This window comes from Ambystoma mexicanum (assembly GCF_040938575.1).
Source record: "Ambystoma mexicanum isolate Mex_15411 chromosome 12 unlocalized genomic scaffold, UKY_AmexF1_1 Mex_chr12_unloc.2, whole genome shotgun sequence".
NCBI lineage: Eukaryota > Metazoa > Chordata > Amphibia > Caudata > Ambystomatidae > Ambystoma > Ambystoma mexicanum.
In genome coordinates, this window is record NW_027182323.1 from 13,139,546 (window position 1) to 13,211,428 (window position 71,883).

General features: G+C 48.6%; 9 non-coding genes across 9 annotated transcripts; 5 read left to right on the top strand and 4 right to left on the bottom strand.

Annotated features, from left to right (window-relative positions):
* Positions 1-2,692: 2,692 nt before the first annotated feature.
* TRNAF-GAA (transfer RNA phenylalanine (anticodon GAA)) lies at positions 2,693-2,765 on the bottom strand. Its single transcript has one exon. It is a non-coding gene; the product is annotated as a tRNA-Phe (tRNA).
* A 529-nt stretch (positions 2,766-3,294) lies between these two features.
* On the top strand, positions 3,295-3,381 carry TRNAY-GUA (transfer RNA tyrosine (anticodon GUA)). Its single transcript is given in 2 exon segments — positions 3,295-3,331; positions 3,346-3,381. It is a non-coding gene; the product is annotated as a tRNA-Tyr (tRNA).
* A 9,939-nt stretch (positions 3,382-13,320) lies between these two features.
* TRNAF-GAA (transfer RNA phenylalanine (anticodon GAA)) lies at positions 13,321-13,393 on the bottom strand. Its single transcript has one exon. It is a non-coding gene; the product is annotated as a tRNA-Phe (tRNA).
* A 529-nt stretch (positions 13,394-13,922) lies between these two features.
* TRNAY-GUA (transfer RNA tyrosine (anticodon GUA)) lies at positions 13,923-14,009 on the top strand. The gene is given in 2 exon segments: positions 13,923-13,959; positions 13,974-14,009. It is a non-coding gene; the product is annotated as a tRNA-Tyr (tRNA).
* Positions 14,010-23,943: 9,934 nt separating this feature from the next.
* Positions 23,944-24,020, bottom strand: TRNAF-GAA (transfer RNA phenylalanine (anticodon GAA)). The gene has a single exon. It is a non-coding gene; the product is annotated as a tRNA-Phe (tRNA).
* A 10,911-nt stretch (positions 24,021-34,931) lies between these two features.
* Positions 34,932-35,018, top strand: TRNAY-GUA (transfer RNA tyrosine (anticodon GUA)). The gene is given in 2 exon segments: positions 34,932-34,968; positions 34,983-35,018. It is a non-coding gene; the product is annotated as a tRNA-Tyr (tRNA).
* A 10,478-nt stretch (positions 35,019-45,496) lies between these two features.
* Positions 45,497-45,583, top strand: TRNAY-GUA (transfer RNA tyrosine (anticodon GUA)). The gene is given in 2 exon segments: positions 45,497-45,533; positions 45,548-45,583. It is a non-coding gene; the product is annotated as a tRNA-Tyr (tRNA).
* A 9,890-nt stretch (positions 45,584-55,473) lies between these two features.
* On the bottom strand, positions 55,474-55,546 carry TRNAF-GAA (transfer RNA phenylalanine (anticodon GAA)). Its single transcript has one exon. It is a non-coding gene; the product is annotated as a tRNA-Phe (tRNA).
* Positions 55,547-66,681: 11,135 nt separating this feature from the next.
* On the top strand, positions 66,682-66,768 carry TRNAY-GUA (transfer RNA tyrosine (anticodon GUA)). The gene is given in 2 exon segments: positions 66,682-66,718; positions 66,733-66,768. It is a non-coding gene; the product is annotated as a tRNA-Tyr (tRNA).
* Positions 66,769-71,883: the final 5,115 nt, after the last annotated feature.

The following is a 71,883-nucleotide window of genomic DNA, read 5'->3' on the forward strand; positions in this document are numbered from 1 at the left end:
TTGGTCCTTATGTAGTTTGGAGAGAACTTCAGTTGATAGACCTGGAATTGATACAGAGCCCCCTCTCTCATCCGAAATTCGTTTCATGCTCAAATCTAGGATAGCCAACAAAAGATATGCTCTCTTGCATGAACGTCAGGCATGAACCAATCGCGGTCCACATTGGTTCCAGTCATTCAGGCATACCAGACATACTGGCACCAGTAGTGTAGATTGGGACCAGAGAGTACCAATCCTCTTCCTGGGCATTAGCACACTTGACATGCAGGAGCCCGCGAAAGTTGTGGTTTTCACGGGTGGCTGCATGCCCAAAGCCCTTGTCTGATCGAGCTGGGGGAAGACAAAGGGACAAAATGGACAAAGGACAGAACAAAAGACTTTGTGCCACAGCCATTTCGGCAGTGGCCACAGTCTTGAGCCAAACGCAGTAAACGCAGTATGGTTAACTAAAAAGAATTACAAATACTATAAAAGTAAACTGCTGCCACCAGTTTGTCCTAGGCACACCTGTACAGTCACCAGAAAATCCTTAGAGTGTGTCTAGGGCCATAAAACAAAAGGACCCCTATGTGCGGCACTGTAAGGTACTTGGCACATAGATCAAAAGTTATCAAGAAATGACAACATAATCAAAGACTAAGGGAAATATAGTTTGTCAGTACTGACAGTATGAAGGACGTGTCAGTATCCCCATAACAGATGAACAAAAGCCCAGAGGAGTGCAGCTGAAGGCTGCGCTCCACAGAAAAAAGTCCGGTTAGGTTAGCCAAACAAAAGCAAAAAGTTTGGAGCGGTCCATAAACAGAGGGAAAATTGCACCTAAGGAAAATCTTCCCTAGCCGTGCTTTATTTGGCAAGAGTTAACTTAGTACGATTCTGCTCTGCGCTGGCATCCTGGATATGCCGGTGAAGACATTCTTGGCCTCCTCATCCAGGCACCCGGGCAAATGGCACTAAGGTTGGCAGCTTGAACACGCCTTTCATGGGGGCAAAGCTCCCAGCTGAAACCACTGACCGACCACTTCCCTTGCTGAAATCTCGTAACTCCCTCCATTCCTATCCTTTCCCTCTTTCCCCTTTTCTTTATTTGACCCTCCTCATTTCAATGTACATACTTACCTGTTAGCTGGCAGCTTAGCCCCATGGCAGACGCTGTCTCTTGTTGCAGTTCCCAAACCCCCCCACAACCCTCCTCAATCATTGGATTGCCCTGTGGCCATTACTAAGGACTTGTACCCCTGGGTGCCGTGCTCTAACTCCTGGTTGCAGTGGACCCTTGTGGTCTCAACCTGCACTTTTTTTATGTATACACCTCATAACTCCGCCTCGGGGCTCTGAAAAAATGAACAAAGTAGTGCTCAGTACGACAGTAAAATAGAGAGAAAATTGATACAGAAACAATATAGTTATGAGAGAGAGGGAGGGTAGTTTTCGGTTGCACCCGTGCTCGATCACTGTCTGGGGACTGGATAGGACCGGGATGTATAAAACCTTGCCTGGGGGAACGAAACGCCCCTCTGATCTTCTGCCACTGCCTAGATCCTGCCTCTGATCCGCAGACCGCCTCCGACGTTCAGCCCTGCGACTCTCTACCAGATATACAGACAAAGCCCGGCACCGTGGTGGGTCCATCTCCGCTCCATCCTTTTTTGCACCCCTTGTCTCCCTATCCAGTCCTGTGTGATTGGTGCGGTACCCGGCTTAGCCGCATCAACACACACTTGCCCTCCGCAAGATAAATTAGAAAATTGGAACACTTATACTGCTTCATGGGGCATAGCTGCACCCCCCAACCCCCGATCTTGAAACATTTGACGCCCCCGCCCTTACCCCCTTCCCGAACCACCATCACCTTAGCCGGACAAAAACAATAGACACGAGTGGTGTGTGTTGAAAGAAAACACCTGCTGCGTGCTTTATTTGGCAAGAGTTAATTTAAGGGTGCTCCGTGTACAGTGCATCACAGTGACAGGATTCTACTCTGCACTGGTGTTTTGTATATGCTGGTGAAGATATTCTTGGCCAACATAATTATAGGGAAGGTTACACAGAAGAATGGCACGTGCCAGTGATTATGACTTCTGCAAAACCTTAAATCCATCACTTTTTGTTTTGGTGGGAAACTGGACATCATTAACAAGGACTGTGTGTCGCTCACAGGTAATTGGATGTCACTGCTTATGATGTCATGTTGTGTGATGGCATTCTGTAGAATATAATTTCCCAGGACATCATCTGGGTCAAAAGTTGCACCAAATGGTTCACCCACCTACCCTACCCTACCCTACCCCAACCCACCCGCGCAAATTCAAAAGTTGTCACCACTTCACCTATTCCTTCAACCGCAGCCCTTTAAAAAAAAAAACACCTATGCAACTGGAAATCTTTGCAAAAGCATTAAACTAAATAATGCCCAGTACTGTGAGTTGTGAATTATGGCCATATGTGCCCTGAGTCACATTGAAATATTATGACCCCTATAAGTCTCTTTTCCATTTCATGGCACAGACAGGACATGTTGAAATGAGCAACAAGTTTTAACATGGAAATTACATTTGGGGAGATATGGTAGAAAAATAAGAATTAGAGATTTATTTCCACTGCATCGTCTGCCATTCAATGATAACTTTAAGTGTGAAAAGATTCTGATTATCAAATGGAGCAGCATGAAAAACCTTTAAAAAATATCCCCTGCCGAAACCCGGGATCGAACCAGGGACCTTTAGATCTTCAGTCTAACGCTCTCCCAACTGAGCTATTTCGGCTGAATGATTGTGATCTTCGGTCGTCTTGCAAAGAAACAGACATCTGCAATCCTAGACCTCATTGCCTTCCTTTTTTGTTGTTGCAATATTGCCCCAGTTATAGCATCGGATTTTCCATTTCTTTGTTTATTCTGTAACCAGCAAGTACAATGGAACAAAACGGGTGGGATGTCAGGAAGGAGATCAATAGAGCTGCTCGCCAAATCATTTCGAAAGAAAAATCGCATTTTCGGCTCCAGGTGCAACTATCGCGTGCACGGAGCCTCTCTCCATCGTGCCGTTTCTTGTAGATGTGTGATGGGCCCTTGGCTGTGTTCTAAGTTGATCTTTAAGTACTTTCGAACCAAACCCGCACGGTACTCTTGGTGTCAAAAAATCACGCGGTATACAGCCTGATAATGAATTTAAGGCATTGAAGTGCAACTATAGGGAGCAGGATCAATATTGAAAATACACGTATAAACAATGATATCTTTCACGTTGTGTGCTGGTCATTCAGCATGCCATTTGCAAGCGCTTGTTCATGTATCCTTCGATAGCTCAGTTGGTAGAGCGGAGGACTGTAGTGAGGTAATCAGATATCCTTAGGTCGCTGGTTCAAATCCGGCTCGAAGGACATTTTGCTAATAAAACACTTCTGCCACGTAATATCAATGGAAACCGCACACTTATACTGCGCTGTATTTGGTCACATTGAACGACCGGTTCTCAACATTTTTATGACTTTTGGAAACCAGATTGTGATCGTTTGTGCTGGTTGAAAGGTGAGTTGTCTTCCTTTTTAGCAGGACAAGGTTGCCTGTGCTCGGATTCTGTGTCAAGACTGGAGGCCCGAATTATGCTTACTCTTCTCTTTTCTCGAGCAGCATTAAAGCAAAGAATATTAAAAAGAAACCATCACAAAAACGACATTTCCCATTAAAACAGCTGTTTGTAGTCCGTTTATGATAGGCCGAATGTTGTTTCCATGTGACTATTGTATCCAATCCTCTCTAACTGCGTCCATAAACCTGGCTTCCTTTCTCTTCCCTTCCTCTTTCTTTGCTGCTTGGGCAGCAGTTAAGTCAAACTTTATTTACAATTGTGTAGAGATATGCGAGACCTACTGGTCTCGCGAGATCTCGTGCGCGGCCGGAAGTGCGGGCCCCGCACGCTCAGCGAGGCATTCGAGCGGGAGAAAGCCACGGAGCAGGACGTGCTCCCGGGCGCTCCTCCCAAGAAGAGGCCTCCAAGCCGCAAGAGAGACTCTCAGCATGTACACGAGTTGCATCGCAGCTCCAGGGCCTTTTGCCCATCATTGACTCATATCATATATGTTGCAGATTTGCTTGAGTGGCACAGAAGAATAAAAGCACACAACTTGTAACCACACCGCCTCCTATCATTTATTGTGAGAATTACACAACATAATTGGCGACGAGGATCATCACTAAAACCCGCATGGAGCCATGCAAGGAGTGACACCACCACCGCCCTTCCTGCAAACTCCAGACAGGCTTGCCATTCCGTGGACACAATGACAACCCTTATTCACAACGTATGTAGAGGCCATGGGCGGTGCGGGCTACTCGGCGGCGAGACACAGAGCGGTGTTACTAAATGCCCTGGGCGTTGAAGGACAGAGGGTGTTTGAGAGTCTCACCCCAGAGCCGGTAGCTGGTGATAATGATGATGAATTCAAGGAGGCTGTGCGAAGGATTGTTAAAAGGTTCGCCAGCAAGGAGAATACCGTCCTGCACAGGATTCGGTTCTACAGCCGCAAACAGGAGGCGTCCGAACCCGTTGATGATTATGTCACCAAACTGCGCGAACTGGCGGTGCTCTGCAGTTTTGGTAACAACACTGAGACTCTCATCTGCGACATGCTGGTGGTCCACACCAACAGCAGAAAAGTACAAGATAAGTTAATTTTAGAGAAGGAATTGCAGCTGGAAAAAGCTATTGAAATAGCAAGAGCAGTTGAGGAGATGGTAGGCAGAAGGAAAGAATTTGCAAGCGGCCACGGCCCTACCGAAGTTCAATCAGTGGCAATCCGCCCAAAGAAGGAGAGGCCGGTCCTCGATGCGAGAGAAGGAAAATGGGGGAAGAAAGAACCGTTGAAATGCCACAGGTGCACCAGCACGAAGCATCTAGACTTCGATAGAGAGTGCCCAGCAAGAGTCAAGGAGTGCTCAGTATGCAAAAAGATTGGTCACTTCTCAATCATGTCTCGGTGGCGCAACAAGAAGATCACGAGTGTTAACGCTGAACACAACACAGAGAGGGATTCGTCCTCGGAAGATGAAGGGAGACCGACAGTCATCATGGTGAACAGCTCACGGGCCAGAAGGGAAAAGCCCCACTGTGCAATCAAAATAAATGGACTGGAAACAAGGGTCATGGCTGATTCGGGTTCCGATCTCACCATAATACCCCTACGCACGTACAAAGAGATGATGGGTACAGAGACGGTCCAAGTACTCAGCACACGGCACAAGCCTACAGTTTTTGGTGGTGCGTCTGTAGACTTGTTGGGCTACATCAAAGGGAAAGTAGAGTTCAAAGGAAGAGAGACCACCACCAAAGTTTACTTTAGTCAAGAAGGCCCAGCGGTATTAGGGTGGGACGACCAGGCGAAACTGAAAATCAAGCTGCACCCCAGCACAGAGGATCAGGTACTGTCAGTCAGTTGGAGGAGCGCACCAGTAGTGAAAAGTGATTACCCCAAACTATTTTTGGAAGAATCTGGTCACATCAAGGGCTTCGTCCACAAAATATTACTCAAAACCAACGCAGTTCCGGTCAAGCACAGATTAAGGCCAGTACCGACAACGGCAAGAGACACACTCAGAAGCCAACTGGACAGAATGAAGAAAGATGGCGTCATCGAAGAAATTGAAGCTTCTGAGTGGCTGAGCCCAGTGGTACTCATAAAGAAACAGAACTCACAAGAGCTAAGAGTATGCATTGACCTCCGCAGCCTAAACCTGGAAGTTATTGCAGACAGCTACCCGCTGCCGAGCATAAATGAGTTAATCCTCATGATGAAGGAAGCCAAAGTATTCTCGAAACTGGACATGAGGAACGCCTACCATCAAATTCAACTGCACGAGGAGTCCAAGCCACTCACCGCTTTCATCACCCTGTTTGGCACGTACCAGTTCACCAAAATGCCATTTGGTTTATCATCTGCAGCCTCAGCGTTTCAACGCATGATGGATGCTCTACTGCGGAACGTCAGGAACGTGGCTTATTTCCAGGATGACATCCTTATCTACGCAAAGGACGAACAGATGCACGACGTCACATTGAGAACAGTCCTCACCAAACTGCAAGAAGTGGGTGTGAGATTAAGGTACAAAAAATGTGTGTTCAAAGCAAAAGAAGTTGTGTATTTGTGGTACAAAATATCAGAGAAAGGTATAAGTCCCAAGCAAAACTTACTGCAGGCCTTAACTAAAGCTCCAGAACCCACCAACAAAGACGAAGTGAGGTCATTCCTCGGGATGGCGGAGTACTATGCAAAATTCATCCCCAAATTCTCGGAAACCTCAGCACCGCTCCGAGAGCTCCTCAAAAAAGGGTCGGAGTACACGTGGCACGAAGATCAGAAGAAAGCGGTGGAAAGCATAAAACAACACATAGTTGAAGCGCCATGCTTGCAACCGTTCAACCCAGAGTGGAGTACAGTCATGACTACAGACGCCAGTGCATATGGACTAGGGGCGGTCCTCACTCAGAAGAAGGGCGACACGGAACATGTGGTAGCGTTTGCCTCGAAAGCCCTATCGTCAGCTGAACAAAACTACTCCACCATAGAGAAGGAGATGTTAGCGTGTACATGGGCTGTGGAACATTTCAGGACATATGTGTGGGGCACGAAGTTCAAGTTGGTTACCGATCATAAGCCCCTCATCCACATGCTCAGCTCAGGTGGCACCAAAGTGTCAACACCCCGATTAGCACGCATAGCAGCAAAACTGCAGGAATACACCTTCGAGGTGCAACACATCTCCGGATGGAAGAATTTGCAGGCAGACTGCATGTCAAGATTGCCAGAGGGCAAGGACAATGCCACCACTTTCTTACAAGAAGAATGCATTGTAGCATCCATTACAGATCTCAAGGCGCCCGACTACCTGGAACTCAGCGAAAAACACTGGATGGAAGAAGACGGAAAGGATCCTACCATGGTGAGAATCAGAGAATGGATCAAAAACGGATGGCCAGACGAAAGGGCAGTGCCAGAAGGTATGAGACCTTATTGGAAAGTGGCAGATGAGATCTCAGAAGCCGACGGCATAATTATGAAAACCGACCATATAATCCCGCCCGCAGGCATGAGAAAAATCATTCTGTGCAGGGCCCCTGCGGGCCATCTGGGGAACACCATGACACGTTGCAGAGTGAGAGAAGCCTACTGGTGGCCGTCCATGGACCTGGAGATCCGCACCATGATTGAGAGATGCCATGAGTGTCTCAACTGTGACAAGCGCCTGAAAATCGGACAGGCGCCCATGATTCCCACAGAAACCCCGGAAGCGGTGTGGTCAAAAGTGGGTCTAGACTTCATAGGACCATTGGAGACGATGGCGCCCGAGCATCGGTACGGCATAGTGCTAGTGGACTATTTATCGAAATGGTCGAGGCCGAGTTTGTTCCTAACATCACGACCGCAACCGTAATAGAGGTCCTGACGGCCATTCTTCAGAGCGAAGGGCTCCCCAACGAGTTAGTAACAGACAACGGAGTACAACTTATATCCAGAGACATGGAACTGTTTCTGAGGAAGCACAACATACACCAGAAGAAAGCAGCACTCTACCATCCCCAAGCAAATGGGCTCGTCGAGAGGGACAATAGGTTAATTAAGGGAGCCATCCAATTAGCAACCGCTTCAGGATTGGATCCCCTCAAAACAACAAAAGAGGCCATCGCAGCTCACAGACTGACCCCCAACGGGATCACCCAAATTTCTCCTTTTCGCATGCTGAGAGGGTGGAGAGCAGCATCCACGCTAGTACCGCCATGGTTGGCCAAAGTAAGAGAAGACGAAGAAGTAAACATGTCGGAAGTGGTGTGGAGAATAGAGAACAACAAGGCACGCATGAAAAGGTGGAGCGACAGAAGAAGAAGGACCAAACAAGAGTCAGAAGTAAAAGAAGGAGATTGGATCAAAATACGGTTACCGACCAAGGATCAGATCACGGGCTCACGGTTCAGCGGACCTGTGAAGGTGATTCACCGAGGAGCCAACCATGTCCGCACCGAAGATGGGCACACATGGAACATGGAAAGAGTAGCCACGTTTGAAAAGAGGCAAGAGAGAGAAAAGACTTATGAAAGGTCTGAAGCTGAAGGAGTAATGGACAATGAGAGGGGGGAAGAACGAGAGCCGGAGACAGACAGAAGAGAAGTTGAAGGAAATGAGATTCAAGTGGATGCCCCAACTCTCGAGCGAGAAAATGACCAGCAGGACGTGTGCAGTGAGAGAGGCGATCGTCCGCGAAGGGAACACAGAAGACCGGTGAGATACAATGACTATGTATTGCAATGAACTGCCTTTGCATTATCAGGGGGAGGTGTGTAGAGATATCGCAAGACCTGCTGGTCTCGTGAGATCTCATGCGCGGCCGGAAGTGCGGGCCCCGCGCGCTCAGCGAGGCATTCGAGCGGGAGAAAGCCACGGAGCAGGACGCGCTCCGGGGCGCTCCTCCCAAGAAGAGGCCTCCAAGCCGCAAGAGAGACTCTCAGCATGTACACGAGTTGTGTCGCAGCTCCAGGGCCTGTTGCCGATCATTGACTCATATCATATATGTTGCAGATTTACTTGAGTGGCACAGAAGAATAAAAGCACACAACTTGCAACCACACCGCCTCCTATCATTTATTGTGAGAATTATACAACAAATTGCTCTAATAACTTACAGGTAATCTTCATTACTCTTAGTCGTACCCTTCCTCGTCACAGCATTTACTTCATGAGGCCCCTGCCTCCGATACAGGACTTTCTTCTATTTCTTTTCTTTTGTCTAACTTCTCCCCTTGACCCTCAGCTTCCTGTTTAACGTATTCAAGCCGCAGCATGGGAACCCCCGTAGGGAGGGAGAGGCGGGTCGTCAGTACTGTGACGAGGAAGAGTAGGATTAGGAGTAATGAAGATTGCTGGTAAGTAATCAGAGCATTACCTCCACGTCCACTCTTCCTCGACCCAGTACTTACTTCATGAGGCATACCATAGCAGCAACAGGGAGAGGTCCCAATGAGACACAGAGACAGAAGTGCAGCAACAAAAAAAACACCTTTATTGACTCCAATAATCACATCCCAACAGACAAAACACCAACCCTGAAGGAACCATCCCTAGAGTGAGAGACGTTCAACTGATAGTGGTTGACAAAGGTGCTCTGATCCGCCCAGGTTTCAGCCAAACCCCTGTAGAGAAACGCCCAAATCTTCTGTAGAGATAACAGCATCTGGCCAGGAAGCAGCCTAACCCCCTGGTAGATCGACCCTGAACTTGGTCAGGTACAGGCAGGCCAGAAACCAAATAGGACATGGAGACAACAGTACGGATCCACCGGCTAATGAAAACCACAGAGGCCTTACGCCCCGCTCCACGGGGCCACAAGTAACCAAGAGACTAACAGACTGCCGGAAAGGGGCAGTCCGAGCCAAATATTCCAGAACTACCCGCCGCACCTTAATGGCATGCCAAGCCACCTCGTTCGGCGCCTGGGGTTTCTGAAAAACCGCAGGGAGAACCAGATCCTGAGAAGTGTGAAACTGAGACACAACTTTAGGCAGAAACTTGGGATCACACCGCAAAACCACAGAGTCCGGCAGAACTCTCAAAAAAGAGGGTTGACACAACAGAGCCCCAACCTCCCCCAGCCTATGGGCAGACGTGATGGCAATCAGGAAAGCAGTCTTCAGAGTAAGGTGCTTGATATCAATTTCCATCAGGAGCTCAAAGGGATGCCCCTGAAGGAACTTTAAGTCTGGAGGACGATCCCTGGGGGAAGGCCCTTATAGGTACAAGGACGGGAAGCAGAGACACCCCGAAGAAACTTCCCCACCAACACCTCCCCATCCAGGTGGCCATCAGAGTCCCCCAAGAGGATTTTAATGGAGGCCCATTGGGAGCAAAGTGTGGAGATCGCTATGCCCTTGTCAAAACCCTCCTGGAGGAACTGGAGAATAGCGGGTAGACGGTAAGTGATGCAAGTACTCTCCCACCCTCGACACAGTCTGGGCCAAACTTTGCCAGTGTAGGCCAGGTAGCTTGTAGGTTCAACCCCAGCAGTTGCACGTTGCTCTGGCTCTCACAGCTGCGGGACAGGACGATCGTCTGTGGCAGGACAGTAGGCTTTTCTCAGCTCACGATGAAGAAAAGAGGACAGTTCCAGTGCAGCACATCACAGGGCACAAGGGGGCAGGCAGGCAAGGCTAATACAATAACCGTCACCACATCCGGGCAATGCAGGTACTGCAAATGCTCACGGCATGACACACTCTTTTAAATCGCGACCCAGAGGAGCTAGGACAACATTTGGCGGGAGAGGGCCCAGGACCACAAGCTAGCGATTCCCCAAGTCTCGAGTTTCAACTCGGAACAGCAGTGCTCCTATGCGATACCCCAGGTTCAAGCTTGTCAGTTTGCTGGATGGCCCAGGAACACTTCTGATGAGGCTCTTTTTGAGGGTAATCAGGAGGTGCTGAGAGTAGTTGTTCGCCCTACTCCAAAGGGTCGAAGCGCACTTGCAGGCCTTCTGTGGTGGATACAAGAGCAGGGGTCTGACGGAACAACAGCAGGCTCAGGGTGCCAAACCTTCCAGCACTTCTCTGGTGGTTCCAAAGGTCTCCTTTGGCAATTCAGGATACTTGGTCCTTATGTAGTTTGGAGAGAACTTCAGTTGATAGACCTGGAATTGATACAGAGCCCCCTCTCTCATCCGAAATTCGTTTCATGCTCAAATCTAGGATAGCCAACAAAAGATATGCTCTCTTGCATGAACGTCAGGCATGAACCAATCGCGGTCCACATTGGTTCCAGTCATTCAGGCATACCAGACATACTGGCACCAGTAGTGTAGATTGGGACCAGAGAGTACCAATCCTCTTCCTGGGCATTAGCACACTTGACATGCAGGAGCCCGCGAAAGTTGTGGTTTTCACGGGTGGCTGCATGCCCAAAGCCCTTGTCTGATCGAGCTGGGGGAAGACAAAGGGACAAAATGGACAAAGGACAGAACAAAAGACTTTGTGCCACAGCCATTTCGGCAGTGGCCACAGTCTTGAGCCAAACGCAGTAAACGCAGTATGGTTAACTAAAAAGAATTACAAATACTATAAAAGTAAACTGCTGCCACCAGTTTGTCCTAGGCACACCTGTACAGTCACCAGAAAATCCTTAGAGTGTGTCTAGGGCCATAAAACAAAAGGACCCCTATGTGCGGTACTGTAAGGTACTTGGCACATAGATCAAAAGTTATCAAGAAATGACAACATAATCAAAGACTAAGGGAAATATAGTTTGTCAGTACTGACAGTATGAAGGACGTGTCAGTATCCCCATAACAGATGAACAAAAGCCCAGAGGAGTGCAGCTGAAGGCTGCGCTCCACAGAAAAAAGTCCGGTTAGGTTAGCCAAACAAAAGCAAAAAGTTTGGAGCGGTCCATAAACAGAGGGAAAATTGCACCTAAGGAAAATCTTCCCTAGCCGTGCTTTATTTGGCAAGAGTTAACTTAGTACGATTCTGCTCTGCGCTGGCATCCTGGATATGCCGGTGAAGACATTCTTGGCCTCCTCATCCAGGCACCCGGGCAAATGGCACTAAGGTTGGCAGCTTGAACACGCCTTTCATGGGGGCAAAGCTCCCAGCTGAAACCACTGACCGACCACTTCCCTTGCTGAAATCTCGTAACTCCCTCCATTCCTATCCTTTCCCTCTTTCCCCTTTTCTTTATTTGACCCTCCTCATTTCAATGTACATACTTACCTGTTAGCTGGCAGCTTAGCCCCATGGCAGACGCTGTCTCTTGTTGCAGTTCCCAAACCCCCCCACAACCCTCCTCAATCATTGGATTGCCCTGTGGCCATTACTAAGGACTTGTACCCCTGGGTGCCGTGCTCTAACTCCTGGTTGCAGTGGACCCTTGTGGTCTCAACCTGCACTTTTTTTATGTATACACCTCATAACTCCGCCTCGGGGCTCTGAAAAAATGAACAAAGTAGTGCTCAGTACGACAGTAAAATAGAGAGAAAATTGATACAGAAACAATATAGTTATGAGAGAGAGGGAGGGTAGTTTTCGGTTGCACCCGTGCTCGATCACTGTCTGGGGACTGGATAGGACCGGGATGTATAAAACCTTGCCTGGGGGAACGAAACGCCCCTCTGATCTTCTGCCACTGCCTAGATCCTGCCTCTGATCCGCAGACCGCCTCCGACGTTCAGCCCTGCGACTCTCTACCAGATATACAGACAAAGCCCGGCACCGTGGTGGGTCCATCTCCGCTCCATCCTTTTTTGCACCCCTTGTCTCCCTATCCAGTCCTGTGTGATTGGTGCGGTACCCGGCTTAGCCGCATCAACACACACTTGCCCTCCGCAAGATAAATTAGAAAATTGGAACACTTATACTGCTTCATGGGGCATAGCTGCACCCCCCAACCCCCGATCTTGAAACATTTGACGCCCCCGCCCTTACCCCCTTCCCGAACCACCATCACCTTAGCCGGACAAAAACAATAGACACGAGTGGTGTGTGTTGAAAGAAAACACCTGCTGCGTGCTTTATTTGGCAAGAGTTAATTTAAGGGTGCTCCGTGTACAGTGCATCACAGTGACAGGATTCTACTCTGCACTGGTGTTTTGTATATGCTGGTGAAGATATTCTTGGCCAACATAATTATAGGGAAGGTTACACAGAAGAATGGCACGTGCCAGTGATTATGACTTCTGCAAAACCTTAAATCCATCACTTTTTGTTTTGGTGGGAAACTGGACATCATTAACAAAGACTGTGTGTCGCTCACAGGTAATTGGATGTCACTGCTTATGATGTCATGTTGTGTGATGGCATTCTGTAGAATATAATTTCCCAGGACATCATCTGGGTCAAAAGTTGCACCAAATGGTTCACCCACCTACCCTACCCTACCCTACCCCAACCCACCCGCGCAAATTCAAAAGTTGTCACCACTTCACCTATTCCTTCAACCGCAGCCCTTTAAAAAAAAAAACACCTATGCAACTGGAAATCTTTGCAAAAGCATTAAACTAAATAATGCCCAGTACTGTGAGTTGTGAATTATGGCCATATGTGCCCTGAGTCACATTGAAATATTATGACCCCTATAAGTCTCTTTTCCATTTCATGGCACAGACAGGACATGTTGAAATGAGCAACAAGTTTTAACATGGAAATTACATTTGGGGAGATATGGTAGAAAAATAAGAATTAGAGATTTATTTCCACTGCATCGTCTGCCATTCAATGATAACTTTAAGTGTGAAAAGATTCTGATTATCAAATGGAGCAGCATGAAAAACCTTTAAAAAATATCCCCTGCCGAAACCCGGGATCGAACCAGGGACCTTTAGATCTTCAGTCTAACGCTCTCCCAACTGAGCTATTTCGGCTGAATGATTGTGATCTTCGGTCGTCTTGCAAAGAAACAGACATCTGCAATCCTAGACCTCATTGCCTTCCTTTTTTGTTGTTGTAATATTGCCCCAGTTATAGCATCGGATTTTCCATTTCTTTGTTTATTCTGTAACCAGCAAGTACAATGGAACAAAACGGGTGGGATGTCAGGAAGGAGATCAATAGAGCTGCTCGCCAAATCATTTCGAAAGAAAAATCGCATTTTCGGCTCCAGGTGCAACTATCGCGTGCACGGAGCCTCTCTCCATCGTGCCGTTTCTTGTAGATGTGTGATGGGCCCTTGGCTGTGTTCTAAGTTGATCTTTAAGTACTTTCGAACCAAACCCGCACGGTACTCTTGGTGTCAAAAAATCACGCGGTATACAGCCTGATAATGAATTTAAGGCATTGAAGTGCAACTATAGGGAGCAGGATCAATATTGAAAATACACGTATAAACAATGATATCTTTCACGTTGTGTGCTGGTCATTCAGCATGCCATTTGCAAGCGCTTGTTCATGTATCCTTCGATAGCTCAGTTGGTAGAGCGGAGGACTGTAGTGAGGTAATCAGATATCCTTAGGTCGCTGGTTCAAATCCGGCTCGAAGGACATTTTGCTAATAAAACACTTCTGCCACGTAATATCAATGGAAACCGCACACTTATACTGCGCTGTATTTGGTCACATTGAACGACCGGTTCTCAACATTTTTATGACTTTTGGAAACCAGATTGTGATCGTTTGTGCTGGTTGAAAGGTGAGTTGTCTTCCTTTTTAGCAGGACAAGGTTGCCTGTGCTCGGATTCTGTGTCAAGACTGGAGGCCCGAATTATGCTTACTCTTCTCTTTTCTCGAGCAGCATTAAAGCAAAGAATATTAAAAAGAAACCATCACAAAAACGACATTTCCCATTAAAACAGCTGTTTGTAGTCCGTTTATGATAGGCCGAATGTTGTTTCCATGTGACTATTGTATCCAATCCTCTCTAACTGCGTCCATAAACCTGGCTTCCTTTCTCTTCCCTTCCTCTTTCTTTGCTGCTTGGGCAGCAGTTAAGTCAAACTTTATTTACAATTGTGTAGAGATATGCGAGACCTACTGGTCTCGCGAGATCTCGTGCGCGGCCGGAAGTGCGGGCCCCGCACGCTCAGCGAGGCATTCGAGCGGGAGAAAGCCACGGAGCAGGACGTGCTCCCGGGCGCTCCTCCCAAGAAGAGGCCTCCAAGCCGCAAGAGAGACTCTCAGCATGTACACGAGTTGCATCGCAGCTCCAGGGCCTTTTGCCCATCATTGACTCATATCATATATGTTGCAGATTTGCTTGAGTGGCACAGAAGAATAAAAGCACACAACTTGTAACCACACCGCCTCCTATCATTTATTGTGAGAATTACACAACATAATTGGCGACGAGGATCATCACTAAAACCCGCATGGAGCCATGCAAGGAGTGACACCACCACCGCCCTTCCTGCAAACTCCAGACAGGCTTGCCATTCCGTGGACACAATGACAACCCTTATTCACAACGTATGTAGAGGCCATGGGCGGTGCGGGCTACTCGGCGGCGAGACACAGAGCGGTGTTACTAAATGCCCTGGGCGTTGAAGGACAGAGGGTGTTTGAGAGTCTCACCCCAGAGCCGGTAGCTGGTGATAATGATGATGAATTCAAGGAGGCTGTGCGAAGGATTGTTAAAAGGTTCGCCAGCAAGGAGAATACCGTCCTGCACAGGATTCGGTTCTACAGCCGCAAACAGGAGGCGTCCGAACCCGTTGATGATTATGTCACCAAACTGCGCGAACTGGCGGTGCTCTGCAGTTTTGGTAACAACACTGAGACTCTCATCTGCGACATGCTGGTGGTCCACACCAACAGCAGAAAAGTACAAGATAAGTTAATTTTAGAGAAGGAATTGCAGCTGGAAAAAGCTATTGAAATAGCAAGAGCAGTTGAGGAGATGGTAGGCAGAAGGAAAGAATTTGCAAGCGGCCACGGCCCTACCGAAGTTCAATCAGTGGCAATCCGCCCAAAGAAGGAGAGGCCGGTCCTCGATGCGAGAGAAGGAAAATGGGGGAAGAAAGAACCGTTGAAATGCCACAGGTGCACCAGCACGAAGCATCTAGACTTCGATAGAGAGTGCCCAGCAAGAGACAAGGAGTGCTCAGTATGCAAAAAGATTGGTCACTTCTCAATCATGTCTCGGTGGCGCAACAAGAAGATCACGAGTGTTAACGCTGAACACAACACAGAGAGGGATTCGTCCTCGGAAGATGAAGGGAGACCGACAGTCATCATGGTGAACAGCTCACGGGCCAGAAGGGAAAAGCCCCACTGTGCAATCAAAATAAATGGACTGGAAACAAGGGTCATGGCTGATTCGGGTTCTGATCTCACCATAATACCCCTACGCACGTACAAAGAGATGATGGGTACAGAGACGGTCCAAGTACTCAGCACACGGCACAAGCCTACAGTTTTTGGTGGTGCGTCTGTAGACTTGTTGGGCTACATCAAAGGGAAAGTAGAGTTCAAAGGAAGAGAGACCACCACCAAAGTTTACTTTAGTCAAGAAGGCCCAGCGGTATTAGGGTGGGACGACCAGGCGAAACTGAAAATCAAGCTGGACCCCAGCACAGAGGATCAGGTACTGTCAGTCAGTTGGAGGAGCGCACCAGTAGTGAAAAGTGATTACCCCAAACTATTTTTGGAAGAATCTGGTCACATCAAGGGCTTCGTCCACAAAATATTACTCAAAACCAACGCAGTTCCGGTCAAGCACAGATTAAGGCCAGTACCGACAACGGCAAGAGACACACTCAGAAGCCAACTGGACAGAATGAAGAAAGATGGCGTCATCGAAGAAATTGAAGCTTCTGAGTGGCTGAGCCCAGTGGTACTCATAAAGAAACAGAACTCACAAGAGCTAAGAGTATGCATTGACCTCCGCAGCCTAAACCTGGAAGTTATTGCAGACAGCTACCCGCTGCCGAGCATAAATGAGTTAATCCTCATGATGAAGGAAGCCAAAGTATTCTCGAAACTGGACATGAGGAACGCCTACCATCAAATTCAACTGCACGAGGAGTCCAAGCCACTCACCGCTTTCATCACCCTGTTTGGCACGTACCAGTTCACCAAAATGCCATTTGGTTTATCATCTGCAGCCTCAGCGTTTCAACGCATGATGGATGCTCTACTGCGGAACGTCAGGAACGTGGCTTATTTCCAGGATGACATCCTTATCTACGCAAAGGACGAACAGATGCACGACGTCACATTGAGAACAGTCCTCACCAAACTGCAAGAAGTGGGTGTGAGATTAAGGTACAAAAAATGTGTGTTCAAAGCAAAAGAAGTTGTGTATTTGTGGTACAAAATATCAGAGAAAGGTATAAGTCCCGAGCAAAACTTACTGCAGGCCTTAATTAAAGCTCCAGAACCCACCAACAAAGACGAAGTGAGGTCATTCCTCGGGATGGCGGAGTACTATGCAAAATTCATCCCCAAATTCTCGGAAACCTCAGCACCGCTCCGAGAGCTCCTCAAAAAAGGGTCGGAGTACACGTGGCACGAAGATCAGAAGAAAGCGGTGGAAAGCATAAAACAACACATAGTTGAAGCGCCATGCTTGCAACCGTTCAACCCAGAGTGGAGTACAGTCATGACTACAGACGCCAGTGCATATGGACTAGGGGCGGTCCTCACTCAGAAGAAGGGCGACACGGAACATGTGGTAGCGTTTGCCTCGAAAGCCCTATCGTCAGCTGAACAAAACTACTCCACCATAGAGAAGGAGATGTTAGCGTGTACATGGGCTGTGGAACATTTCAGGACATATGTGTGGGGCACGAAGTTCAAGTTGGTTACCGATCATAAGCCCCTCATCCACATGCTCAGCTCAGGTGGCACCAAAGTGTCAACACCCCGATTAGCACGCATAGCAGCAAAACTGCAGGAATACACCTTCGAGGTGCAACACATCTCCGGATGGAAGAATTTGCAGGCAGACTGCATGTCAAGATTGCCAGAGGGCAAGGACAATGCCACCACTTTCTTACAAGAAGAATGCATTGTAGCATCCATTACAGATCTCAAGGCGCCCGACTACCTGGAACTCAGCGAAAAACACTGGATGGAAGAAGACGGAAAGGATCCTACCATGGTGAGAATCAGAGAATGGATCAAAAACGGATGGCCAGACGAAAGGGCAGTGCCAGAAGGTATGAGACCTTATTGGAAAGTGGCAGATGAGATCTCAGAAGCCGACGGCATAATTATGAAAACCGACCATATAATCCCGCCCGCAGGCATGAGAAAAATCATTCTGTGCAGGGCCCCTGCGGGCCATCTGGGGAACACCATGACACGTTGCAGAGTGAGAGAAGCCTACTGGTGGCCGTCCATGGACCTGGAGATCCGCACCATGATTGAGAGATGCCATGAGTGTCTCAACTGTGACAAGCGCCTGAAAATCGGACAGGCGCCCATGATTCCCACAGAAACCCCGGAAGCGGTGTGGTCAAAAGTGGGTCTAGACTTCATAGGACCATTGGAGACGATGGCGCCCGAGCATCGGTACGGCATAGTGCTAGTGGACTATTTATCGAAATGGTCGAGGCCGAGTTTGTTCCTAACATCACGACCGCAACCGTAATAGAGGTCCTGACGGCCATTCTTCAGAGCGAAGGGCTCCCCAACGAGTTAGTAACAGACAACGGAGTACAACTTATATCCAGAGACATGGAACTGTTTCTGAGGAAGCACAACATACACCAGAAGAAAGCAGCACTCTACCATCCCCAAGCAAATGGGCTCGTCGAGAGGGACAATAGGTTAATTAAGGGAGCCATCCAATTAGCAACCGCTTCAGGATTGGATCCCCTCAAAACAACAAAAGAGGCCATCGCAGCTCACAGACTGACCCCCAACGGGATCACCCAAATTTCTCCTTTTCGCATGCTGAGAGGGTGGAGAGCAGCATCCACGCTAGTACCGCCATGGTTGGCCAAAGTAAGAGAAGACGAAGAAGTAAACATGTCGGAAGTGGTGTGGAGAATAGAGAACAACAAGGCACGCATGAAAAGGTGGAGCGACAGAAGAAGAAGGACCAAACAAGAGTCAGAAGTAAAAGAAGGAGATTGGATCAAAATACGGTTACCGACCAAGGATCAGATCACGGGCTCACGGTTCAGCGGACCTGTGAAGGTGATTCACCGAGGAGCCAACCATGTCCGCACCGAAGATGGGCACACATGGAACATGGAAAGAGTAGCCACGTTTGAAAAGAGGCAAGAGAGAGAAAAGACTTATGAAAGGTCTGAAGCTGAAGGAGTAATGGACAATGAGAGGGGGGAAGAACGAGAGCCGGAGACAGACAGAAGAGAAGTTGAAGGAATTGAGATTCAAGTGGATGCCCCAACTCTCGAGCGAGAAAATGACCAGCAGGACGTGTGCAGTGAGAGAGGCGATCGTCCGCGAAGGGAACACAGAAGACCGGTGAGATACAATGACTATGTATTGCAATGAACTGCCTTTGCATTATCAGGGGGAGGTGTGTAGAGATATCGCAAGACCTGCTGGTCTCGCGAGATCTCATGCGCGGCCGGAAGTGCGGGCCCCGCGCGCTCAGCGAGGCCTTCGAGCGGGAGAAAGCCACGGAGCAGGACGCGCTCCGGGGCGCTCCTCCCAAGAAGAGGCCTCCAAGCCGCAAGAGAGACTCTCAGCATGTACACGAGTTGTGTCGCAGCTCCAGGGCCTGTTGCCCATCATTGACTCATATCATATATGTTGCAGATTTACTTGAGTGGCACAGAAGAATAAAAGCACACAACTTGCAACCACACCGCCTCCTATTATTTATTGTGAGAATTATACAACAAATTGCTCTAATAACTTACAGGTAATCTTCATTACTCTTAGTCGTACCCTTCCTCGTCACAGCATTTACTTCATGAGGCCCCTGCCTCCGATACAGGACTTTCTTCTATTTCTTTTCTTTTGTCTAACTTCTCCCCTTGACCCTCAGCTTCCTGTTTAACGTATTCAAGCCGCAGCATGGGAACCCCCGTAGGGAGGGAGAGGCGGGCCGTCAGTACTGTGACGAGGAAGAGTAGGATTAGGAGTAATGAAGATTGCTGGTAAGTAATCAGAGCATTACCTCCACGTCCACTCTTCCTCGACCCAGTACTTACTTCATGAGGCATACCATAGCAGCAACAGGGAGAGGTCCCAATGAGACACAGAGACAGAAGTGCAGCAACAAAAAAAACACCTTTATTGACTCCAATAATCACATCCCAACAGACAAAACACCAACCCTGAAGGAACCATCCCTAGAGTGAGAGACGTTCAACTGATAGTGGTTGACAAAGGTGCTCTGATCCGCCCAGGTTTCAGCCAAACCCCTGTAGAGAAACGCCCAAATCTTCTGTAGAGATAACAGCATCTGGCCAGGAAGCAGCCTAACCCCCTGGTAGATCGACCCTGAACGTGGTCAGGTACAGGCAGGCCAGAAACCAAATAGGACATGGAGACAACAGTACGGATCCACCGGCTAATGAAAACCACAGAGGCCTTACGCCCCGCTCCACGGGGCCACAAGTAACCAAGAGACTATCAGACTGCCGGAACGGAGCAGTCCGAGCCAAATATTCCAGAACTGCCCGCCGCACCTTAATGGCATGCCAAGCCACCTCGTTTGGCGCCTGGGGTTTCTGAAAAACCGCAGGGAGAACCAGATCCTGAGAAGTGTGAAACTGAGACACAACTTTAGGCAGAAACTTGGGATCACACCGCAAAACCACAGAGTCCGGCAGAACTCTCAAGAAAGAGGGTTGACACAACAGAGCCCCAACCTCCCCCAGCCTATGGGCAGACGTGATGGCAATCAGGAAAGCAGTCTTCAGAGTAAGGTGCTTGATATCAATTTCCGACAGGAGCTCAAAGGGATGCCCCTGAAGGAACTTTAAGTCTGGAGGACGATCCCTGGGGGAAGGCCCTTATAGGTACAAGGACGGGAAGCAGAGACACCCCGAAGAAACTTCCCCACCAACACCTCCCCATCCAGGTGGCCATCAGAGTCCCCCAAGAGGATTTTAATGGAGGCCCATTGGGAGCAAAGTGTGGAGATCGCTATGCCCTTGTCAAAACCCTCCTGGAGGAACTGGAGAATAGCGGGTAGACGGTAAGTGATGCAAGTACTCTCCCACCCTCGACACAGTCTGGGCCAAACTTTGCCAGTGTAGGCCAGGTAGCTTGTAGGTTCAACCCCTGCAGTTGCACGTTGCTCTGGCTCTCAGCAGCTGCGGGACAGGACGATCGTCTGTGGCAGGACAGTAGCCTTTTCTCAGCTCACGATGAAGACAAGAAGACAGTTCCAGTGCAGCACATCACAGGGCACAAGTGGGCAGGCAGGCAAGGCTAATACAATAACCGTCACCACATCCGGGCAATGCAGGTACTGCAAATGCTCACGGCATGACACACTCTTTTAAATCGCGACCCAGAGGAGCTAGGACAACATTTGGCGGGAGAGGGCCCAGGACCACAAGCTAGCGATTCCCCAAGTCTCGAGTTTCAACTCGGAACAGCAGTGCTCCTATGCGATACCCCAGGTTCAAGCTTGTCAGTTTGCTGGATGGCCCAGGAACACTTCTGATGAGGCTCTTTTTGAGGGTAATCAGGAGGTGCTGAGAGTAGTTGTTCCCCCTACTCCAAAGGGTCAAAGCGCACTTGCAGGCCTTCTGTGGTGGATACAAGAGCAGGGGTCTGACGGAACAACAGCAGGCTCAGGGTGCCAAACCTTCCAGCACTTCTCTGGTGGTTCCAAAGGTCTCATTTGGCAATTCAGGATACTTGGTCCTTATGTAGTTTGGAGAGAACTTCAGTTGATAGACCTGGAATGGATACAGAGCCCCCTCTCTCATCCGAAATTCGTTTCATGCTCAAATCTAGGATAGCCAACAAAAGATATGCTCTCTTGCATGAACGTCAGGCATGAACCAATCGCGGTCCACATTGGTTCCAGTCATTCAGGCATACCAGACATACTGGGACCAGTAGTGTAGATTGGGACCAGAGAGTCCCAATCCTCTTCCTGGGCATTAGCACACGTGACATGCAGGAGCCCGCGAAAGTTGTGGTTTTCACGGGTGGCTGCATGCCCAAAGCCCTTGTCTGATCGAGCTGGGGGAAGACAAAGGGACAAAATGGACAAAGGACAGAACAAAAGACTTTGTGCCACAGCCATTTCGGCAGTGGCCACAGTCTTGAGCCAAACGCAGTAAACGCAGTATGGTTAACTAAAAAGAATTACAAATACTATAAAAGTAAACTGCTGCCACCAGTTTGTCCTAGGCACACCTGTACAGTCACCAGAAAATCCTTAGAGTGTGTCTAGGGCCATAAAACAAAAGGACCCCTATGTGCGGTACTGTAAGGTACTTGGCACATAGATCAAAAGTTATCAAGAAATGACAACATAATCAAAGACTAAGGGAAATATAGTTTGTCAGTACTGACAGTATGAAGGACGTGTCAGTATCCCCATAACAGATGAACAAAAGCCCAGAGGAGTGCAGCTGAAGGCTGCGCTCCACAGAAAAAAGTCCGGTTAGGTTTTCCAAACAAAAGCAAAAAGTTTGGAGCGGTCCATAAACAGAGGGAAAATTGCACCTAAGGAAAATCTTCCCTAGCCGTGCTTTATTTGGCAAGAGTTAACTTAGTACGATTCTGCTCTGCACTGGCATCCTGGATATGCCGGTGAAGACATTCTTGGCCTCCTCATCCAGGCACCCGGGCAAATGGCACTAAGGTTGGCAGCTTGAACACTCCTTTCATGGGGGCAAAGCTCCCAGCTGAAACCACTGACCGACCACTTCCCTTGCTGAAATCTCGTAACTCCCTCCATTCCTATCCTTTCCCTCTTTCCCCTTTTCTTTATTTGACTCTCCTCATTTCAATGTACATACTTACCTGTTAGCTGCCAGCTTAGCCCCATGGCAGACGCTGTCTCTTGTTGCAGTTCCCAAACCCCCCCACAACCCTCCTCAATCATTGGATTGCCCTGTGGCCATTACTAAGGACTTGTACCCCTGGGTGCCGTGCTCTAACTCCTGGCTGCAGTGGACCCTTGTGGTCTCAACCTGCACTTTTTTTTATGTATACACCTCATAACTCCGCCTCGGGGCTCTGAAAAAACGAACAAAGTAGTGCTCAGTACGACAGTAAAATAGAGAGAAAATTGATACAGAAACAATATAGTTATGAGAGAGAGGGAGGGTAGTTTTCGGTTGCACCCGTGCTCGATCACTGTCTGGGGACTGGATAGGACCGGGATGTATAAAACCTTGCCTGGGGGAACGAAACGCCCCTCTGATCTTCTGCCACTGCCTAGATCCTGCCTCTGATCCGCAGACCGCCTCCGACGTTCAGCCCTGCGACTCTCTACCAGATATACAGACAAAGCCCGGCACCGTGGTGGGTCCATCTCCGCTCCATCCTTTTTTGCACCCCTTGTCTCCCTATCCAGTCCTGTGTGATTGGTGCGGTACCCGGCTTAGCCGCATCAACACACACTTGCCCTCCGCAAGATAAATTAGAAAATTGGAACACTTATACTGCTTCATGGGGCATAGCTGCACCCCCCACCCCCCGATCTTGAAACATTTGACGCCCCCGCCCTTACCCCCTTCCCGAACCACCATCACCTTAGCTGGACAAAAACAATAGACACGAATGGTGTGTGTTGAAAGAAAACACCTGCTGCGTGCTTTATTTGGCAAGAGTTAATTTACGGGTGCTCCGTGTACAGTGCATCACAGTGACAGGATTCTACTCTGCACTGGTGTTTTGTATATGCTGGTGAAGATATTCTTGGCCAACATAATTATAGGGAAGGTTACACAGAAGAATGGCACGTGCCAGTGATTATGACTTCTGCAAAACCTTAAATCCATCACTTTTTGTTTTGGTGGGAAACTGGAGATCATTAACAAGGACTGTGTGTCGCTCACAGGTAATTGGATGTCACTGCTTATGATGTCATGTTGTGTGATGGCATTCTGTAGAATATAATTTCCCAGGACATCATCTGGGTCAAAAGTTGCACCAAATGGTTCACCCACCTACCCTACCCTACCCCACCCCACCCGCGCAAATTCAAAAGTTGTCACCACTTCACCTATTCCTTCAACCGCAGCCCTTTAAAAAAAAAACACCTATGCAACTGGAAATCTTTGCAAAAGCATTAAACTAAATAATGCCCAGTACTGTGAGTTGTGAATTATGGCCATATGTGCCCTGAGTCACATTGAAATATTATGACCCCATAAGTCTCTTTTCCATTTCATGGCACAGACAGGACATGTTGAAATGAGCAACAAGTTTTAACATGGAAATTACATTTGGGGAGATATGGTAGAAAAATAAGAATTAGAGATTTATTTCCACTGCATCGTCTGCCATTCAATGATAACTTTAAGTGTGAAAAGATTCTGATTATCAAATGGAGCAGCATGAAAAACCTTTAAAAAATATCCCCTGCCGAAACCCGGGATCGAACCAGGGACCTTTAGATCTTCAGTTTAAAACTCTCCCAACTGAGCTATTTCCCAGGACCGTTTGTGCCCTTCGGTCGTCTTGCAAAGAAACAGACATCTGCAATCCTAGACCTTATTTCCTTCCTTTTTTGTTGTTGTAATATTGCCCCAGTTATAGCATCGGATTTTCCATTTCTTTGCTTATTCTGTAACCAGCAAGTACAATGGAACAAAACGGGTGGGATGTCAGGAAGGAGAAAATGCTCGCCAAATCATTTCGAAAGAAAAATCGCATTTTCGGCTCCAGGTGCAACTTTCACGTTCACGGAGCCTCTCTCCATCGTGCTGTTTCTTGTAGATGTGTGATGGGCCCTTGGCTGTGTTCTAAGTTGATCTTTAAGTACTTTCGAACCAAACCCGCGCTGTACTCTTGGTGTCAAAAAATCACGCGGTATACAGCCTGATAATTAGGTTGAATTTAAGGCATTGAAGTGCAACTATAGGGAGCAGAATCAATATTGAAATCACACGTATAAACAATGCTATCTTTCACGTTGTGTGCTGGTCATTCAGCATGCCATTTGCAAGCGCTTGTACATGTATCCTTCGATAGTTCAGTTGGTAGAGCGGAGGACTGTAGTGAGGTAATCAGATATCCTTAGGTCGCTGGTTCAAATCCGGCTAATAAAACACTTCTGCCACGTAATATCAATGGAAACCGCACACTTATACTGCGCTGTATTTGGTCACATTGAACGACCGGTTCTCAACATTTTTATGACTTTTGGAAACCAGATTGTGATCGTTTGTGCTGGTTGAAAGGTGAGTTGTCTTCCTTTTTAGCAGGACAAGGTTGCCTGTGCTCGGATTCTGTGTCAAGACTGGAGGCCCGAATTATGCTTACTCTTCTCTTTTCTCGAGCAGCATTAAAGCAAAGAGTATTAAAAAGAAACCATCACAAAAACGACATTTCCCATTAAAACAGCTGTTTGTAGTCCGTTTATGATAGGTCGAATGTTGTTTCCATGTGACTATTGTATCCAATCCTCTCTAACTGCGTCCATAAACCTGGCTTCCTTTCTCTTCCCTTCCTCTTTCTTTGCTGCTTGGGCAGCAGTTAAGTCAAACTTTATTTACAATTGTGTAGAGATATGCGAGACCTACCGGTCTCGCGAGATCTCGTGCGCGGCCGGAAGTGCGGACCCCGCACGCTCAGCGAGGCATTCGAGCGGGAGAAAGCCACGGAGCAGGACGTGCTCCCGGGCGCTCCTTCCAAGAAGAGGCCTCCAAGCCGCAAGAGAGACTCTCAGCATGTACACGAGTTGCATCGCAGCTCCAGGGCCTGTTGCCCATCATTGACTCATATCATATATGTTGCAGATTTACTTGAGTGGCACAGAAGAATAAAAGCACACAACTTACAACCACACCGCCTCCTGTCATTTATTGTGAGAATTACACAACATAATTGGCGACGAGGATCATCACTAAAACCCGCATGGAGCCATGCAAGGAGCGACACCACCACCGCCCTTCCTGCAAACTCCAGGTAGGCTTGCCATTCCGTGGACACAATGGCAACCCTTATTCACAACGTATGTAGAGGCCATGGGCGGTGCGGGCTACTCGGCGGCGAGACGCAGAGCGATGTTATTAAATGCCCTGGGCGTTGAAGGACAGAGGGTGTTTGAGAGTCTCACCCCGGAGCCGGTAGCTGGTGATAATGATGATGAATTCAAGGAGGCTGTGCGAAGGATTGTTAAAAGGTTCGCCAGCAAGGAGAATACCGTCCTGCACAGGATTCGGTTCTACAGCCGCAAACAGGAGGCGTCCGAACCCGTTGATGATTATGTCACCAAACTGCGCGAACTGGCGGCGCTCTGCAGTTTTGGTAACAACGCTGAGACTCTCATCTGCGACATGCTGGTGGTCCACACAAACAGCAGAAAAGTACAAGATAAGTTCATTTTAGAGAAGGAATTGCAGCTGGAAAAAGCTATTGAAATAGCGAGAGCACTTGAGGAGACGGTAGGCAGAAGGAAAGAATTTGCAAGCGGCCACGGCCCTACCGAAGTTCAATCAGTGGCAATCCGCCCAAAGAAGGAGAGGCCGGTCCTCGATGCGAGAGAAGGAAAATGGGGGAAGAAAGAACCGGTGAAATGCCACAGGTGCACCAGCACGAAGCATCTAGACTTCGATAGAGAGTACCCAGCAAGAGACAAGGAGTGCTCAGTATGCAAAAAGATTGGTCACTTCTCAATCATGTCTCGGTGGCGCAACAAAAAGATCACGAGTGTTAACGCTGAACACAACACAGAGAGGGATTCATCCTCGGAAGATGAAGGGAGACCGACAGTCATCATGGTGAACAGCTCACGGGCCAGAAGGGAAAAGCCCCACTGTGCAATCAAAATAAATGGACTGGAAACAAGGGTCATGGCTGATTTGGGTTCTGATCTCACCATAATACCCCTACGCACGTACAAAGAGATGATGGGTACAGAGACGGTCCAAGTACCCAGCACACGGCACAAGCCTACAGTTTTTGGTGGTGCGTCTGTAGACTTGTTGGGCTACATCAAAGGGAAAGTAGAGTTCAAAGGAAGAGAGACCACCACCAAAGTTTACTTTAGTCAAGAAGGCCCAGCGGTATGAGGGTGGGACGACCAGGCGAAACTGAAAATCAAGCTGGACCCCAGCACAGAGGATCAGGTACTGTCAGTCAGTTGGAGGAGCGCACCAGTAGTGAAAAGTGATTACCCCAAACTATTTTTGGAAGAACCTGGTCACATCAAGGGCTTCGTCCACAAAATATTACTCAAAACCAACGCAGTCCCGGTCAAGCACAGATTAAGGCCAGTACCGACAACGGCAAGAGACACACTCAGAAGCCAACTGGACAGAATGAAGAAAGATGGCGTCATCGAAGAAATTGAAGCTTCTGAGTGGCTGAGCCCAGTGGTACTCATAAAGAAACAGAACTCACAAGAGCTAAGAGTATGCATTGACCTCCGCAGCCTAAACCTGGAAGTTATTGCAGACAGCTACCCTCTGCCGAGCATAAATGAGTTAATCCTCATGATGAAGGAAGCCAAAGTATTCTCGAAACTGGACATGAGGAACGCCTACCATCAAATTCAACTGCACAAGGAGTCCAAGCCACTCACCGCTTTCATCACCCTGTTTGGCACGTACCAGTTCACCAAAATGCCATTTGGTTTATCATCTGCAGCCTCAGCGTTTCAACGCATGATGGATGCTCTACTGCGGAACGTCAGGAACGTGGCTTATTTCCAGGATGACATCCTTATCTACGCAAAGGACGAACAGATGCACGACGTCACATTGAGAACAGTCCTCACCAAACTGCAAGAAGCGGGTGTGAGATTAAGGTACAAAAAATGTGTGTTCAAAGCAAAAGAAGTTGTGTATTTGTGGTACAAAATATCAGAGAAAGGTATAAGTCCCAAGCAAAACTTACTGCAGGCCTTAATTAAAGCTCCAGAACCCACCAACAAAGACGAAGTGAGGTCATTCCTCGGGATGGCGGAGTACTATGCAAAATTCATCCCCAAATTCTCGGAAACCTCAGCACCGCTCCGAGAGCTCCTCAAAAAAGGGTCGGAGTACACGTGGCAGGAAGATCAGAAGAAAGCGGTGGAAAGCATAATACAACACATAGTTGAAGCGCCATGCTTGCAACCGTTCAACCCAGAGTGGAGTACAGTCATGACTACAGACGCCAGTGCATATGGACTAGGGGCGGTCCTCACTCAGAAGAAGGGCGACACGGAACATGTGGTAGCGTTTGCCTCGAAAGCCCTATCGTCAGCTGAACAAAACTACTCCACCATAGAGAAGGAGATGTTAGCGTGTACATGGGCTGTGGAACATTTCAGGACATATGTGTGGGGCACGAAGTTCAAGTTGGTTACCGACCATAAGCCCCTCATCCACATGCTCAGCTCAGGTGGCACCAAAGTGTCAACACCCCGATTAGCACGCATAGCAGCAAAACTGCAGGAATACACCTTCGAGGTGCAACACATCTCCGGATGGAAGAATTTGCAGGCAGACTGCATGTCAAGATTGCCAGAGGGCAAGGTCAATGCCACCACTTTCTTACAAGAAGAATGCATTCTAGCATCCATTACAGATCTCAAGGCGCCCGACTACCTGGAACTCAGCGAAAAACACTGGATGGAAGAAGACGGAAAGGATCCTACCATGGTGAGAATCAGAGAATGGATCAAAAACGGATGGCCAGACAAAAGGGCAGTGCCAGAAGGTATGAGACCTTATTGGAAAGTGGCAGATGAGATCTCAGAAGCCGACGGCATAATTATGAAAAACGACCAGATAATCCCGCCCGCAGGCATGAGAAAAATCATTCTGTGCAGGGCCCCTGCGGGCCATCTGGGGAACACCATGACACGTTGCAGAGTGAGAGAAGCCTACTGGTGGCCGTCCATGGACCTGGAGATCCGCACCATGATTGAGAGATGCCATGAGTGTCTCAACAGTGACAAGCGCCTGAAAATCGGACAGGCGCCCATGATTCCCACAGAAACCCCGGAAGCGGTGTGGTCAAAAGTGGGTCTAGACTTCATAGGACCATTGGAGACGATGGCGCCCGAGCATCGGTACGGCATAGTGCTAGTGGACTATTTATCGAAATGGTCGAGGCCGAGTTTGTTCCTAACATCACGACCGCAACCGTAATAGAGGTCCTGACTGCCATTTTTCAGAGCGAAGGGCTCTCCAACGAGTTAGTAACAGACAACGGAGTACAACTTATATCCAGAGATATGGAACTGTTTCTGAGGAAGCACAACATACACCAGAAGAAAGCAGCACTCTACCATCCCCAAGCAAATGGGCTCATCGAGAGGGCCAATAGGTTCATTAAGGGAGCCATCCAATTAGCAACCGCTTCAGGATTGGATCCCCTCAAAACAACAAAAGAGGCCATCGCAGCTCACAGACTGACCCCCAACGGGATCACCCAAATTTCTCCTTTTCGCATGCTGAGAGGGAGGAGAGCAGCATCCACGCTAGTACCGCCATGGTTGGCCAAAGTAAGAGAAGACGAAGAAGTAGACATGTCGGAAGTGGTGTGGAGAATAGAGAACAGCAAGGCACGCATGAAAAGGTGGAGCGACAGAAGAAGAAGGACCAAACAAGAGTCAGAAGTAAAAGAAGGAGATTGGATCAAAATACGGTTACCGACCAAGGATCAGATCACGGGCTCACGGTTCAGCGGACCTGTGAAGGTGATTCACCGAGGAGCCAACCATGTCCGCACCGAAGATGGGCGCACATGGAACATGGAAAGAGTAGCCACGTTTGAAAAGAGGCAAGAGAGAGAAAAGACTTATGAAAGGTCTGAAGCTGAAGGAGTAATGGACAATGAGAGGGGGGAAGAATGAGAGCCAGAGACAGACAGAAGAGAAGTTGAAGGAAATGAGATTCAAGTGGATGCCCCAACTCTCGAGCGAGAAAATGACCAGCAGGACGTGTGCAGTGAGAGAGGCGATCGTCCGCGAAGGGAACACAGAAGACCGGTGAGATACAATGACTATGTATTGCAATGAACTGCCTTTGCATTATCAGGGGGAGGTGTGTAGAGATATCGCGACACCTGCTGGTCTCGCGAGATCTCGTGCGCGGCCGGAAGTGCGGGCCCCGCGCGCTCAGCGAAGCATTCGAGCGGGAGAAAGCCACGGAGCAGGACGCGCTCCCGGGCGCTCCTCCCAAGAAGAGGCCTCCAAGCCACAAGAGAGACTCTCAGCATGTACACGAGTTGTGTCGCAGCTCCAGGGCCTGTTGCCCATCATTGACTCATATCATATATGTTGCGGATTTACTTGAGTGGCACAGAAGAATAAAAGCACACAACTTGCAACAACACTGCCTCCTATCATTTATTGTGAGAATTATACAACAAATTGCTCTAATAACTTACAGGTAATCTTCATTACTCTTAGTCGTACCCTTCCTCGTCACAGCATTTACTTCATGAGGCCCCTGCCTCCGATACAGGACTTTCTTCTATTTCTTTTCTTTTGTCTAACTTCTCCCCTTGACCCTCAGCTTCCTGTTTAACGTATTCAAGCCGCAGCATGGGAACCCCAGTAGGGAGGGAGAGGCGGGTCGTCAGTACTGTGACGAGGAAGAGTAGGATTAGGAATAATGAAGATTGCTGGTAAGTAATCAGAGCATTACCTCCATGTCCACTCTTCCTCAACCCAGTACTTACGTCATGAGGCATACCGTAGCAGCAACAGGGAGAGGTCCCAATGAGACACAGAGTCAGAAGTGCAGCAACAAAAAAAACACCTTTATTGACTCCAATAATCACATCCCAACAGACAAAACACCAACCCTGAAGGAACCATCCCTAGAGTGAGAGACATTCAACTGATAGTGGTTGACAAAGGTGCTCTGATCCGCCCAGGTTTCAGCCAAACCCCTGTAGAGAAACGCCCAAATCTTCTGTAGAGATAACAGCATCTGGCCAGGAAGCAGCCTGTTAGATCGACCCTGAACATGGTCAGGTACAGGCAGGCCAGAAACCAAATAGGACATGGAGACAACAGTACGGATCCACCGGCTAATGAAAACCACAGAGGCCTTACGCCCCGCTCCACGGGGCCACAAGTAACCAAGAGACTATCAGACTGCCGGAAAGGGGCAGTCCGAGCCAAATATTCCAGAACTGCCCGCTGCACCTCAATGGCATGCCAAGCCACCTCGTTCGGCGCCTGGGGTTTCTGAAAAACCGCAGGGAGAACCAGATCCTGAGAAGTGTGAAACTGAGACACAACTTTAGGCAGAAACTTGGGATCACACCGCAAAACCACAGAGTCCGGCAGAACTCTCAAGAAAGAGGGTTGACACAACAGAGCCCCAACCTCCCCCAGCATATGGGCAGACGTGATGGCAATCAGGAAAGCAGTCTTCAGAGTAAGGTGCTTGATATCAATTTCCGACAGGAGCTCAAAGGGATGCCCCTGAAGGAACTTTAAGTCTGGAGGACGATCCCTGGGGGAAGGCCCTTATAGGTACAAGGACGGGAAGCAGAGACACCCCGAAGAAACTTCCCCACCAACACCTCCCCATCCAGGTGGCCATCAGAGTCCCCCAAGAGGATTTTAATGGAGGCCCATTGGGAGCAAAGTGTGGAGATCGCTATGCCCTTGTCAAAACCCTCCTGGAGGAACTGTAGAATAGCGAGTAGACGGTAAGTGATGCAAGTACTCTCCCACCCTCGACACAGTCTGGGCCAAACTTTGCCAGTGTAGGCCAGGTAGCTTGTAGGTTCAACCCCTGCAGTTGCACGTTGCTTTGGCTCTCAGCAGCTGCGGGACAGGACGATCGTCTGTGGCGGGACAGTAGCCTTTTCTCAGCTCACGATGAAGAAAAGAGGACAGTTCCAGTGCAGCACATCACAGGGCACAAGGGGGCAGGCAGGCAAGGCTAATACAATAACCGTCACCACATCCGGGCGATGCAGGTACTGCAAATGCTCACGGCATGGCACACTCTTTTAAATCGCGACCCAGAGGAGCTAGGACAACATTTGGCGGGAGATGGCCCAGGACCACAAGCTAGCGATTCCCCAAGTCTCGAGTTTCAACTCGGAACAGCAGTGCTCCTATGCGATACCCCAGGTTCAAGCTTGTCAGTTTGCTGGATGGCCCAGGAACACTTCTGATGAGGCTCTTTTTGAGGGTAATCAGGAGGTGCTGAGAGTAGTTGTTCCCCCTACTCCAAAGGGTCGAAGCGCACTTGCAGGCCTTCTGTGGTGGATACAAGAGCAGGGGTCTGACGGAACAACAGCAGGCTCAGGGTGCCAAACCTTCCAGCACTTCTCTGGTGGTTCCAAAGGTTTCCTTTGGCAATTCAGGATACTTGGTCCTTATGTAGTTTGGAGAGTCCCAATCCTTTTCCTGGGCATTAGCACACGTGACATGCAGGAGCCCGCGAAAATTGTGGTTTTCACGGGTGGCTGCATGCCCAAAGCCCTTGTCTGATCGAGCTGGGGAAAGACAAAGGGACAAAATGGACAAAGGACAGAACAAAAGACTTTGTGCCACAGCCATTTCGGCAGTGGCCACAGTCTTGAGCCAAACGCAGTAAACGCAGTATGGTTAACTAAAAAGAATTACAAATACTATAAAAGTAAACTGCTGCCACCAGTTTGTCCTAGGCACACCTGTACAGTCACCAGAAAATCCTTAGAGTGTGTCTAGGGCCATAAAACAAAAGGACCCCTATGTGCGGTACTGTAAGGTACTTGGCACAGATCAAAAGTTATCAAGAAATGACAACATAATCAAAGACTAAGGGAAATATAGTTAGTCAGTACTGACAGTATGAAGGACGTGTCAGTATCCCCATAACAGATGAACAAAAGCCCAGAGGAGTGCAGCTGAAGGCTGCGTTCCACAGGAAAAAGTCCGGTTAGGTTAGCCAAACAAAAGCAAAAAGTTTGGAGCGGTCCATAAACAGAGGGAAAATTGCACCTAAGGAAAATCTTCCCTAGCGGTGCTTTATTTGGCAAGAGTTAACTTAGTACGATTCAGCTCTGCACTGGCATCCTGGATATGCCGGTGAAGACATTCTTGGCCTCCTCATCCAGGCACCCGGGCAAATGGCACTAAGGTTGGCAGCTTGAACACTCCTTTCATGGGGGCAAAGCTCCCAGCTGAAACCACTGACCGACCACTTCCCTTGCTGAAATCTCGTAACTCCCTCCATTCCTATCCTTTCCCTCTTTCCCCTTTTTTTTATTTGACCCTCCTCATTTCAATGTACATACTTACCTGTTAGCTGGCAGCTTAGCCCCATGGCAGACGCTGTCTCTTGTTGCAGTTCCCAAACCCCCCCACAACCCTCCTCAATCATTGGATTGCCCTGTGGCCATTACTAAGGACTTGTACCCCTGGGTGCCGTGCTCTAACTCCTGGTTGCAGTGGACCCTTGTGGTCTCAACCTGCACTTTTTTTATGTATACACCTCATAACTCCGCCTCGGGGCTCTGAAAAAACGAACAAAGTAGTGCTCAGTACGACAGTAAAATAGAGAGAAAATTGATACAGAAACAATATAGTTATGAGAGAGAGGGAGGGTAGTTTTCGGTTGCACCCGTGCTCGATCACTGTCTGGGGACTGGATAGGACCGGGATGTATAAAACCTTGCCTGGGGGAACGAAACGCCCCTCTGATCTCCTGCCACTGCCTAGATCCTGCCTCTGATCCGCAGACCGCCTCCGACGTTCAGCCCTGCGACTCTCTACCAGATATACAGACAAAGCCCGGCACCGTGGTGGGTCCATCTCCGCTCCATCCTTTTTTGCACCCCTTGTCTCCCTATCCAGTCCTGTGTGATTGGTGCGGTACCCGGCTTAGCCGCATCAACACACACTTGCCCTCCGCAAGATAAATTAGAAAATTGGAACACTTATACTGCTTCATGGGGCATAGCTGCACCCCCCCCGATCTTGAAACATTTGACGCCCCCGCCCTTACCCCCTTCCCGAACCACCATCACCTTAGCCGGACAAAAACAATAGACACGAGTGGTGTGTGTTGAAAGAAAACACCTGCTGCGTGCTTTATTTGGCAAGAGTTAATTTACGGGTGCTCCGTGTACAGTGCATCACAGTGACAGGATTCTACTCTGCACTGGTGTTTTGTACATGCTGGTGAAGATATTCTTGGCCAACATAATTATAGGGAAGGTTACACAGAAGAATGGCACGTGCCAGTGATTATGACTTCTGCAAAACCTTAAATCCATCACTTTTTGTTTTGGTGGGAAACTGGACATCATTAACAAGGACTGTGTGTCGCTCACAGGTAATTGGATGTCACTGCTTATGATGTCATGTTGTGTGATGGCATTCTGTAGAATATAATTTCCCAGGACATCATCTGGGTGAAAAGTTGCACCAAATGGTTCACCCACCTACCCTACCCTACCCTACCCCACCCCACCCGCGCAAATTCAAAAGTTGTCACCACTTCACCTATTCCTTCAACCGCAGCCCTTTAAAAAAAAAACACGTATGCAACTGGAAATCTTTGCAAAAGCATTAAACTAAATAATGCCCAGTACTGTGAGTTGTGAATTATGGCCATATGTGCCCTGAGTCACATTGAAATATTATGACCCCTATAAGTCTCTTTTCCATTTCATGGCACAGACAGGACATGTTGAAATGAGCAACAAGTTTTAACATGGAAATTACATTTGGGGAGATATGGTAGAAAAATAAGAATTAGAGATTTATTTCCACTGCATCGTCTGCCATTCAATGATAACTTTAAGTGTGAAAAGATTCTGATTATCAAATGGAGCAGCATGAAAAACCTTTAAAAAATATCCCCTGCCGAAACCCGGGACCTTTAGATCTTCAGTCTAACGCTCTCCCAACTGAGCTATTTCGGCTGACTGATTCTGATCTTCGGTCGTCTTGCAAAGAAACAGACATCTGCAATCCTAGACCTTATTTCCTTCCTTTTTTGTTGTTGTAATATTGCCCCAGTTATAGCATCGGATTTTCCATTTCTTTGCTTATTCTGTAACCAGCAAGTACAATGGAACAAAACGTGTGGGATGTCAGGAAGGAGATCAATAGAGCTGCTCGCCGAATCATTTCGAAAGAAAAATCGCATTTTCGGCTCCAGGTGCAACTTTCACGTGCACGGAGCCTCTCTCCATCGTGCTGTTTCTTGTAGATGTGTGATGGGCCCTTGGCTGTGTTCTAAGTTGATCTTTAAGTACTTTCGAACCAAACCCGTGCGGTACTCTTGGTGTCAAAAAATCACGCGGTATACAGCCTGATAATTAGGTTGAATTTAAGGCATTGAAGTGCAACTATAGGGAGCAGGATCAATATTGAAATCACACGTATAAACAATGATATCTTTCACGTTGTGTGCTGGTCATTCAGCATGCCATTTGCAAGGCTTATACATGTATCCTTCGATAGCTCAGTTGGTAGAGCGGAGGACTGTAGTGAGGTAATCAGATATCCTTAGGTCGCTGGTTCAAATCCGGCTCGAAGGACATTTTGCTAATAAAACACTTCTGCCACGTAATATCAATGGAAACCGCACACTTATACTGCGCTGTATTTGGTCACATTGAACGACCGGTTCTCAACATTTTTATGACTTTTGGAAACCAGATTGTGATCGTTTGTGCTGGTTGAAAGGTGAGTTGTCTTCCTTTTTAGCAGGACAAGGTTGCCTGTGCTCGGATTCTGTGTCAAGACTGGAGGCCCGAATTATGCTTACTCTTCTCTTTTCTCGAGCAGCATTAAAGCAAAGAATATTAAAAAGAAACCATCACAAAAACGACATTTCCCATTAAAACAGCTGTTTGTAGTCCGTTTATGATAGGTCGAATGTTGTTTCCATGTGACTATTGTATCCAATCCTCTCTAACTGCGTCCATAAACCTGGCTTCCTTTCTCTTCCCTTCCTCTTTCTTTGCTGCTTGGGCAGCAGTTAAGTCAAACTTTATTTACAATTGTGTAGAGATAGGACCCCGCACGCTCAGCGAGGCATTCGAGCGGGAGAAAGCCACGGAGCAGGACGTGCTCCCGGGCGCTCCTCCCAAGAAGAGGCCTCCAAGCCGCAAGAGAGACTCTCAGCATGTACACGAGTTGCATCGCAGCTCCAGGGCCTGTTGCCCATCATTGACTCATATCATATATGTTGCAGATTTACTTGAGTGGCACAGAAGAATAAAAGCACACAACTTGTAACCACACCGCCTCCTGTCATTTATTGTGAGAATTACACAACATAATTGGCGACGAGGATCATCACTAAAACCCGCCTGAGCCATGCAAGGAGCGACACCACCACCGCCCTTCCTGCAAACTCCAGGTAGGCTTGCCATTCCGTGGACACAATGGCAACCCTTATTCACAACGTATGTAGAGGCCATGGGCGGTGCGGGCTACTCGGCGGCGAGACGCAGAGCGATGTTACTAAATGCCCTGGGCGTTGAAGGACAGAGGGTGTTTGAGAGTCTCACCCCGGAGCCGGTAGCTGGTGATAATGATGATGAATTCAAGGAGGCTGTGCGAAGGATTGTTAAAAGGTTCACCAGCAAGGAGAATACCGTCCTGCACAGGATTCGGTTCTACAGCCGCAAACAGGAGGCGTCCGAACCCGTTGATGATTATGTCACCAAACTGCGCGAACTGGCGGCGCTCTGCAGTTTTGGTAACAACCCTGAGACTCTCATCTGCGACATGCTGGTGGTCCACACAAACAGCAGAAAAGTACAAGATAAGTTCATTTTAGAGAAGGAATTGCAGCTGGAAAAAGCTATTGAAATAGCGAGAGCACTTGAGGAGACGGTAGGCAGAAGGAAAGAATTTGCAAGCGGCCACGGCCCTACCGAAGTTCAATCAGTGGCAATCCGCCCAAAGAAGGAGAGGCCGGTCCTCGATGCGAGAGAAGGAAAATGGGGGAAGAAAGAACCGTTGAAATGCCACAGGTGCACCAGCACGAAGCATCTAGACTTCGATAGAGAGTACCCAGCAAGAGACAAGGAGTGCTCAGTATGCAAAAAGATTGGTCACTTCTCAATCATGTCTCGGTGGCGCAACAAAAAGATCACGAGTGTTAACGCTGAACACAACACAGAGAGGGATTCGTCCTCGGAAGATGAAGGGAGACCGACAGTCATCATGGTGAACAGCTCACGGGCCAGAAGGGAAAAGCCCCACTGTGCAATCAAAATAAATGGACTGGAAACAAGGGTCATGGCTGATTTGGGTTCTGATATCACCATAATACCCCTACGCACGTACAAAGAGATGATGGGTACAGAGACGGTCCAAGTACTCAGCACACGGCACAAGCCTACAGTTTTCGGTGGTGCGTCTGTAGACTTGTTGGGCTACATCAAAGGGAAAGTAGAGTTCAAAGGAAGAGAGACCACCACCAAAGTTTACTTTAGTCAAGAAGGCCCAGCGGTATGAGGGTGGGACGACCAGGCGAAACTGAAAATCAAGCTGGACCCCAGCACAGAGGATCAGGTACTGTCAGTCAGTTGGAGGAGCGCACCAGTAGTGAAAAGTGATTACCCCAAACTATTTTTGGAAGAACCTGGTCACATCAAGGGCTTCGTCCACAAAATATTACTCAAAACCAACGCAGTCCCGGTCAAGCACAGATTAAGGCCAGTACCGACAACGGCAAGAGACACACTCAGAAGCCAACTGGACAGAATGAAGAAAGATGGCGTCATCGAAGAAATTGAAGCTTCTGAGTGGCTGAGCCCAGTGGTACTCATAAAGAAACAGAACTCACAAGAGCTAAGAGTATGCATTGACCTCCGCAGCCTAAACCTGGAAGTTATTGCAGACAGCTACCCGCTGCCGAGCATAAATGAGGTAATCCTCATGATGAAGGAAGCCAAAGTATTCTCGAAACTGGACATGAGGAACGCCTACCATCAAATTCAACTGCACATGGAGTCCAAGCCACTCACCGCTTTCATCACCCCGTTTGGCACGTACCAGTTCACCAAAATGCCATTTGGTTTATCATCTGCAGCCTCAGCGTTTCAACGCATGATGGATGCTCTACTGCGGAACGTCAGGAACGTGGCTTATTTCCAGGATGACATCCTTATCTACGCAAAGGACGAACAGATGCACGACGTCACATTGAGAACAGTCCTCACCAAACTGCAAGAAGCGGGTGTGAGATTAAGGTACGAAAAATGTGTGTTCAAAGCAAAAGAAGTTGAGTATTTGGGGTACAAAATATCAGAGAAAGGTATAAGTCCCAAGCAAAACTTACTGCAGGCCTTAATTAAAGCTCCAGAACCCACCAACAAAGACGAAGTGAGGTCATTCCTCGGGTTGGCGGAGTACTATGCAAAATTCATCCCCAAATTCTCGGAAACCTCAGCACCGCTCCGAGAGCTCCTCAAAAAAGGGTTGGAGTACACGTGGCAGGAAGATCAGAAGAAATCGGTGGAAAGCATAAAACAACACATAGTTAAAGCGCCATGCTTGCAACCGTTCAACCCAGAGTGGAGTACAGTCATCACTACAGACGCCAGTGCATATGGACATGGGGCGGTCCTCACTCAGAAGAAGGGCGACACGGAACATGTGGTAGCGTTTGCCTCGAAAGCCCTATCGTCAGCTGAACAAAACTACTCCACCATAGAGAAGGAGATGTTAGCGTGTACATGGGCTGTGGAACATTTCAGGACATATGTGTGGGGCACGAAGTTCAAGTTGGTTACCGACCATAAGCCCCTCATACACATGCTCAGCCCAGGTGGCACCAAAGTGTCAACACCCCGATTAGCACGCATAGCAGCAAAACTGCAGGAATACACCTTCGAGGTGCAACACATCTCCGGATGGAAGAATTTGCAGGCAGACTGCATGTCAAGATTGACAGAGGGCAAGGACAATGCCACCACTTTCTTACAAGAAGAATGCATTCTAGCATCCATTACAGATCTCAAGGCGCCCGACTACCTCGAACTCAGCGAAAAACACTGGATGGAAGAAGACGGAAAGGATCCTACCATGGTGAGAATCAGAGAATGGATCAAAAACGGATGGCCAGACGAAAGGGCAGTGCCAGAAGGTATGAGACCTTATTGGAAAGTGGCAGATGAGATCTCAGAAGCCGACGGCATAATTATGAAAACCGACCAGATAATCCCGCCCGCAGGCATGAGAAAAATCATTCTGTGCAGGGCCCCTGCGGGCCATCTGGGGAACACCATGACACGTTGCAGAGTGAGAGAAGCCTACTGGTGGCCGTCCATGGACCTGGAGATCCGCACCATGATTGAGAGATGCCATGAGTGTCTCAACAGTGACAAGCGCCTGAAAATCGGAAAGGCGCCCATGATTCCCACAGAAACCCCGGAAGCGGTGTGGTCAAAAGTGGGTCTAGACTTCATAGGACCATTGGAGACGATGGCGCCCGAGCATCGGTACGGCATAGTGCTAGTGGACTATTTATCGAAATGGTCGAGGCCGAGTTTGTTCCTAACATCACGACCGCAACCGTAATAGAGGTCCTGACTGCCATTTTTCAGAGCGAAGGGCTCTCCAACGAGTTAGTAACAGACAACGGAGTACAACTTATATCCAGAGATATGGAACTGTTTCTGAGGAAGCACAACATACACCAGAAGAAAGCAGCACTCTACCATCCCCAAGCAAATGGGCTCATCGAGAGGGCCAATAGGTTCATTAAGGGAGCCATCCAATTAGCAACCGCTTCAGGATTGGATCCCCTCAAAACAACAAAAGAGGCCATCGCAGCTCACAGACTGACCCCCAACGGGATCACCCAAATTTCTCCTTTTCGCATGCTGAGAGGGAGGAGAGCAGCATCCACGCTAGTACCGCCATGGTTGGCCAAAGTAAGAGAAGACGAAGAAGTAGACATGTCGGAAGTGGTGTGGAGAATAGAGAACAGCAAGGCACGCATGAAAAGGTGGAGCGACAGAAGAAGAAGGACCAAACAAGAGTCAGAAGTAAAAGAAGGAGATTGGATCAAAATACGGTTACCGACCAAGGATCATATCACGGGCTCACGGTTCAGCGGACCTGTGAAGGTGATTCACCGAGGAGCCAACCATGTCCGCACCGAAGATGGGCACACATGGAACATGGAAAGAGTAGCCACGTTTGAAAAGAGGCAAGAGAGAGAAAAGACTTATGAAAGGTCTGAAGCTGAAGGGGTAATGGACAATGAGAGGGGGGAAGAACGAGAGCCAGAGACAGACAGAAGAGAAGTTGAAGGAAATGAGATTCAAGTGGATGCCCCAACTCTCGAGCGAGAAAATGACCAGCAGGACGTGTGCAGTGAGAGAGGCGATCGTCCGCGAAGGGAACACAGAAGACCGGTGAGATACAATGACTATGTATTGCAATGAACTGCCTTTGCATTATCAGGGGGAGGTGTGTAGAGATATCGCGAGACCTGCTGGTCTCGCGAGATCTCGTGCGCGGCTGGAAGTGCGGGCCCCGCGCGCTCAGCGAAGCATTCGAGCGGGAGAAAGCCACGGAGCAGGACGCGCTCCCGGGCGCTCCTCCCAAGAAGAGGCCTCCAAGCCGCAAGAGAGACTCTCAGCATGTACACGAGTTGTGTCGCAGCTCCAGGGCCTGTTGCCCATCATTGACTCATATCATATATGTTGCGGATTTACTTGACTGGCACAGAAGAATAAAAGCACACAACTTGCAACCACACCGCCTCCTATCATTTATTGTGAGAATTATACAACAAATTGCTCTAATAACTTACAGGTAATCTTCATTACTCTTAGTCGTACCCTTCCTCGTCACAGCATTTACTTCATGAGGCCCCTGCCTCTGATACAGGACTTTCGTCTATTTCTTTTCTTTTGTCTAACTTCTCCCCTTGACCCTCAGCTTCCTGTTTAACGTATTCAAGCCGCAGCATGGGAACCCCCGTAAGGAGGGAGAGGCGGGTCGTCAGTACTGTGACGAGGAAGAGTAGGATTAGGAGTAATGAAGATTGCTGGTAAGTAATCAGAGCATTACCTCCACGTCCACTCTTCCTCGACCCAGTACTTACGTCATGAGGCATACCATAGCAGCAACAGGGAGATGTCCCAATGAGACACAGAGACAGAAGTGCAGCAACAAAAAAAACACCTTTATTGACTCCAATAATCACATCCCAACAGACAAAACACCAACCCTGAAGGAACCATCCCTAGAGTGAGAGACATTCAACTGATAGTGGTTGACAAAGGTGCTCTGATCCGCCCAGGTTTCAGCCAAACCCCTGTAGAGAAACGCCCAAATCTTCTGTAGAGATAACAGCATCTAGCCAGGAAGCAGCATAACCCCCTGGTAGATCGACCCTGAACGTGGTCAGGTACAGGCAGGCCAGAAACCAAATAGGACATGGAGACAACAGTACGGATCCACCGGCTAATGAAAACCACAGAGGCCTTACGCCCCGCTCCACAGGGCCACAAGTAACCAAGAGACTATCAGACTGCCGGAAAGGGGCAGTCCGAGCCAAATATTCCAGAACTGCCCGCCGCTCCTCAATGGCATGCCAAGCCACCTCGTTCGGCGCCTGGGGTTTCTGAAAAACCGCAGGGAGAACCAGATCCTGAGAAGTGTGAAACTGAGACACAACTTTAGGCAGAAACTTGGGATCACACCGCAAAACCACAGCGTCCGGCAGAACTCTCAAGAAAGAGGGTTGACACAACAGAGCCCCAACCTCCCCCAGCCTATGGGCAGACGTGATGGCAATCAGGAAAGCAGTCTTCAGAGTAAGGTGCTTGATATCAATTTCCAACAGGAGCTCAAAGGGATGCCCCTGAAGGAACTTTAAGTCTGGAGGACGATCCCTGGGGGAAGGCCCTTATAGGTACAAGGACGGGAAGCTGAGACACCCCGAAGAAACTTCCCCACCAACACCTCCCCATCCAGGTGGCCACCAGAGTCCCGCAAGAGGATTTTAATGGAGGCCCATTGGGAGCAAAGTGTGGAGATCGCTATGCCCTTGTCAAAACCCTCCTGGAGGAACTGGAGAATAGCGAGTAGACGGTAAGTGATGCAAGTACTCTCCCACCCTCGACACAGTCTGGGCCAAACTTTGCCAGTGTAGGCCAGGTAGCTTGTAGGTTCAACCCCTGCAGTTGCACGTTGCTCTGGCTCTCAGCAGCTGCGGGACAGGACGATCGTCTGTGGCGGGACAGTAGCCTTTTCTCAGCTCACGATGAAGAAAAGAGGACAGTTCCAGTGCAGCACATCTCAGGGCACAAGGGGGCAGGCAGGCAAGGCTAATACAATAACCGTCACCACATCCGGGCGATGCAGGTACTGCAAATGCTCACGGCATGGCACACTCTTTTAAATCGCGACCCAGAGGAGCTAGGACAACATTTGGCGGGAGAGGGCCCAGGACCACAAGCTAGCGATTCCCCAAGTCTCGAGTTTCAACTCGGAACAGCAGTGCTCCTATGCGATACCCCAGGTTCAAGCTTGTCAGTTTGCTGGATGGCCCAGGAACACTTCTGATGAGGCTCTTTTTGAGGGTAATCAGGAGGTGCTGAGAGTAGTTGTTCCCCCTACTCCAAAGGGTCGAAGCGCACTTGCAGGCCTTCTGTGGTGGATACAAGAGCAGGGGTCTGACGGAACAACAGCAGGCTCAGGGTGCCAAACCTTCCAGCACTTCTCTGGTGGTTCCAAAGGTCTCCTTTGGCAATTCAGGATACTTGGTCCTTATGTAGTTTGGAGAGAACTTCAGTTGATAGACCTGGAATGGATACAGAGCCCCCTCTCTCATCCGAAATTCGTTTCATGCTCAAATCTAGGATAGCCAACAAAAGATATGCTCTCTTGCATGAACGTCAGGCATGAACCAATCGGGGTCCACATTGGTTCCAGTCATTCAGGCATACCAGACATACTGGCACCAGTAGTGTAGATTGGGACCAGAGAGTCCCAATCCTCTTCCTGGGCATTAGCACACGTGACATGCAGGAGCCCGCGAAAGTTGTGGTTTTCACGGGTGGCTGCATGCCCAAAGCCCTTGTCTGATCGAGCTGGGGGAAGACAAAGGGACAAAATGGACAAAGGACAGAACAAAAGACTTTGTGCCACAGCCATTTCGGCAGTGGCCACAGTCTTGAGCCAAACGCAGTAAACGCAGTATGGTTAACTAAAAAGAATTACAAATACTATAAAAGTAAACTGCTGCCACCAGTTTGTCCTAGGCACACCTGTACAGTCACCAGAAAATCCTTAGAGTGTGTCTAGGGCCATAAAACAAAAGGACCCCTATGTGCGGTACTGTAAGGTACTTGGCACATAGATCAAAAGTTATCAAGAAATGACAACATAATCAAAGACTAAGGGAAATATAGTTAGTCAGTACTGACAGTATGAAGGACGTGTCAGTATCCCCATAACAGATGAACAAAAGCCCAGAGGAGTGCAGCTGAAGGCTGCGCTCCACAGGAAAAAGTCCGGTTAGGTTAGCCAAACAAAAGCAAAAAGTTTGGAGCGGTCCATAAACAGAGGGAAAATTGCACCTAAGGAAAATCTTCCCTAGCGGTGCTTTATTTGGCAAGAGTTAACTTAGTATGATTCTGCTCTGCACTGGCATCCTGGATATGCCGGTGAAGACATTCTTGGCCTCCTCATCCAGGCACCCGGGCAAATGGCACTAAGGTTGGCAGCTTGAACACTCCTTTCATGGGGGCAAAGCTCCCAGCTGAAACCACTGACCGACCACTTCCCTTGCTGAAATCTCGTAACTCCCTCCATTCCTATCCTTTCCCTCTTTCCCCTTTTCTTTATTTGACCCTCCTCATTTCAATGTACATACTTACCTGTTAGCTGGCAGCTTAGCCCCATGGCAGACGCTGTCTCTTGTTGCAGTTCCCAAACCCCCCCACAACCCTCCTCAATCATTGGATTGCCCTGTGGCCATTACTAAGGACTTGTACCCCTGGGTGCCGTGCTCTAACTCCTGGTTGCAGTGGACCCTTGTGGTCTCAACCTGCACTTTTTTTATGTATACACCTCATAACTCCGCCTCGGGGCTCTGAAAAAACGAACAAAGTAGTGCTCAGTACGACAGTAAAATAGAGAGAAAATTGATACAGAAACAATATAGTTATGAGAGAGAGGGAGGGTAGTTTTCGGTTGCACCCGTGCTCGATCACTGTCTGGGGACTGGATAGGACCGGGATGTATAAAACCTTGCCTGGGGGAACGAAACGCCCCTCTGATCTTCTGCCACTGCCTAGATCCTGCCTCTGATCCGCAGACCGCCTCCGACGTTCAGCCCTGCGACTCTCTACCAGATATACAGACAAAGCCCGGCACCGTGGTGGGTCCATCTCCGCTCCATCCTTTTTTGCACCCCTTGTCTCCCTATCCAGTCCTGTGTGATTGGTGCGGTACCCGGCTTAGCCGCATCAACACACACTTGCCCTCCGCAAGATAAATTAGAAAATTGGAACACTTATACTGCTTCATGGGGCATAGCTGCACCCCCCCCACGATCTTGAAACATTTGACGCCCCCGCCCTTACCCCCTTCCCGAACCACCATCACCTTAGCCGGACAAAAACAATAGACACGAGTGGTGTGTGTTGAAAGAAAACACCTGCTGCGTGCTTTATTTGGCAAGAGTTAATTTACGGGTGCTCCGTGTACAGTGCATCACAGTGACAGGATTCTACTCTGCACTGGTGTTTTGTACATGCTGGTGAAGATATTCTTGGCCAACATAATTATAGGGAAGGTTACACAGAAGAATGGCACGTGCCAGTGATTATGACTTCTGCAAAACCTTAAATCCATCACTTTTTGTTTTGGTGGGAAACTGGACATCATTAACAAGGACTGTGTGTCGCTCACAGGTAATTGGATGTCACTGCTTATGATGTCATGTTGTGTGATGGCATTCTGTAGAATATAATTTCCCAGGACATCATCTGGGTGAAAAGTTGCACCAAATGGTTCACCCACCTACCCTACCCTACCCTACCCCACCCCACCCGCGCAAATTCAAAAGTTGTCACCACTTCACCTATTCCTTCAACCGCAGCCCTTTAAAAAAAAAACACGTATGCAACTGGAAATCTTTGCAAAAGCATTAAACTAAATAATGCCCAGTACTGTGAGTTGTGAATTATGGCCATATGTGCCCTGAGTCACATTGAAATATTATGACCCCTATAAGTCTCTTTTCCATTTCATGGCACAGACAGGACATGTTGAAATGAGCAACAAGTTTTAACATGGAAATTACATTTGGGGAGATATGGTAGAAAAATAAGAATTAGAGATTTATTTCCACTGCATCGTCTGCCATTCAATGATAACTTTAAGTGTGAAAAGATTCTGATTATCAAATGGAGCAGCATGAAAAACCTTTAAAAAATATCCCCTGCCGAAACCCGGGACCTTTAGATCTTCAGTCTAACGCTCTCCCAACTGAGCTATTTCGGCTGACTGATTCTGATCTTCGGTCGTCTTGCAAAGAAACAGACATCTGCAATCCTAGACCTTATTTCCTTCCTTTTTTGTTGTTGTAATATTGCCCCAGTTATAGCATCGGATTTTCCATTTCTTTGCTTATTCTGTAACCAGCAAGTACAATGGAACAAAACGTGTGGGATGTCAGGAAGGAGATCAATAGAGCTGCTCGCCGAATCATTTCGAAAGAAAAATCGCATTTTCGGCTCCAGGTGCAACTTTCACGTGCACGGAGCCTCTCTCCATCGTGCTGTTTCTTGTAGATGTGTGATGGGCCCTTGGCTGTGTTCTAAGTTGATCTTTAAGTACTTTCGAACCAAACCCGCGCGGTACTCTTGGTGTCAAAAAATCACGCGGTATACAGCCTGATAATGAATTTAAGGCATTGAAGTGCAACTATAGGGAGCAGGATCAATATTGAAATCACACGTATAAACAATGATATCTTTCACGTTGTGTGCTGGTCATTCAGCATGCCATTTGCAAGCACTCGTACATGTATCCTTCGATAGCTCAGTTGGTAGAGCGGAGGACTGTAGTGAGGTAATCAGATATCCTTAGGTCGCTGGTTCAAATCCGGCTCGAAGGACATTTTGCTAATAAAACACTTCTGCCACGTAATATCAATGGAAACCGCACACTTATACTGCGCTGTATTTGGTCACATTGAACGACCGGTTCTCAACATTTTTATGACTTTTGGAAACCAGATTGTGATCGTTTGTGCTGGTTGAAAGGTGAGTTGTCTTCCTTTTTAGCAGGACAAGGTTGCCTGTGCTCGGATTCTGTGTCAAGACTGGAGGCCCGAATTATGCTTACTCTTCTCTTTTCTCGAGCAGCATTAAAGCAAAGAATATTAAAAAGAAACCATCACAAAAACGACATTTCCCATTAAAACAGCTGTTTGTAGTCCGTTTATGATAGGTCGAATGTTGTTTCCATGTGACTATTGTATCCAATCCTCTCTAACTGCGTCCATAAACCTGGCTTCCTTTCTCTTCCCTTCCTCTTTCTTTGCTGCTTGGGCAGCAGTTAAGTCAAACTTTATTTACAATTGTGTAGAGATAGGACCCCGCACGCTCAGCGAGGCATTCGAGCGGGAGAAAGCCACGGAGCAGGACGTGCTCCCGGGCGCTCTTCCCAAGAAGAGGCCTCCAAGCCGCAAGAGAGACTCTCAGCATGTACACGAGTTGCATCGCAGCTCCAGGGCCTGTTGCCCATCATTGACTCATATCATATATGTTGCAGATTTACTTGAGTGGCACAGAAGAATAAAAGCACACAACTTGTAACCACACCGCCTCCTGTCATTTATTGTGAGAATTACACAACATAATTGGCGACGAGGATCATCACTAAAACCCGCCTGAGCCATGCAAGGAGCGACACCACCACCGCCCTTCCTGCAAACTCCAGGTAGGCTTGCCATTCCGTGGACACAATGGCAACCCTTATTCCCAACGTATGTAGAGGCCATGTGCGGTGCGGGCTACTCGGCGGCGAGACGCAGAGCGATGTTACTAAATGCCCTGGGCGTTGAAGGACAGAGGGTGTTTGAGAGTCTCACCCCGGAGCCGGTAGCTGGTGATAATGATGATGAATTCAAGGAGGCTGTGCGAAGGATTGTTAAAAGGTTCACCAGCAAGGAGAATACCGTCCTGCACAGGATTCGGTTCTACAGCCGCAAACGGGAGGCGTCCGAACCCGTTGATGATTATGTCACCAAACTGCGCGAACTGGCGGCGCTCTGCAGTTTTGGTAACAACCCTGAGACTCTCATCTGCGACATGCTGGTGGTCCACACAAACAGCAGAAAAGTACAAGATAAGTTCATTTTAGAGAAGGAATTGCAGCTGGAAAAAGCTATTGAAATAGCGAGAGCACTTGAGGAGACGGTAGGCAGAAGGAAAGAATTTGCAAGCGGCCACGGCCCTACCGAAGTTCAATCAGTGGCAATCCGCCCAAAGAAGGAGAGGCCGGTCCTCGATGCGAGAGAAGGAAAATGGGGGAAGAAAGAACCGTTGAAATGCCACAGGTGCACCAGCACGAAGCATCTAGACTTCGATAGAGAGTACCCAGCAAGAGACAAGGAGTGCTCAGTATGCAAAAAGATTGGTCACTTCTCAATCATGTCTCGGTGGCGCAACAAAAAGATCACGAGTGTTAACGCTGAACACAACACAGAGAGGGATTCGTCCTCGGAAGATGAAGGGAGACCGACAGTCATCATGGTGAACAGCTCACGGGCCAGAAGGGAAAAGCCCCACTGTGCAATCAAAATAAATGGACTGGAAACAAGGGTCATGGCTGATTTGGGTTCTGATATCACCATAATACCCCTACGCACGTACAAAGAGATGATGGGTACAGAGACAGTCCAAGTACTCAGCACACGGCACAAGCCTACAGTTTTCGGTGGTGCGTCTGTAGACTTGTTGGGCTACATCAAAGGGAAAGTAGAGTTCAAAGGAAGAGAGACCACCACCAAAGTTTACTTTAGTCAAGAAGGCCCAGCGGTATGAGGGTGGGACGACCAGGCGAAACTGAAAATCAAGCTGGACCCCAGCACAGAGGATCAGGTACTGTCAGTCAGTTGGAGGAGCGCACCAGTAGTGAAAAGTGATTACCCCAAACTATTTTTGGAAGAACCTGGTCACATCAAGGGCTTCGTCCACAAAATATTACTCAAAACCAACGCAGTCCCGGTCAAGCACAGATTAAGGCCAGTACCGACAACGGCAAGAGACACACTCAGAAGCCAACTGGACAGAATGAAGAAAGATGGCGTCATCGAAGAAATTGAAGCTTCTGAGTGGCTGAGCCCAGTGGTACTCATAAAGAAACAGAACTCACAAGAGCTAAGAGTATGCATTGACCTCCGCAGCCTAAACCTGGAAGTTATTGCAGACAGCTACCCGCTGCCGAGCATAAATGAGGTAATCCTCATGATGAAGGAAGCCAAAGTATTCTCGAAACTGGACATGAGGAACGCCTACCATCAAATTCAACTGCACATGGAGTCCAAGCCACTCACCGCTTTCATCACCCCGTTTGGCACGTACCAGTTCACCAAAATGCCATTTGGTTTATCATCTGCAGCCTCAGCGTTTCAACGCATGATGGATGCTCTACTGCGGAACGTCAGGAACGTGGCTTATTTCCAGGATGACATCCTTATCTACGCAAAGGACGAACAGATGCACGACGTCACATTGAGAACAGTCCTCACCAAACTGCAAGAAGCGGGTGTGAGATTAAGGTACGAAAAATGTGTGTTCAAAGCAAAAGAAGTTGAGTATTTGGGGTACAAAATATCAGAGAAAGGTATAAGTCCCAAGCAAAACTTACTGCAGGCCTTAATTAAAGCTCCAGAACCCACCAACAAAGACGAAGTGAGGTCATTCCTCGGGTTGGCGGAGTACTATGCAAAATTCATCCCCAAATTCTCGGAAACCTCAGCACCGCTCCGAGAGCTCCTCAAAAAAGGGTTGGAGTACACGTGGCAGGAAGATCAGAAGAAATCGGTGGAAAGCATAAAACAACACATAGTTAAAGCGCCATGCTTGCAACCGTTCAACCCAGAGTGGAGTACAGTCATCACTACAGACGCCAGTGCATATGGACATGGGGCGGTCCTCACTCAGAAGAAGGGCGACACGGAACATGTGGTAGCGTTTGCCTCGAAAGCCCTATCGTCAGCTGAACAAAACTACTCCACCATAGAGAAGGAGATGTTAGCGTGTACATGGGCTGTGGAACATTTCAGGACATATGTGTGGGGCACGAAGTTCAAGTTGGTTACCGACCATAAGCCCCTCATACACATGCTCAGCCCAGGTGGCACCAAAGTGTCAACACCCCGATTAGCACGCATAGCAGCAAAACTGCAGGAATACACCTTCGAGGTGCAACACATCTCCGGATGGAAGAATTTGCAGGCAGACTGCATGTCAAGATTGACAGAGGGCAAGGACAATGCCACCACTTTCTTACAAGAAGAATGCATTCTAGCATCCATTACAGATCTCAAGGCGCCCGACTACCTCGAACTCAGCGAAAAACACTGGATGGAAGAAGACGGAAAGGATCCTACCATGGTGAGAATCAGAGAATGGATCAAAAACGGATGGCCAGACGAAAGGGCAGTGCCAGAAGGTATGAGACCTTATTGGAAAGTGGCAGATGAGATCTCAGAAGCCGACGGCATAATTATGAAAACCGACCAGATAATCCCGCCCGCAGGCATGAGAAAAATCATTCTGTGCAGGGCCCCTGCGGGCCATCTGGGGAACACCATGACACGTTGCAGAGTGAGAGAAGCCTACTGGTGGCCGTCCATGGACCTGGAGATCCGCACCATGATTGAGAGATGCCATGAGTGTCTCAACAGTGACAAGCGCCTGAAAATCGGAAAGGCGCCCATGATTCCCACAGAAACCCCGGAAGCGGTGTGGTCAAAAGTGGGTCTAGACTTCATAGGACCATTGGAGACGATGGCGCCCGAGCATCGGTACGGCATAGTGCTAGTGGACTATTTATCGAAATGGTCGAGGCCGAGTTTGTTCCTAACATCACGACCGCAACCGTAATAGAGGTCCTGACTGCCATTTTTCAGAGCGAAGGGCTCTCCAACGAGTTAGTAACAGACAACGGAGTACAACTTATATCCAGAGATATGGAACTGTTTCTGAGGAAGCACAACATACACCAGAAGAAAGCAGCACTCTACCATCCCCAAGCAAATGGGCTCATCGAGAGGGCCAATAGGTTCATTAAGGGAGCCATCCAATTAGCAACCGCTTCAGGATTGGATCCCCTCAAAACAACAAAAGAGGCCATCGCAGCTCACAGACTGACCCCCAACGGGATCACCCAAATTTCTCCTTTTCGCATGCTGAGAGGGAGGAGAGCAGCATCCACGCTAGTACCGCCATGGTTGGCCAAAGTAAGAGAAGACGAAGAAGTAGACATGTCGGAAGTGGTGTGGAGAATAGAGAACAGCAAGGCACGCATGAAAAGGTGGAGCGACAGAAGAAGAAGGACCAAACAAGAGTCAGAAGTAAAAGAAGGAGATTGGATCAAAATACGGTTACCGACCAAGGATCATATCACGGGCTCACGGTTCAGCGGACCTGTGAAGGTGATTCACCGAGGAGCCAACCATGTCCGCACCGAAGATGGGCACACATGGAACATGGAAAGAGTAGCCACGTTTGAAAAGAGGCAAGAGAGAGAAAAGACTTATGAAAGGTCTGAAGCTGAAGGGGTAATGGACAATGAGAGGGGGGAAGAACGAGAGCCAGAGACAGACAGAAGAGAAGTTGAAGGAAATGAGATTCAAGTGGATGCCCCAACTCTCGAGCGAGAAAATGACCAGCAGGACGTGTGCAGTGAGAGAGGCGATCGTCCGCGAAGGGAACACAGAAGACCGGTGAGATACAATGACTATGTATTGCAATGAACTGCCTTTGCATTATCAGGGGGAGGTGTGTAGAGATATCGCGAGACCTGCTGGTCTCGCGAGATCTCGTGCGCGGCTGGAAGTGCGGGCCCCGCGCGCTCAGCGAAGCATTCGAGCGGGAGAAAGCCACGGAGCAGGACGCGCTCCCGGGCGCTCCTCCCAAGAAGAGGCCTCCAAGCCGCAAGAGAGACTCTCAGCATGTACACGAGTTGTGTCGCAGCTCCAGGGCCTGTTGCCCATCATTGACTCATATCATATATGTTGCGGATTTACTTGACTGGCACAGAAGAATAAAAGCACACAACTTGCAACCACACCGCCTCCTATCATTTATTGTGAGAATTATACAACAAATTGCTCTAATAACTTACAGGTAATCTTCATTACTCTTAGTCGTACCCTTCCTCGTCACAGCATTTACTTCATGAGGCCCCTGCCTCTGATACAGGACTTTCGTCTATTTCTTTTCTTTTGTCTAACTTCTCCCCTTGACCCTCAGCTTCCTGTTTAACGTATTCAAGCCGCAGCATGGGAACCCCCGTAAGGAGGGAGAGGCGGGTCGTCAGTACTGTGACGAGGAAGAGTAGGATTAGGAGTAATGAAGATTGCTGGTAAGTAATCAGAGCATTACCTCCACGTCCACTCTTCCTCGACCCAGTACTTACGTCATGAGGCATACCATAGCAGCAACAGGGAGATGTCCCAATGAGACACAGAGACAGAAGTGCAGCAACAAAAAAAAACACCTTTATTGACTCCAATAATCACATCCCAACAGACAAAACACCAACCCTGAAGGAACCATCCCTAGAGTGAGAGACATTCAACTGATAGTGGTTGACAAAGGTGCTCTGATCCGCCCAGGTTTCAGCCAAACCCCTGTAGAGAAATGCCCAAATCTTCTGTAGAGATAACAGCATCTGGCCAGGAAGCAGCATAACCCCCTGGTAGATCGACCCTGAACGTGGTCAGGTACAGGCAGGCCAGAAACCAAATAGGACATGGAGACAACAGTACGGATCCACCGGCTAATGAAAACCACAGAGGCCTTACGCCCCGCTCCACAGGGCCACAAGTAACCAAGAGACTATCAGACTGCCGGAAAGGGGCAGTCCGAGCCAAATATTCCAGAACTGCCCGCCGCTCCTCAATGGCATGCCAAGCCACCTCGTTCGGCGCCTGGGGTTTCTGAAAAACCGCAGGGAGAACCAGATCCTGAGAAGTGTGAAACTGAGACACAACTTTAGGCAGAAACTTGGGATCACACCGCAAAACCACAGCGTCCGGCAGAACTCTCAAGAAAGAGGGTTGACACAACAGAGCCCCAACCTCCCCCAGCCTATGGGCAGACGTGATGGCAATCAGGAAAGCAGTCTTCAGAGTAAGGTGCTTGATATCAATTTCCGACAGGAGCTCAAAGGGATGCCTCTGAAGGAACTTTAAGTCTGGAGGACGATCCCTGGGGGAAGGCCCTTATAGGTACAAGGACGGGAAGCTGAGATACCCCGAAGAAACTTCCCCACCAACACCTCCCCATCCAGGTGGCCACCAGAGTCCCCCAAGAGGATTTTAATGGAGGCCCATTGGGAGCAAAGTGTGGAGATCGCTATGCCCTTGTCAAAACCCTCCTGGAGGAACTGGAGAATAGCGAGTAGACGGTAAGTGATGCAAGTACTCTCCCACCCTCGACACAGTCTGGGCCAAACTTTGCCAGTGTAGGCCAGGTAGCTTGTAGGTTCAACCCCTGCAGTTGCACGTTGCTCTGGCTCTCAGCAGCTGCGGGACAGGACGATCGTCTGTGGCGGGACAGTAGCCTTTTCTCAGCTCACGATGAAGAAAAGAGGACAGTTCCAGTGCAGCACATCTCAGGGCACAAGGGGGCAGGCAGGCAAGGCTAATACAATAACCGTCACCACATCCGGGCGATGCAGGTACTGCAAATGCTCACGGCATGGCACACTCTTTTAAATCGCGACCCAGAGGAGCTAGGACAACATTTGGCGGGAGAGGGCCCAGGACCACAAGCTAGCGATTCCCCAAGTCTCGAGTTTCAACTCGGAACAGCAGTGCTCCTATGCGATACCCCAGGTTCAAGCTTGTCAGTTTGCTGGATGGCCCAGGAACACTTCTGATGAGGCTCTTTTTGAGGGTAATCAGGAGGTGCTGAGAGTAGTTGTTCCCCCTACTCCAAAGGGTCGAAGCGCACTTGCAGGCCTTCTGTGGTGGATACAAGAGCAGGGGTCTGACGGAACAACAGCAGGCTCAGGGTGCCAAACCTTCCAGCACTTCTCTGGTGGTTCCAAAGGTCTCCTTTGGCAATTCAGGATACTTGGTCCTTATGTAGTTTGGAGAGAACTTCAGTTGATAGACCTGGAATGGATACAGAGCCCCCTCTCTCATCCGAAATTCGTTTCATGCTCAAATCTAGGATAGCCAACAAAAGATATGCTCTCTTGCATGAACGTCAGGCATGAACCAATCGGGGTCCACATTGGTTCCAGTCATTCAGGCATACCAGACATACTGGCACCAGTAGTGTAGATTGGGACCAGAGAGTCCCAATCCTCTTCCTGGGCATTAGCACACGTGACATGCAGGAGCCCGCGAAAGTTGTGGTTTTCACGGGTGGCTGCATGCCCAAAGCCCTTGTCTGATCGAGCTGGGGGAAGACAAAGGGACAAAATGGACAAAGGACAGAACAAAAGACTTTGTGCCACAGCCATTTCGGCAGTGGCCACAGTCTTGAGCCAAACGCAGTAAACGCAGTATGGTTAACTAAAAAGAATTACAAATACTATAAAAGTAAACTGCTGCCACCAGTTTGTCCTAGGCACACCTGTACAGTCACCAGAAAATCCTTAGAGTGTGTCTAGGGCCATAAAACAAAAGGACCCCTATGTGCGGTACTGTAAGGTACTTGGCACATAGATCAAAAGTTATCAAGAAATGACAACATAATCAAAGACTAAGGGAAATATAGTTAGTCAGTACTGACAGTATGAAGGACGTGTCAGTATCCCCATAACAGATGAACAAAAGCCCAGAGGAGTGCAGCTGAAGGCTGCGCTCCACAGGAAAAAGTCCGGTTAGGTTAGCCAAACAAAAGCAAAAAGTTTGGAGCGGTCCATAAACAGAGGGAAAATTGCACCTAAGGAAAATCTTCCCTAGCGGTGCTTTATTTGGCAAGAGTTAACTTAGTATGATTCTGCTCTGCACTGGCATCCTGGATATGCCGGTGAAGACATTCTTGGCCTCCTCATCCAGGCACCCGGGCAAATGGCACTAAGGTTGGCAGCTTGAACACTCCTTTCATGGGGGCAAAGCTCCCAGCTGAAACCACTGACCGACCACTTCCCTTGCTGAAATCTCGTAACTCCCTCCATTCCTATCCTTTCCCTCTTTCCCCTTTTCTTTATTTGACCCTCCTCATTTCAATGTACATACTTACCTGTTAGCTGGCAGCTTAGCCCCATGGCAGACGCTGTCTCTTGTTGCAGTTCCCAAACCCCCCCACAACCCTCCTCAATCATTGGATTGCCCTGTGGCCATTACTAAGGACTTGTACCCCTGGGTGCCGTGCTCTAACTCCTGGTTGCAGTGGACCCTTGTGGTCTCAACCTGCACTTTTTTTATGTATACACCTCATAACTCCGCCTCGGGGCTCTGAAAAAACGAACAAAGTAGTGCTCAGTACGACAGTAAAATAGAGAGAAAATTGATACAGAAACAATATAGTTATGAGAGAGAGGGAGGGTAGTTTTCGGTTGCACCCGTGCTCGATCACTGTCTGGGGACTGGATAGGACCGGGATGTATAAAACCTTGCCTGGGGGAACGAAACGCCCCTCTGATCTTCTGCCACTGCCTAGATCCTGCCTCTGATCCGCAGACCGCCTCCGACGTTCAGCCCTGCGACTCTCTACCAGATATACAGACAAAGCCCGGCACCGTGGTGGGTCCATCTCCGCTCCATCCTTTTTTGCACCCCTTGTCTCCCTATCCAGTCCTGTGTGATTGGTGCGGTACCCGGCTTAGCCGCATCAACACACACTTGCCCTCCGCAAGATAAATTAGAAAATTGGAACACTTATACTGCTTCATGGGGCATAGCTGCACCCCCCCCCCGATCTTGAAACATTTGACGCCCCCGCCCTTACCCCCTTCCCGAACCACCATCACCTTAGCCGGACAAAAACAATAGACACGAGTGGTGTGTGTTGAAAGAAAACACCTGCTGCGTGCTTTATTTGGCAAGAGTTAATTTACGGGTGCTCCGTGTACAGTGCATCACAGTGACAGGATTCTACTCTGCACTGGTGTTTTGTACATGCTGGTGAAGATATTCTTGGCCAACATAATTATAGGGAAGGTTACACAGAAGAATGGCACGTGCCAGTGATTATGACTTCTGCAAAACCTTAAATCCATCACTTTTTGTTTTGGTGGGAAACTGGACATCATTAACAAGGACTGTGTGTCGCTCACAGGTAATTGGATGTCACTGCTTATGATGTCATGTTGTGTGATGGCATTCTGTAGAATATAATTTCCCAGGACATCATCTGGGTCAAAAGTTGCACCAAATGGTTCACCCACCTACCCTACCCTACCCTACCCCACCCCACCCGCGCAAATTCAAAAGTTGTCACCACTTCACCTATTCCTTCAACCGCAGCCCTTTAAAAAAAAAAACACGTATGCAACTGGAAATCTTTGCAAAAGCATTAAACTAAATAATGCCCAGTACTGTGAGTTGTGAATTATGGCCATATGTGCCCTGAGTCACATTGAAATATTATGACCCCTATAAGTCTCTTTTCCATTTCATGGCACAGACAGGACATGTTGAAATGAGCAACAAGTTTTAACATGGAAATTACATTTGGGGAGATATGGTAGAAAAATAAGAATTAGAGATTTATTTCCACTGCATCGTCTGCCATTCAATGATAACTTTAAGTGTGAAAAGATTCTGATTATCAAATGGAGCAGCATGAAAAACCTTTAAAAAATACCCCCTGCCGAAACCCGGGATCGAACCAGGGACCTTTAGATCTTCAGTCTAACGCTCTCCCAACTGAGCTATTTCGGCTGACTGATTGTGCTCTTCGGTCGTCTTGCAAAGAAACAGACATCTGCAATCCTAGACCTTATTTCCTTCCTTTTTTGTTGTTGTAATATTGCCCCAGTTATAGCATCGGATTTTCCATTTCTTTGCTTATTCTGTAACCAGCAAGTACAATGGAACAAAACGGGTGGGATGTCAGGAAGGAGATCAATAGAGCTGCTCGCCAAATCATTTCGAAAGAAAAATCGCATTTTCGGCTCCAGGTGCAACTTTCACGTGCACGGAGCCTCTCTCCATCGTGCTGTTTCTTGTAGATGTGTGATGGGCCCTTGGCTGTGTTCTAAGTTGATCTTTAAGTACTTTCGAACCAAACCCGCGCGGTACTCTTGGTGTCAAAAAATCACGCGGTATACAGCCTGATAATTAGGTTGAATTTAAGACATTGAAGTGCAACTATAGGGAGCAGGATCAATATTGAAATCACACGTATAAACAATGATATCTTTCACGTTGTGTGCTGGTCATTCAGCATGCCATTTGCAAGGACTTGTGCATGTATCCTTCGATAGCTCAGTTGGTAGAGCGGAGGACTGTAGTGAGATAATGAGATATCCTTAGGTCGCTGGTTCAAATCCGGCTAATAAAACACTTCTGCCACGTAATATCAATGGAAACCGCACACTTCTACTGCGCTGTATTTGGTCACATTGAACGACCGGTTCTCAACATTTTTATGACTTTTGGAAACCAGATTGTGATCGTTTGTGCTGGTTGAAAGGTGAGTTGTCTTCCTTTTTAGCAGGACAAGGTTGCCTGTGCTCGGATTCTGTGTCAAGACTGGAGGCCCGAATTATGCTTACTCTTCTCTTTTCTCGAGCAGCATTAAAGCAAAGAATATTAAAAAGAAACCATCACAAAAACGACATTTCCCATTAAAACAGCTGTTTGTAGTCCGTTTATGATAGGTCGAATGTTGTTTCCATGTGACTATTGTATCCAATCCTCTCTAACTGCGTCCATAAACCTGGCTTCCTTTCTCTTCCCTTCCTCTTTCTTTGCTGCTTGGGCAGCAGTTAAGTCAAACTTTATTTACAATTGTGTAGAGATATGCGAGACCTACCGGTCTCGCGAGATCTCGTGCGCGGCCGGAAGTGCGGACCCCGCACGCTCAGCGAGGCATTCGAGCGGGAGAAAGCCACGGAGCAGGACGTGCTCCCGGGCGCTCCTCCCAAGAAGAGGCCTCCAAGCCGCAAGAGAGACTCTCAGCATGTACACGAGTTGCATCGCAGCTCCAGGGCCTGTTGCCCATCATTGACTCATATCATATATGTTGCAGATTTACTTGAGTGGCACAGAAGAATAAAAGCACACAACTTGTAACCACCCCGCCTCCTGTCATTTATTGTGAGAATTACACAACATAATTGGCGACGAGGATCATCACTAAAACCCGCATGGAGCCATGCAAGGAGCGACACCACCACCGCCCTTCCTGCAAACTCCAGGTAGGCTTGCCATTCCGTGGACACAATGGCAACCCTTATTCACAACGTATGTAGAGGCCATGGGCGGCGCGGGCTACTTGGCGGCGAGACGCAGAGCGTTGTTACTAAATGCCCTGGGCGTTGAAGGACAGAGGGTGTTTGAGAGTCTCACCCCGGAGCCGGTAGCTGGTGATAATGATGATGAATTCAAGGAGGCTGTGCGAAGGATTGTTAAAAGGTTCACCAGCAAGGAGAATACCGTCCTGCACAGGATTCGGTTCTACAGCCGCAAACAGGAGGCGTCCGAACCCGTTGATGATTATGTCACCAAACTGCGCGAACTGGCGGCGCTCTGCAGTTTTGGTAACAACGCTGAGACTCTCATCTGCGACATGCTGGTGGTCCACACAAACAGCAGAAAAGTACAAGATAAGTTCATTTTAGAGAAGGAATTGCAGCTGGAAAAAGCTATTGAAATAGCGAGAGCACTTGAGGAGACGGTAGGCAGAAGGAAAGAATTTGCAAGCGGCCACGGCCCTACCGAAGTTCAATCAGTGGCAATCCGCCCAAAGAAGGAGAGGCCGGTCCTCGATGCGAGAGAAGGAAAATGGGGGAAGAAAGAACCGTTGAAATGCCACAGGTGCACCAGCACGAAGCATCTAGACTTCGATAGAGAGTACCCAGCAAGAGACAAGGAGTGCTCAGTATGCAAAAAGATTGGTCACTTCTCAATCATGTCTCGGTGGCGCAACAAAAAGATCACGAGTGTTAACGCTGAACACAACACAGAGAGGGATTCGTCCTCGGAAGATGAAGGGAGACCGACAGTCATCATGGTGAACAGCTCACGGGCCAGAAGGGAAAAGCCCCACTGTGCAATCAAAATAAATGGACTGGAAACAAGGGTCATGGCTGATTTGGGTTCTGATATCACCATAATACCCCTACGCACGTACAAAGAGATGATGGGTACAGAGACGGTCCAAGTACTCAGCACACGGCACAAGCCTACAGTTTTCGGTGGTGCGTCTGTAGACTTGTTGGGCTACATCAAAGGGAAAGTAGAGTTCAAAGGAAGAGAGACCACCACCAAAGTTTACTTTAGTCAAGAAGGCCCAGCGGTATGAGGGTGGGACGACCAGGCGAAACTGAAAATCAAGCTGGACCCCAGCACAGAGGATCAGGTACTGTCAGTCAGTTGGAGGAGCGCACCAGTAGTGAAAAGTGATTACCCCAAACTATTTTTGGAAGAACCTGGTCACATCAAGGGCTTCGTCCACAAAATATTACTCAAAACCAACGCAGTCCCGGTCAAGCACAGATTAAGGCCAGTACCGACAACGGCAAGAGACACACTCAGAAGCCAACTGGACAGAATGAAGAAAGATGGCGTCATCGAAGAAATTGAAGCTTCTGAGTGGCTGAGCCCAGTGGTACTCATAAAGAAACAGAACTCACAAGAGCTAAGAGTATGCATTGACCTCCGCAGCCTAAACCTGGAAGTTATTGCAGACAGCTACCCGCTGCTGAGCATAAATGAGTTAATCCTCATGATGAAGGAAGCCAAAGTATTCTCGAAACTGGACATGAGGAACGCCTACCATCAAATTCAACTGCACAAGGAGTCCAAGCCACTCACCGCTTTCATCACCCCGTTTGGCACGTACCAGTTCACCAAAATGCCATTTGGTTTATCATCTGCAGCCTCAGCGTTTCAACGCATGATGGATGCTCTACTGCGGAACGTCAGGAACGTGGCTTATTTCCAGGATGACATCCTTATCTACGCAAAGGACGAACAGATGCACGACGTCACATTGAGAACAGTCCTCACCAAACTGCAAGAAGCGGGTGTGAGATTAAGGTACGAAAAATGTGTGTTCAAAGCAAAAGAAGTTGAGTATTTGGGGTACAAAATATCAGAGAAAGGTATAAGTCCCAAGCAAAACTTACTGCAGGCCTTAATTAAAGCTCCAGAACCCACCAACAAAGACGAAGTGAGGTCATTCCTCGGGTTGGCGGAGTACTATGCAAAATTCATCCCCAAATTCTCGGAAACCTCAGCACCGCTCCGAGAGCTCCTCAAAAAAGGGTCGGAGTACACGTGGCAGGAAGATCAGAAGAAATCGGTGGAAAGCATAAAACAACACATAGTTAAAGCGCCATGCTTGCAACCGTTCAACCCAGAGTGGAGTACAGTCATCACTACAGACGCCAGTGCATATGGACTAGGGGCGGTCCTCACTCAGAAGAAGGGCAACACGGAACATGTGGTAGCGTTTGCCTCGAAAGCCCTATCGTCAGCTGAACAAAACTACTCCACCATAGAGAAGGAGATGTTAGCGTGTACATGGGCTGTGGAACATTTCAGGACATATGTGTGGGGCAGGAAGTTCAAGTTGGTTACCGACCATAAGCCCCTCATCCACATGCTCAGCCCAGGTGGCACCAAAGTGTCAACACCCCGATTAGCACGCATAGCAGCAAAACTGCAGGAATACACCTTCGAGGTGCAACACATCTCCGGATGGAAGAATTTGCAGGCAGACTGCATGTCAAGATTGCCAGAGGGCAAGGACAATGCCACCACTTTCTTACAAGAAGAATGCATTCTAGCATCCATTACAGATCTCAAGGCGCCCGACTACCTGGAACTCAGCGAAAAACACTGGATGGAAGAAGACGGAAAGGATCCTACCATGGTGAGAATCAGAGAATGGATCAAAAACGGATGGCCAGACGAAAGGGCAGTGCCAGAAGGTATGAGACCTTATTGGAAAGTGGCAGATGAGATCTCAGAAGCCGACGGCATAATTATGAAAACCGACCAGATAATCCCGCCCGCAGGCATGAGAAAAATCATTCTGTGCAGGGCCCCTGCGGGCCATCTGGGGAACACCATGACACGTTGCAGAGTGAGAGAAGCCTACTGGTGGCCGTCCATGGACCTGGAGATCCGCACCATGATTGAGAGATGCCATGAGTGTCTCAACAGTGACAAGCGCCTGAAAATCGGACAGGCGCCCATGATTCCCACAGAAACCCCGGAAGCGGTGTGGTCAAAAGTGGGTCTAGACTTCATAGGACCATTGGAGACGATGGCGCCCGAGCATCGGTACGGCATAGTGCTAGTGGACTATTTATCGAAATGGTCGAGGCCAAGTTTGTTCCTAACATCACGACCGCAACCGTAATAGAGGTCCTGACTGCCATTTTTCAGAGCGAAGGGCTCTCCAACGAGTTAGTAACAGACAACGGAGTACAACTTATATCCAGAGATATGGAACTGTTTCTGAGGAAGCACAACATACACCAGAAGAAAGCAGCACTCTACCATCCCCAAGCAAATGGGCTCATCGAGAGGGCCAATAGGTTCATTAAGGGAGCCATCCAATTAGCAACCGCTTCAGGATTGGATCCCCTCAAAACAACAAAAGAGGCCATCGCAGCTCACAGACTGACCCCCAACGGGATCACCCAAATTTCTCCTTTTCGCATGCTGAGAGGGAGGAGAGCAGCATCCACGCTAGTACCGCCATGGTTGGCCAAAGTAAGAGAAGACGAAGAAGTAGACATGTCGGAAGTGGTGTGGAGAATAGAGAACAGCAAGGCACGCATGAAAAGGTGGAGCGACAGAAGAAGAAGGACCAAACAAGAGTCAGAAGTAAAAGAAGGAGATTGGATCAAAATACGGTTACCGACCAAGGATCAGATCACGGGCTCACGGTTCAGCGGACCTGTGAAGGTGATTCACCGAGGAGCCAACCATGTCCGCACCGAAGATGGGCGCACATGGAACATGGAAAGAGTAGCCACGTTTGAAAAGAGGCAAGAGAGGGAAAAGACTTATGAAAGGTCTGAAGCTGAAGGAGTAATGGACAATGAGAGGGGGGAAGAACGAGAGCCGGAGACAGACAGAAGAGAAGTTGAAGGAAATGAGATTCAAGTGGATGCCCCAACTCTCGAGCGAGAAAATGACCAGCAGGACGTGTGCAGTGAGAGAGGCGATCGTCCGCGAAGGGAACACAGAAGACCGGTGAGATACAATGACTATGTATTGCAATGAACTGCCTTTGCATTATCAGGGGGAGGTGTGTAGAGATATCGCGAGACCTGCTGGTCTCGCGAGATCTCGTGCGCGGCCGGAAGTGCGGGCCCCGCGCGCTCAGCGAAGCATTCGAGCGGGAGAAAGCCACGGAGCAGGACGCGCTCCCGGGCGCTCCTCCCAAGAAGAGGCCTCCAAGCCGCAAGAGAGACTCTCAGCATGTACACGAGTTGTGTCGCAGCTCCAGGGCCTGTTGCCCATCATTGACTCATATCATATATGTTGCGGATTTACTTGAGTGGCACAGAAGAATAAAAGCACACAACTTGCAACCACACCGCCTCCTATCATTTATTGTGAGAATTATACAACAAATTGCTCTAATAACTTACAGGTAATCTTCATTACTCTTAGTCGTACCCTTCCTCGTCACAGCATTTACTTCATGAGGCCCCTGTCTCCGATACAGGACTTTCTTCTATTTCTTTTCTTTTGTCTAACTTCTCCCCTTGACCCTCAGCTTCCTGTTTAACGTATTCAAGCCGCAGCATGGGAACCCCCGTAGGGAGGGAGAGGCGGGTCGTCAGTACTGCGACGAGGAAGAGTAGGATTAGGAGTAATGAAGATTGCTGGTAAGTAATCAGAGCATTACCTCCACGTCCACTCTTCCTCGACCCAGTACTTACTTCATGAGGCACACCATAGCAGCAACAGGGAGAGGTCCCAATGAGACACAGAGACAGAAGTTCAGCAACAAAAAAAAAACACCTTTATTGACTCCAATAATCACATCCCAACAGACAAAACACCAACCCTGAAGGAACCATCCCTAGAGTGAGAGACGTTCAACTGATAGTGGTTGACAAAGGTGCTCTGATCCGCCCAGGTTTCAGCCAAACCCCTGTAGAGAAACGCCCAAATCTTCTGTAGAGATAACAGCATCTGGCCAGGAAGCAGCCTAACCCCCTGGTAGATCGACCCTGAACGTGGTCAGGTACAGGCAGGCCAGAAACCAAATAGGACATGGAGACAACAGTACGGATCCACCGGCTAATGAAAACCACAGAGGCCTTACGCCCCGCTCCACGGGGCCACAAGTAACCAAGAGACTATCAGACTGCCGGAAAGGGGCAGTCCGAGCCAAATATTCCAGAACTGCCCGCCGCACCTCAATGGCATGCCAAGCCACCTCGTTCGGCGCCTGGGGTTTCTGAAAAACCGCAGGGAGAACCAGATCCTGAGAAGTGTGAAACTGAGACACAACTTTAGGCAGAAACTTGGGATCACACCGCAAAACCACAGAGTCCGGCAGAACTCTCAAGAAAGAGGGTTGACACAACAGAGCCCCAACCTCCCCCAGCCTATGGGCAGACGTGATGGCAATCAGGAAAGCAGTCTTCAGAGTAAGGTGCTTGATATCAATTTCCGACAGGAGCTCAAAGGGATGCCCCTGAAGGAACTTTAAGTCTGGAGGACGATCCCTGGGGGAAGGCCCTTATAGGTACAAGGACGGGAAGCTGAGACACCCCGAAGAAACTTCCCCACCAACACCTCCCCATCCAGGTGGCCATCAGAGTCCCCCAAGAGGATTTTAATGGAGGCCCATTGGGAGCAAAGTGTGGAGATCGCTATGCCCTTGTCAAAACCCTCCTGGAGGAACTGGAGAATAGCGAGTAGACGGTAAGTGATGCAAGTACTCTCCCACCCTCGATACAGTCTGGGCCAAACTTTGCCAGTGTAGGCCAGGTAGCTTGTAGGTTCAACCCCTGCAGTTGCACGTTGCTCTGGCTCTCAGCAGCTGCGGGACAGGACGATCGTCTGTGGCGGGACAGTAGCCTTTTCTCAGCTCACGATGAAGAAAAGAGGACAGTTCCAGTGCAGCACATCACAGGGCACAAGGGGGCAGGCAGGCAAGGCTAATACAATAACCGTCACCACATCCGGGCGATGCAGGTACTGCAAATGCTCACGGCATGGCACACTCTTTTAAATCGCGACCCAGAGGAGCTAGGACAACATTTGGCGGGAGAGGGCCCATGACCACAAGCCAGCGATTCCCCAAGTCTCGAGTTTCAACTCGGAACAGCAGTGCTCCTATGCGATACCCCAGGTTCAAGCTTGTCAGTTTGCTGGATGGCCCAGTAACACTTCTGATGAGGCTCTTTTTGAGGGTAATCAGGAGGTGCTGAGAGTAGTTGTTCCCCCTACTCCAAAGGGTCGAAGCGCACTTGCAGGCCTTCTGTGGTGGATACAAGAGCAGGGGTCTGACGGAACAACAGCAGGCTCAGGGTGCCAAACCTTCCAGCACTTCTCTGGTGGTTCCAAAGGTCTCCTTTGGCAATTCAGGATACTTGGTCCTTATGTAGTTTGGAGAGAACTTCAGTTGATAGACCTGGAATGGATACAGAGCCCCCTCTCTCATCCGAAATTCGTTTCATGCTCAAATCTAGGATAGCCAACAAAAGATATGCTCTCTTGCATGAACGTCAGGCATGAACCAATCGCGGTCCACATTGGTTCCAGTCATTCAGGCATACCAGACATACTGGCACCAGTAGTGTAGATTGGGACCATAGAGTCCCAATCCTTTTCCTGGGCATTAGCACACGTGACATGCAGGAGCCCGCGAAAGTTGTGGTTTTCACGGGTGGCTGCATGCCCAAAGCCCTTGTCTGATCGAGCTGGGGGAAGACAAAGGGACAAAATGGACAAAGGACAGAACAAAAGACTTTGTGCCACAGCCATTTCGGCAGTGGCCACAGTCTTGAGCCAAACGCAGTAAACGCAGTATGGTTAACTAAAAAGAATTACAAATACTATAAAAGTAAACTGCTGCCACCAGTTTGTCCTAGGCACACCTGTACAGTCACCAGAAAATCCTTAGAGTGTGTCTAGGGCCATAAAACAAAAGGACCCCTATGTGCGGTACTGTAAGGTACTTGGCACATAGATCAAAAGTTATCAAGAAATGACAACATAATCAAAGACTAAGGGAAATATAGTTAGTCAGTACTGACAGTATGAAGGACGTGTCAGTATCCCCATAACAGATGAACAAAAGCCCAGAGGAGTGCAGCTGAAGGCTGCGCTCCACAGGAAAAAGTCCGGTTAGGTTAGCCAAACAAAAGCAAAAAGTTTGGAGCGGTCCATAAACAGAGGGAAAATTGCACCAAAGGAAAATCTTCCCTAGCGGTGCTTTATTTGGCAAGAGTTAACTTAGTACGATTCTGCTCTGCACTGGCATCCTGGATATGCCGGTGAAGACATTCTTGGCCTCCTCATCCAGGCACCCGGGCAAATGGCACTAAGGTTGGCAGCTTGAACACTCCTTTCATGGGGGCAAAGCTCCCAGCTGAAACCACTGACCGACCACTTCCCTTGCTGAAATCTCGTAACTCCCTCCATTCCTATCCTTTCCCTCTTTCCCCTTTTCTTTATTTGACCCTCCTCATTTCAATGTACATACTTACCTGTTAGCTGGCAGCTTAGCCCCATGGCAGACGCTGTCTCTTGTTGCAGTTCCCAAACCCCCCCACAACCCTCCTCAATCATTGGATTGCCCTGTGGCCATTACTAAGGACGTGTACCCCTGGGTGCCGTGCTCTAACTCCTGGTTGCAGTGGACCCTTGTGGTCTCAACCTGCACTTTTTTATGTATACACCTCATAACTCCGCCTCGGGGCTCTGAAAAAATGAACAAAGTAGTGCTCAGTACGACAGTAAAATAGAGAGAAAATTGATACAGAAACAATACAGTTATGAGAGAGAGCGAGGGTAGTTTTCGGTTGCACCCGTGCTCGATCACTGTCTGGGGACTGGATAGGACCGGGATGTATAAAACCTTGCCTGGGGGAACGTAACGCCCCTCTGATCTCCTGCCACTGCCTAGATCCTGCCTCTGATCCGCAGACCGCCTCCGACGTTCAGCCCTGCGACTCTCTACCAGATATACAGACAAAGCCCGGCACCGTGGTGGGTCCATCTCCGCTCCATCCTTTTTTGCACCCCTTGTCTCCCTATCCAGTCCTGTGTGATTGGTGCGGTACCCGGCTTAGCCGCATCAACACACACTTGCCCTCCGCAAGATAAATTAGAAAATTGGAACACTTATACTGCTTCATGGGGCATAGCTGCACCCCCCCCGATCTTGAAACATTTGACGCCCCCGCCCTTACCCCCTTCCCGAACCACCATCACCTTAGCCGGACAAAAATAATAGACACGAGTGGTGTGTGTTGAAAGAAAACACCTGCAGCGTGCTTTATTTGGCAAGAGTTAATTTACGGGTGCTCCGTGTACAGTGCATCACAGTGACAGGATTCTACTCTGCACTGGTGTTTTGTACATGCTGGTGAAGATATTCTTGGCCAACATAATTATAGGGAAGGTTACACAGAAGAATGGCACGTGCCAGTGATTATGACTTCTGCAAAACCTTAAATCCATCACTTTTTGTTTTGGTGGGAAACTGGACATCATTAACAAGGACTGTGTGTCGCTCACAGGTAATTGGATGTCACTGCTTATGATGTCATGTTGTGTGATGGCATTCTGTAGAATATAATTTCCCAGGACATCATCTGGGTCAAAAGTTGCACCAAATGGTTCACCCACCTACCCTACCCTACCCTACCCCACCCCACCCGCGCAAATTCAAAAGTTGTCACCACTTCACCTATTCCTTCAACCGCAGCCCTTTAAAAAAAACACCTATGCAACTGGAAATCTTTGCAAAAGCATTAAACTAAATAATGCCCAGTACTGTGAGTTGTGAATTATGGCCATATGTGCCCAGAGTCACATTGAAATATTATGACCCCTATAAGTCTCTTTTCCATTTCATGGCACAGACAGGACATGTTGAAATGAGCAACAAGTTTTAACATGGAAATTACATTTGGGGAGATATGGGAGAAAAATAAGAATTAGAGATTTATTTCCACTGCATCGTCTGCCATTCAATGATAACTTTAAGTGTGAAAAGATTCTGATTATCAAATGGAGCAGCATGAAAAACCTTTAAAAAATATCCCCTGCCGAAACCAGGGACCTTTAGATCTTCAGTCTAATGCTCTCCCAACTGAGCTATTTCGGCTGACTGATGATGCTCTTCGGTCGTCTTGCGAAGAAACAGACATCTGCAATCCTAGACCTTATTTCCTTCCTTTTTTGTTGTTGTAATATTGCCCCAGTTATAGCATCGGATTTTCCATTTCTTTGCTTATTCTGTAACCAGCAAGTACAATGGAACAAAACGGGTGGGATGTCAGGAAGGAGATCAATAGAGCTGCTCGCCAAATCATTTCGAAAGAAAAATCGCATTTTCGGCTCCAGGTGCAACTATCACGTGCACGGAGCCTCTCTCCATCGTGTTGTTTCTTGTAGATGTGTGATGGGCCCTTGGCTGTGTTCTAAATTGATCTTTAAGTACTTTGGAACCAAACCCACGCGGTACTCTTGGTGTCAAAAAATCACGCGGTATACAGCCTGATAATTAGGTTGAATTTAAGGCATTGAAGTGCAACTATAGGGAGCAGGATCAATATTGAAATCACACGTATGAACAATGATATATTTCACGTTGTGTGCTGGTCATTCAGCATGCCATTTGCAGGCAAGTGTACAGGTATCCTTCGATAGCTCAGTTGGTAGAGCGGAGGACTGTAGTGAGGTAATGAGATATCCTTAGGTCGCTGGTTCAAATCCGGCTCGAAGGACATTTTGCTAATAAAACACTTGTGCCACGTATTATCAATGGAAACCTCACACTTATACTACGCTGTATTTGGTCACATTGAACGATCGGTTCTCAACATTTTTATGACTTTTGGAAACCAGATTGTGATCGTTTGTGCTGGTTGAAAGGTGAGTTGTCTTCCTTTTTAGCAGGACAAGGTTGCCTGTGCTCGGATTCTGTGTCAAGACTGGAGGCCCGAATTATGCTTACTCTTCTCTTTTCTCGAGCAGCATTAAAGCAAAGAATATTAAAAAGAAACCATCACAAAAACGACATTTCCCATTAAAACAGCTGTTTGTAGTCCGTTTATGATAGGTCGAAAGTTGTTTCCATGTGACTATTGTATCCAATCCTCTCTAACTGCGTCCATAAACCTGGCTTCCTTTCTCTTACCTTCCTCTTTCTTTGCTGCTTGGGCAGCAGTTAAGTCAAACTTTATTTACAATTGTGTAGAGATATGCGAGACCTACCGGTCTCGCGAGATCTCGTGCGCGGCCGGAAGTGCGGACCCCGCACGCTCAGCGAGGCATTCGAGCGGGAGAAAGCCACGGAGCAGGACGTGCTCCCGGGTGCTCCTCCCAAGAAGAGGCCTCCAAGCCGCAAGAGAGACTCTCAGCATGTACACGAGTTGTGTCGCAGCTCCAGGGCCTGTTGCCCATCATTGACTCATATCATATATGTTGCAGATTTACTTGAGTGGCACAGAAGAATAAAAGCACACAACTTGTAACCACACCGCCTCCTGTCATTTATTGTGAGAATTACACAACATAATTGGCGACGAGGATCATCACTAAAACCCGCATGGAGCCATGCAAGGAGCGACACCACCACCGCCCTTCCGGCAAACTCCAGGTAGGCTTGCCATTCCGTGGACACAATGGCAACCCTTATTCACAACGTATGTAGAGGCCATGGGCGGTGCGGGCTACTCGGCGGCGAGACGCAGAGCGATGTTACTAAATGCCCTGAGCGTTGAAGGACAGAGGGTGTTTGAGAGTCTCACCCCAGAGCCGGTAGCTGGTGATAATGATGATGAATTCAAGGAGGCTGTGTGAAGGATTGTTAAAAGGTTCGCCAGCAAGGAGAATACCGTCCTGCACAGGATTCGATTCTACAGCCGCAAACAGGAGGCGTCCGAACCCGTTGATGATTATGTCACCAAACTGCGCGAACGGGCGGCGCTCTGCAGTTTTGGTAACAACGCTGAGACTCTCATCTGCGACATGCTGGTGGTCCACACAAACAGCAGAAAAGTACAAGATAAGTTCATTTTAGAGAAGGAATTGCAGCTGGAAAAAGCTATTGAAATAGCGAGAGCAGTTGAGGAGACGGTAGGCAGAAGGAAAGAATTTGCAAGCGGCCACGGCCCTACCGAAGTTCAATCAGTGGCAATCCGCCCAAAGAAGGAGAGGCCGGTCCTCGATGCGAGAGAAGGAAAATGGGGGAAGAAAGAACCGTTGAAATGCCACAGGTGCACCAGCACGAAGCATCTAGACTTCGATAGAGAGTACCCAGCAAGAGACAAGGAGTGCTCAGTATGCAAAAAGATTGGTCACTTCTCAATCATGTCTCGGTGGCGCAACAAAAAGATCACGAGTGTTAACGCTGAACTCAACACAGAGAGGGATTCGTCCTCGGAAGATGAAGGGAGACCGACAGTCATCATGGTGAACAGCTCACGGGCCAGAAGGGAAAAGCCCCACTGTGCAATCAAAATAAATGGACTGGAAACAAGGGTCATGGCTGATTTGGGTTCTGATCTCACCATAATACCCCTACACACGTACAAAGAGATGATGAGTACAGAGACGGTCCAAGTACTCAGCACACGGCACAAGCCTACAGTTTTTGGTGATGCGTCTGTAGACTTGTTGGGCTACATCAAAGGGAAAGTAGAGTTCAAAGGAAGAGGGACCACCACCAAAGTTTACTTTAGTCAAGAAGGCCCAGCGGTATGAGGGTGGGACGACCAGGCGAAACTGAAAATCAAGCTGGACCCCAGCACAGAGGATCAGGTACTGTCAGTCAGTTGGAGGAGCGCACCAGTAGTGAAAAGTGATTACCCCAAACTATTTTTGGAAGAACCTGGTCACATCAAGGGCTTCGTCCACAAAATGTTACTCAAAACCAACGCAGTCCCGGTCAAGCACAGATTAAGGCCAGTACCGACAACGGCAAGAGACACACTCAGAAGCCAACTGGACAGAATGAAGAAAGATGGCGTCATCGAAGAAATTGAAGCTTCTGAGTGGCTGAGCCCAGTGGTACTCATAAAGAAACAGAACTCACAAGAGCTAAGAGTATGCATTGACCTCCGCAGCCTAAACCTGGAAGTTATTGCAGACAGCTACCCGCTGCCGAGCATAAATGAGTTAATCCTCATGATGAAGGAAGCCAAAGTATTCTCGAAACTGGACATGAGGAACGCCTACCATCAAATTCAACTGCACAAGGAGTCCAAGCCACTCACCGCTTTCATCACCCCGTTTGGCACGTACCAGTTCACCAAAATGCCATTTGGTTTATCATCTGCAGCCTCAGCGTTTCAACGCATGATGGATGCTCTACTGCGGAACGTTAGGAACGTGGCTTATTTCCAGGATGACATCCTTATCTACGCAAAGGACGAACAGATGCATGACGTCACATTGAGAACAGTCCTCACCAAACTGCAAGAAGCGGGTGTGAGATTAAGGTACGAAAAATGTGTGTTCAAAGCAAAAGAAGTTGAGTATTTGGGGTACAAAATATCAGAGAAAGGTATAAGTCCCAAGCAAAACTTACTGCAGGCCTTAATTAAAGCTCCAGAACCCACCAACAAAGACGAAGTGAGGTCATTCCTCGGGTTGGCGGAGTACTATGCAAAATTCATCCCCAAATTCTCGGAAACCTCAGCACCGCTCCGAGAGCTCCTCAAAAAAGGGTCGGAGTACACGTGGCAGGAAGATCAGAAGAAATCGGTGGAAAGCATAAAACAACACATAGTTAAAGCGCCATGCTTGCAACCGTTCAACCCAGAGTGGAGTACAGTCATGACTACAGACGCCAGTGCATATGGACTAGGGGCGGTCCTCACTCAGAAGAAGGGCGACACGGAACATGTGGTAGCGTTTGCCTCGAAAGCCCTATCGTCAGCTGAACAAAACTACTCCACCATAGAGAAGGAGATGTTAGCGTGTACATGGGCTGTGGAACATTTCAGGACATATGTGTGGGGCAGGAAGTTCAAGTTGGTTACCGACCATAAGCCCCTCATCCACATGCTCAGCCCAGGTGGCACCAAAGTGTCAACACCCCGATTAGCACGCATAGCAGCAAAACTGCAGGAATACACCTTCGAGGTGCAACACATCTCCGGATGGAAGAATTTGCAGGCAGACTGCATGTCAAGATTGCCAGAGGGCAAGGACAATGCCACCACTTTCTTACAAGAAGAATGCATTGTAGCATCCATTACAGATCTCAAGGCACCCGACTACCTGGAACTCAGCGAAAAACACTGGATGGAAGAAGACGGAAAGGATCCTACCATGGTGAGAATCAGAGAATGGATCAAAAACGGATGGCCAGACGAAAGGGCAGTGCCAGAAGGTATGAGACCTTATTGGAAAGTGGCAGATGAGATCTCAGAAGCCGACGGCATAGTTATGAAAACCGACCAGATAATCCCGCCCGCAGGCATGAGAAAAATCATTCTGTGCAGGGCCCCTGCGGGCCATCTGGGGAACACCATGACACGTTGCAGAGTGAGAGAAGCCTACTGGTGGCCGTCCATGGACCTGGAGATCCGCACCATGATTGAGAGATGCCTTGAGTGTCTCAACAGTGACAAGCGCCTGAAAATCGGACAGGCGCCCATGATTCCCACAGAAACCCCGGAAGCGGTGTGGTCAAAAGTGGGTCTAGACTTCATAGGACCATTGGAGACGATGGCGCCCGAGCATCCGTACGGCATAGTGCTAGTGGACTATTTATCGAAATGGTCGAGGCCGAGTTTGTTCCTAACATCACGACCGCAACCGTAATAGAGGTCCTGACGGCCATTTTTCAGAGCAAAGGGCTCTCCAGCGAGTTAGTAACAGACAACAGAGTACAACTTATATCCAGAGACATGGAACTGTTTCTGAGGAAGCACAACATACACCAGAAGAAAGCAGCACTCTACCATCCCCAAGCAAATGGGCTCATCGAGAGGGCCAATAGGTTCATTAAGGGAGCCATCCAATTAGCAAACGCTTCAGGATTGGATCCCCTCAAAACAACAAAAGAGGCCATCGCAGCTCACAGACTGACCCCCAACGGGATCACCCAAATTTCTCCTTTTCGCATGCTGAGAGGGAGGAGAGCAGCATCCGCGCTAGTACCGCCATGTTTGGCCAAAGTAAGAGAAGACGAAGAAGTAGACATGTCGGAAGTGGTGTGGAGAATAGAGAACAGCAAGGCATGCATGAAACGGTGGAGCGACAGAAGAAGAAGGACCAAACAAGAGTCAGAAGTAAAAGAAGGAGATTGGATCAAAATACGGTTACCGACCAAGGATCAGATCACGGGCTCACGGTTCAGCGGACCTGTGAAGGTGATTTACCGAGGAGCCAACCATGTCCGCACCGAAGATGGGCGCACATGGAACATGGAAAGAGTAGCCACGTTTGAAAAGAGGCAAGAGAGAGAAAAGACTTATGAAAGGTCTGAAGCTGAAGGAGTAATGGACAATGAGAGGGGGGAAGAACGAGAGCCGGAGACAGACAGAAGAGAAGTTGAAGGAAATGAGATTCAAGTGGATGCCCCAACTCTCGAGCGAGAAAATGACCAGCAGGACGTGTGCAGTGAGAGAGGCGATCGTCCGCGAAGGGAACACAGAAGACCGGTGAGATACAATGACTATGTATTGCAATGAACTGCCTTTGCATTATCAGGGGGAGGTGTGTAGAGATATCGCGAGACCTGCTGGTCTCGCGAGATCTCGTGCGCGGCCGGAAGTGCGGGACCCGCGAGCTCAGCGAGGCATTCGAGCGGGAGAAAGCCACGGAGCAGGACGCGCTCCCGGGCGCTCCTCCCAAGAAGAGGCCTCCAAGCCGCAAGAGAGACTCTC